Source organism: Rhopalosiphum padi, chromosome 2, assembly GCF_020882245.1.
Source record: "Rhopalosiphum padi isolate XX-2018 chromosome 2, ASM2088224v1, whole genome shotgun sequence".
Classification (NCBI taxonomy): domain Eukaryota; kingdom Metazoa; phylum Arthropoda; class Insecta; order Hemiptera; family Aphididae; genus Rhopalosiphum; species Rhopalosiphum padi.
The window spans coordinates 78,251,525-78,323,613 of record NC_083598.1 but is presented as its reverse complement, the minus strand read 5'-3'; the positions used below and the strand labels follow the sequence as shown (position 1 = coordinate 78,323,613).

At 28.3% G+C, this 72,089-nt stretch overlaps 5 protein-coding genes and 1 long non-coding RNA gene across 9 annotated transcripts; 3 read left to right on the top strand and 3 right to left on the bottom strand.

Annotated features, from left to right (window-relative positions):
- The first annotated feature begins 42,336 nt into the window (after positions 1 to 42,336).
- LOC132920602 (uncharacterized) lies at positions 42,337 to 53,512 on the top strand. Of its 3 annotated transcripts, XR_009660749.1 has the most exons (4): positions 42,337 to 42,439; positions 45,287 to 45,354; positions 46,214 to 46,328; positions 52,289 to 53,512. XR_009660749.1 is itself a non-coding variant. In XM_060983106.1 (3 exons), the coding sequence occupies exons 1-3, from the start codon at positions 45,905 to 45,907 to the stop codon at positions 52,378 to 52,380; spliced, it is 330 nt and encodes a 109-aa protein (XP_060839089.1). In that variant the 5' UTR covers positions 45,875 to 45,904; the 3' UTR covers positions 52,381 to 53,512. The 3 variants fall into 3 exon arrangements, 1 of the variants encoding a protein (XP_060839089.1); XR_009660750.1 differs by lacking the exons at positions 42,337 to 42,439; positions 45,287 to 45,354 and adding an exon at positions 45,555 to 45,762 and having other exon boundaries at positions 52,289 to 53,511; XM_060983106.1 differs by lacking the exons at positions 42,337 to 42,439; positions 45,287 to 45,354 and adding an exon at positions 45,875 to 46,027.
- Positions 53,513 to 53,731: 219 nt separating this feature from the next.
- On the bottom strand, positions 53,732 to 54,611 carry LOC132920603 (uncharacterized). The gene is made up of 2 exons (XM_060983107.1): positions 54,174 to 54,611; positions 53,732 to 54,065 (listed from the first exon to the last, which is right to left on the bottom strand). Exons 1-2 carry the CDS (start codon positions 54,253 to 54,255, stop codon positions 53,851 to 53,853), a joined length of 297 nt encoding a protein of 98 aa, XP_060839090.1. The 5' UTR covers positions 54,256 to 54,611; the 3' UTR covers positions 53,732 to 53,850.
- Positions 54,612 to 54,927: 316 nt separating this feature from the next.
- Positions 54,928 to 55,743, bottom strand: LOC132919089 (uncharacterized). The gene has a single exon (XM_060980438.1). It carries the CDS (start codon positions 55,741 to 55,743, stop codon positions 54,928 to 54,930), a length of 816 nt encoding a protein of 271 aa, XP_060836421.1.
- A 902-nt stretch (positions 55,744 to 56,645) lies between these two features.
- LOC132920600 (tRNA (uracil-5-)-methyltransferase homolog A-like) lies at positions 56,646 to 61,392 on the top strand. Of its 2 annotated transcripts, XM_060983105.1 has the most exons (10): positions 56,646 to 56,908; positions 56,981 to 57,168; positions 57,260 to 57,430; positions 57,491 to 57,646; positions 57,887 to 58,097; positions 59,256 to 59,383; positions 59,477 to 59,733; positions 59,958 to 60,189; positions 60,296 to 60,494; positions 60,569 to 61,392. In XM_060983105.1, the coding sequence occupies exons 1-10, from the start codon at positions 56,791 to 56,793 to the stop codon at positions 60,793 to 60,795; spliced, it is 1,887 nt and encodes a 628-aa protein (XP_060839088.1). In that variant the 5' UTR covers positions 56,646 to 56,790; the 3' UTR covers positions 60,796 to 61,392. The 2 variants fall into 2 exon arrangements, with proteins under 2 accessions (XP_060839088.1, XP_060839087.1); XM_060983104.1 differs by having other exon boundaries at positions 56,646 to 57,168.
- A 515-nt stretch (positions 61,393 to 61,907) lies between these two features.
- On the bottom strand, positions 61,908 to 65,445 carry LOC132920605 (uncharacterized). Its single transcript, XR_009660751.1, has 4 exons — positions 64,892 to 65,445; positions 64,581 to 64,834; positions 64,190 to 64,515; positions 61,908 to 62,068 (listed from the first exon to the last, which is right to left on the bottom strand). It is a non-coding gene; the product is annotated as an uncharacterized LOC132920605 (long non-coding RNA).
- Positions 65,446 to 65,816: 371 nt separating this feature from the next.
- Positions 65,817 to 67,964, top strand: LOC132919088 (uncharacterized). The gene is given in 8 exon segments (XM_060980437.1): positions 65,817 to 65,844; positions 66,521 to 66,639; positions 66,820 to 66,952; positions 66,955 to 66,987; positions 67,088 to 67,272; positions 67,346 to 67,505; positions 67,604 to 67,749; positions 67,894 to 67,964. Coding segments are annotated over 8 exon segments (810 nt in total). The 3' UTR covers positions 67,900 to 67,964.
- Positions 67,965 to 72,089: the final 4,125 nt, after the last annotated feature.

The window sequence follows — 72,089 nt, the reverse complement described above, 5'->3', positions numbered from 1 at the left end:
TTTATAAAAAAAAACTTATATTAATATAATGGTATTTTAAAATATATTATTAATTATAATGTATTATGTAAGTGTACGCACATAAAAAAAGTATTAAAATTAAAAATATTTGTATTATATAAAAAAAATTCTTTAATATCATCTTTGCAACTCAGAAATTACAACCGCTATAATCATTGATACTTATATAGCTATATGAATTATAATCGTATAGGGTAGTTCATAATACCCAAGACTTTATAATTGTCCAGTATCTACAAAACCGTAAAATATTTTTGGAAACCCGAAACATGCATATTATATTTTGGCAATAGTATAATTTCTGTGTTTTGTTACGATGTGTATAGTTTTTAAATGTACTATAAATCTTTTTTATTTTATTTCAATATAAAATAGAAAGATGTCATTGATATTAAAAACTGTAAAATATGTTCTTAAAAAATATGGCGTCTGTACAGCAACATTTAAGTAGTTCACAATGGAAAATTAAATTCTCGCTCTCATCGAATCAAAACAGTAACTCGTGACATCGTTACAAAAACGCTACATAAACGCTAATAATAATGTAACGTTTATTGATGACTGAGTTATCGGACATACAAATGACGTATCTTGTGTTGAAAATCAAGCTTTTAAAAAGGTATTTCTGATTTGAAGTGTTCAGAGTTTTTCAAACATCATCACAAGGCATAGTGGCGTTATCTTGTATAATGGTAATATTAAATTTTATAGTTAAAAAAAAATCGAGATTGGACGAAAAAAAGGGGAGAGGGAAAAGTTCTCTCCTTCTTCGCGAATTTAAGATCCAATTAATATTTCGCATCACTCAAAAGTTGTCCATCTTCCGATGGCTACTACGGCAATGACGATCCGTGATTATATTTATATAATATAACATGTTTTAACGGTACTTATATATGGGTTTTTAAAATTGATAGTCGTTTAACGTACAGTGTTTACAGGTGTCGGTGTGTGGGGGGGCACGCATTATAATTACCGTCTACACGTAGCCTCTTGAGCGTTTAATGACGGCCTGTTGTACGCGCATGACGCGAACGTATTTTAAATAAATACGCGGACTTGACTTTCACGAATTTGTTGGACATTTTTTCTGTACGTGTGTTATGTTCTTTGAGACGCCAAGTCTCGACAATTCTATGCATTGGCCTTCGGCCAATATACCTGCACCGGAAGTTGTTAATTACCATTCATTATAATATTTTGATAGCAACGATTGCAAAATATAATAAAATTATTTGAAAACCTAAACAACACGACACCTAATGGTCAGTGTTTTAATAATATTATATACGTTCATAAATAGTTACAGGACTGTCGTGTACGTCTTCTTTAGCGTAACAGATAGGTACATATTTTGTTTCGAAACCATAATTTATGATAATGATCAGCGAACTGTTAAATATATAATATATATTTTATATTATTGTTTCTATATTATTACAACACAACGAACAAAATTAGATTTAATTTAACTTTCATTTTCATAATTATTAAACTATGAATTTTGTATTGTTTAAAAAGACTTCAACGCTTTCGAATCTTACATTATCGTGTATTAATAATATAGTATTTATATTAATAAATAATAGACTCGAGTGTATATATATTATTTTATTATCGTTTCAGATTATTATGCTACTGTAAACGTATTATAGATAGTATGCGTTTCTTATTTATTGTGCACGATTCAAAGATGAATATCGAATTTTATCTTTTATGTATGTATATTATTATAATATTATTACTGAGGGTACTGCACAATATTTCTACATTACATTTTAAGCATTCCAAATCAGATAAGACTATTTAAACACCCTAAAGTCACGATTTAATGGCGAATGGTCGATGTAATAATAATTATTCGTAGGTACAAAAAAAAGTTAATTCTTCCGAAATTAATTTTACATCGAGATTTTTATCGGCCATCGAATACTTCTTTTGAGATAATTTTGATGATGAGATGGGAGAGGGAAATTGATCGATTACGTAGCTATCGCATACTACCTATCAACGGTATAATAATAATATAATAATTATATTATCCACAAACTGCAGTGACCTGCCACCTGCGTATATTATGTTCTCGACAATAAGGCACTGGTGAGAATGTGAGATATATAATCTCATATCTTTGAGATTTCAAATTTCGTTGTATATTATGCGTTGCGCTCATATTATTATTATAATGAAAAAATTACGTTTGCGTAAATAATAATGATGATAATAATATATAAAGAGAGAGAAGAGTGAATAGAATATGTGGGCTTAATCAGTCGTTATACTGAATGAAAAATTATGGAGATTATAATATACACATATATAATATATGTTGTTGAGGTCTGGTTCATGGAAAACGGCTACAATAGTGTTATGTTGTAATAGCTGAAATATATGTATGATATATGTATATACGTATAATGTGTTTATATATATAATGTATATATTATGTATATATGAGTCTACTCGATAGTTTACACAAAACAAACCGTAATGAGCTATATCGTCCCGAGTATCTCTCCAATCAGCATAGCCCGCACGCATTACACTCAGGGATGGATTAGTCGTTTAAGGTTTAACGATCCTTTATTTCTCAAGACGTATACCTATTAACCTTACCTTTGAAATCGATACGTTATGTCATCTACAGCGGATAGAAATAATAAGGTCACGTAATCGTGTGCGATATTATACGTTTTATGTACTGTACCTATATAATAATAATACAGATTGATTCATCGCAAGCATGCTCGTTCCCATTTTCTTATTTAATAACTAATGCATTTATTCAAAAATTATGATTTTTGGAATTTTTTTTCGACTAGGTACTTAAAAATTGCCATATGGCAATACAATCTTCTTTTTTTGAAATGAGAACCACCCTATTTTTCCATAAAAATATTTATTTTTTTAGCATTTTTTTCAATGATTATAATATTTATGATAAGGATAATAGTCCTTAAAATAGTTTACACAAAATATAAAATAGATATAATATTGGATTTAGTTATTAGTATTTTTATACATTTATTTTATATACGTGACCATTTCTATGAATAAGAAATTGATAAATATTGATAAATTATAACTTGAAAATATATAATCTTTAAAAGTACATTTGAAAACTTGAAAAATCATATTTTTAATAATTGTGTTAAAGGTATTGAAGAATAAAAAGAGATAAACATGTTTAGTAGTGAACATAACCCTGTTTATATTTGTACAATGGATTTGCAGTATATATAGCTTGACAATATAATTGGAAAAAAATAAGATTTGTGCAAAAATCTACTAAAAATATGATTTAAATTGAAAAATTGTGTAGAATATAGAAAAATGTATAGAAGTACCTACTTTATACTCACACCATTAAAAATACAATTTGGTATTATTATTATTTATTATAATATATTGGTATTGAACATCAGTAACAGATCATTATCCATGACCCATTATGTATTATGTAATTAAATTATATTGGCTGAACTTCAAAATGTCTTTACTAAAAGCGCATAAATTAATAATTAACCGTATACCTGTACAACCGTATAATATTTTTTAATACGATAGCTGATAATTATTATCAACGTTACGCGAAGTTATCAATAATTTAAAGTTTTCCCTTGAAACGTCTATATTATTCTTGTACTGTAAAGGACAGAGTGTCCCCCGAGGTTTTACCATTTTTATAAGACTGATGACTGATGATGTAATGTAGATTCCGAAACATTACCGTATCAAATTATAGTAAATTCTCGAATATATCACGTATAGTACATAATATATATATATATATATAATATTTTTTATTCTTATATAATTTTATTCTTTATTTTAAATATTCTAATATTTTTTCTCAGATATTCTTATTATTTGATTGATATTGTAAAAAATAAAAATACAATAAGTTTTATAAATATTTGTATTTATTTTTTGATAGAGTGATAAACGAAAAATATTAGCAAAATTTTAATATTTTAATTTTTCTAATTATTTTTTGATCTATTAAACCTATTGTTAAATAAGCATTTTAGGTATTGAATTTATTAACATTAGTATTTTAGAATGACATTCAAATTGAAGGAATTTTCTGCTTATACATAAAAATAGTAAATATAATTATGTTAATTATTTGATTCTTTAGTTTATGAACTAAATTTAAAAAAAATTTAAATATAATATGATTTTTTTAAATTATTTAAAATGACAGAAAATCAAAAACATGTATTACTTGTTTGTGGAATTACTATGAATAAAATTATTACATCACTATAAAGGTCATTCATGTTAATTATTTATATCATATGTAAGAAGATTGAGTATTATGCACCATATGTTTGCCGTTTCGTTACTATTATAATATTCATTAAGTTTATAATTGGTATTATATAAGAATATGACGAATTACGAGTATATAAGAATACATTTTACACGTATGTTCATTTCATATCAAATTCCATTCAACGTAATTATATTTTATTTTATTTATGATCATTTTTTAAAAAAAATTGCACTGATTAATTCACCGTTATTAATTATATGTTGTTGATAAATGTACTGAATTATTATTTTCAACTATTTTTAGATGTACCTAAAAACAACTAGGTACTTTAACATGAATGCTAAAGAGCTCATAGTTGTACCTATACTATTACTCTGTTTATTTTTTTCAACGGAAAACATGATTCTTATCTTCCGTGTTTATATCATCTAGCATGTTAGCATAGGTACTCTGAGTAACCCGTAACGCAGTCATGATGCAATAATACTTTGACTTTTCCAATGGGTAACTTTATAATATGCGTGGGTAGATGGATATACATATTATGCATATTATATATGATAAAATATTAATAACACACATATTATAATCAAAACAGCAAATCAAACGTTTCACTTAAAAAAACAAGTTCGTTTTAGGCAGTCGTTTTCTTATTGATCGTTCAAAAATTGAATACGACTCAAGAAATAATTGTTTTAAAATACCTTTTAAATTTCAACTAATTTTCTGGATGATTCAAAAACCAATTTCATGTTTGTATTTTAAGTAATTCAGACAATACCTAACTTTAAAGAATGTATAGATAGAATTAAATTTAAATACATACCAAATCCTTAGTTATTATATTTATATATTTTTAAATAAATTATTGATGAAATGTATATTACAATATGATAATTATTATTACTTAATATAATAATATTAGCTATTTCAGTGGTGCCCAAGTTCTTATGTGAGCCTAAAATTTAAATCGATTTTTTCGTTTTACTCTTAAAAATCATAATTATTGCAAGATTGGAACCATCTCTCAATTATTACCACTAAATACCAGTATAAAATAATTTAAAAAATACTAACTACAATAGAAATTATACGTATTTGATTATACCGAATACCTAAGTATATATACCTACATATAATATCCATAAACATTGTTTTCTCGATTTTTTTTTGTTACCTATACAATTATTTAAGTTTTTTATTTAATATTCATAAAAAATTATGCTGAAACACTCACGCTTATATGCACTTACAACCCACTATGAAACTCTACGCGATACCAATTCGGTTCGCGACATGAGGTCGGGACTCGGGAATCGCTGGAATAAAGACCTTTTTCATAAAAATAAATTCAAAAACTTATAAATACGAAATATAAGCGTAGGTTTCTTATATCAATACTATCGATGAATTCTGATGACATATCGTTGGAAAAAAAAGTTCCACGTTCGATGTTTTATTAAGGTGAGAAAAATGCGTACACCCCCTACACATACTATTATTTATTATATACATTTACGACGGTCGATTCCGACACGTATAGGACATAACATCGCCGGTTAGCTATCTCGACATTAATATTATAATAATACGTTATATTATGCGCAATACTATGCGTTACCGGTCATAATAATAATAATACATTAATACATTAATACATTCGGCCTCCAAGATATAGGACGGCAGCGAATCGTTTACGAACGTTCGGGCAGTGGTGCAGTGCTGGAGAGAGAAAATAAAAGCCAACGGTCGGAAACCGTGAACCGCGCGCGCGGTGTTAATTTCCTACGACGACTACGACGCACCACCGTATTATATATATTATATTATTACAATAATATCGTTCTCGTACGCACACATTATACGTGTAGTGTGTCTAATACCTCTTCGTCCGTGTGTTATATACCTCGACCGGACCACTTGCAACGGGCCAGATATGGACGCCGAGATAAGCGGCTGAAATATAATAATACATATTATGTATATTCTGGTGGCGGCGGCGCAACGATGAGTCTCGCGTGGCTGATACGTCGAATCGATGACGACGACGATCTTCCGCCGAGAGAGGCGTGTGAGAGTCGAAAATATCGTAGTAATAATAATAATAATAATAATAATATATAATATCATAATATATTATTATTATTACGACAACGAAACACAACAACAACCAGTTTTCGTGGCGCGACCATATGGCCCGGGTTGACACACACACACACGCGATAGCGCGCGCTCAACCAGCGTGCATAATAAATACATCAATGGCGCCAGGCGAACGGCCGCGCGGCCGGTTCATTCATAAAAAGAAATGGGAAAAAAACACATCATATTATTATTATTATTATTATTAAAACGACCGCGAGCGCATGTGTATATATATATAATACCTGTACATACATATAATATACAACGACGACGACGACGACGACGACTACGAAAATCCTCGCCTACCACCCCCCCCCTCGCACCCCTCCGACTACCGAGAAATTGTGTTGAGAAAAAAAAAACACATCGGCTTTCACTCCTACGCGCGCAGGTCCCGTCGTAGTACGGACTTATCTTTGTTTTCTACGATATTATGTATATGACCTATACACGTTTGCTAAGGTAAATGGCTCGCGATATAATATGTATACCTATATATTATATATATTATACACGCGCTCGGAGCGGCGGCGTCGTCGTAGTCATCGTAGTCGTCGTCGTCGTCGCTGTGGCCGGAAGGAAGGAAACCATTGAGCAAAATCAGCCTGGGAGTGTCCCGCGCGCGCGCGAGCGGTGTCCCCGAGGCGACGAGCGTCCTCGGAGACCTATCTCGGCCCACACATCCTGCGGTGTAGTATCACATAATAATATATACTTATATATATATTATACTTAAACACGACACTGTACGATAGGTATTATGTCGTGTCAAAAACAATAATATTATATTGTACGCGTAGTATTATGGGACACGTGGCGATACACTCCTACGGATTAACCCATTTCACGAATATTACGTTTTCGTTCGCGCGACTGCTAAATGCCGCGACTGGTGCAATACAGTCAATATAGATACGACGACGACGACGGCGTTATTATTATTATAGTATTATTATATGCATTATTTACGGCCACCGGATCCGCGATGTGGACATACAGCGCGTGCAAACAGCTGGCAGGATATGACGCAACGCGCGGTGCGGGTGACTACATATAATTGGCTATAATATTATAATATTATCATCATCATCATCGTCGTCGTCGTCACCATCGGTTCGTTCTGTTGGTGTGTACACTGTAATATACATGACTCGACTATCTATAAAATATCACGGCGACAACGATTTCTCGGGTGAAACATTACTTTTTATTAGTGTAGTATATATAATTCGTGTCCAAGACCGATGTGTGTAATAGAACTGAAAAATGTAATTACAAGTTGGAACGTTATTACGAAACCCTTATCATTACAGAATAACTATGATTAATGGCAGCGCGTCAAGGGTTTTTATCGTTTGGAATATGTTTAAACTGTAGACATTTAAAAAGTCATCGTTTTGAAGGGAAAAGAACTATGTGAAGTGTAAGAAGCGGACTACACAAATAATAATCAGTTTTATACACGCAAAGATATTGAAAACCAATTCTACGTGTACGTGCAACAGCTTATACAGTCCATATGGATTACAGATAAACGTATATATCAATGAAAGCTATAGTGAATGGATCCTATATATTCATGATGTGTATTTCGTTGCCATATCATGATATGGTGCGGATTACGGATATACGGGTGGATAAAGGCCAATATTATATACCGTATACCTATAGTATAGCTTGACACGGACACCCTTTTGGAAATTCATTAGTCCTGCGAGAATGGTTCGTGACGAGGATTCGGTGGTGTGCTCTGCGGGGAAGAAGATTAAGGGTTATATCCGGGCTTATATATCTTTCTCCTTTGTAATTTTTTTTAGGTGACATTTCGCCTTTTTATAGAGTTTTTATTACGTACTAGTAACTACTATAACTAGTCTCTTTACTGTATTAAATCATACACATTCAAGACTAGAAACAGATTAACCGAGAGGAAGATCCAACAACATGTAGTATTACCTTACAAGCAACAACATATTAACCAGACATAAAAAAAATCTTTTAGGCAATACAAAGCAAAAGGTTTCTGACAAACAATAAAAGTTTATTTTTATATTTTTTATTTTTACATAATTGTCTACATTGTTATTATAAATGTTTCATTTATATTTTGCTATATGATTTTAGCCATGCTCAAGAATGTGAAAGCTTAGTAACTAAAACCATTTTGAATTTGCACCACACTTCACTCCGCATAAAATGAGGTAAAATTGTCAGCAGATGAATGCAGATGTAACCAATCGATACATCGTAAATACGATTATTCATTTTTTTAGATTTATAATAATATGAAGAAAATAACTACAAGTATTATCAAAGTGATAAACACATTTTGGTTTTATATTACTAATAAAATGGTCAAATCAACAATGCTCATTGATTAATACAACATCATCGGAAAGTGTAACAATAATATTTTAAAATAAAACAAAAATTTTGTTGGCTTAGATTCTATAATTATTGAAGTTATATTTTCGGTGATAGAGATTAAAAGACGACGCGGTAGGCATATGTCCGTAAGCTCAACTGCGTATACAATTTTATCGTCCGCACTTGTCAGCACGAATTATACGGTAGTGTGGGACACAAACGAATTGTGTCAGAGTTTTATTTTTTTCGTTCTTGTCATCGTCGTTGTCCTTAATAACACACATAAGATAACATAAAATTATTTTATCGTTATAGTTATAATGATGAGGTAAAATATTTGTGACCTCCTACTGTGAATCATACGAGCCGCCACTCTGTTCAACAGTCTATAAAGATTATTAAATAGTAAATTGGTATCATTTGTCAAAATAAATAATAATATTAGGTAGCTAGGTACTTACCTAACGTATACTACATTAAGTGAATTATTTTTTTTATTATTGAAGAAGATAAGAGATTAGATCAGAGTTATCTTATAGTGTAAAAAGTGCAATCTTCGTTTGTAACAGATAATTGAATATTAATTGATAAGAAATTATTTATAATTGATCAATGTCGAGCCATGAACCCATCAGTCGTTTATTGGGTGTTGACTTTTGATGAATTCGAACTTCGAAGTGTAATAATTGTTTAAACGTTCCACTAATGTCTAATAATATCCAAAACCATAAACCTATGTCAATATTTTAAAATTAAATTAAATTTGAATTGCAGGACTGTCCATAGATTTATGTTGAAAATATTGAAAATGATACTCTGTGATTTATTGGTATCACGTCAAAACCGTGAATCAAAAAAAGCGAATGTCAAAATAGTGATGGCAATAAACCATAAAATAGCTAAACGACATAATAGTAAGTGTTCAAAACAGCTTAAGTATTTTATTTTAAATTATTATTATTATACATGTTAAGTTAGGCTAGGTTATTAGTGATACATCAGTGTGTAATCATACATTAGGTTAAAAAAAATTACAAATTACAAAAATTAAAAAATTAAATAATTAAAAAGTTAAAAATTAAATAATTTATACTTGTAGTGATAAATTATAGGCTATGCCTTTTAAATAATTTGAAATACTTCTTTCTTCATATTGTTTTTAATTTCTAAAATTCTTAATGCGGTATCTTGATATTTTTTTTTTTTTTTTGGGGGGGGGGGGTTGTCCGCTTATGTATTGTTCGATTTTCATGTCTGTATTCGTCTTTCTTGTTTGAAACCTTCGATCAGTTTCCATAGTATCAGAGGACACGATCCAATTAAATGGCTAAAACCACGATTCCAACCTATATAATATTATGCAAAAATCTATTAAACATACTTAATATATTTTAGATTTATTTATTTATAAAAATTAATTATCTTCGACAGAATTAATTAGTCTTTGGCAAATCTATCGCGTCACAATAAATCCACATTTCCAAATGTTGGACCTCTTCGTCGTTTGCGCACAATCCTTCAAAGTTTATTATTTTGTGAAATTAAATGTTCGATATTTATTATTTTTAATTAACATAACTGTAAAATTATATAATATACAAATACAACTGTGATGATATTATGTACTAATAAATAATAATACGTCGTGACACTAAACGATCTGCGGTTTAACATATATGTTACGCCGAATTCATGAAATTGCCGATTTCGTAAAATTAGCAACGTTGTCGCCGAATACGTGAAATCGGCAATTTGGCTACCAAATTCACGAAATCGGTAAATTTTGATTGCCGATTTCGTGAATTAGGCAGACTTTTTTCTGCCGATTGCATGAATTCGGTAACATATTATTATGACATAATTACAAATAGTGGATTATAAATAAACAATAATTGCACGCGTGCTGATCGGCATTACCACGCCGTAATCTTTATTACCTATGATAGATGCTATGATACGTACAAGCATTTTATCTTGGTCATTGAGGTCTTTTTATTGCACGTACATGTCCTCAACCCCACCCATTCAAAATTTTGACATTTTTTTCAAGTCAACACTTAGCAGTCATTTAGCAACAATTTTCAAGCCTATTTTTTAATCGGAAAAAATAAAAAACTTAGGGTGGGGCTGGAGACACATTTCCCTAGCCCCACCCATATCATTGAAATCATATTTTCAAATTTTTCTTGAACCATCATTTAGCAGCCAATTAGCAACGTTTGTTAGCTGGTAACTGGTATCAATATTTGTTGGTTAAAATAGGATATTATTTATGGAAATTAGTATTAGATTCTATTTATTTGGAATTTTTTAATCAATAAAGAATATTATTTTTTATGAATATAAACTATTAATATTACATTTAACATTCAATAACTTAACTTAACAAGATTTGTTAACTTAACTTTTTTAACTTTTGTTTAACTTCTAAACTATTTTTTATATACATATAATATTTATTATTACAATTTGATTTTATTATATTTCTGGCGTTTTATACATTTATTTAAATTAAATTATGTTTTATAATTTTTTAAGAAGGGTCTTGCCGATTTCACGCAATCGGCAGTATTATGCACTTTAAGTTGCCGATTTTACGTACTCGGTGACAACGTTGCTAATTTCATGAAATCGGCAATTTCATAAATTCGGCGTAACATATACACTACCGCTATCGAATATTGTGCTCGTATCTAATCCACCTATTTTATTATCATATTTCGTCCGTCCAGAATATCCTAGCTATAAAACTGATTGTGAACCTAACTTATATGCAATACTATAATATTACTACAGCTAAATAATAAGAATAATAATTTAAAAATAATATGCTTTAGCTGTTTTAATATTCGCTATATTATGTCTTTTAGCTATTTTTCCGTCGCTATTTTGACATTCGTTTTTTTGGATTCGTGGTTATGATGATGACTAGGTTTAATTATAAATAATTTCTATAAAAAAAAAAAATAGACTTCGATACCACTACAATAAAATGATTTTCCGAGTAATGGTCAATTGAGAAAATTGGAAAAATGAAGAAAAAACACAGTATTTTTAATCCATAGGCTATTGTTCAAACCATTCAAAGTGTCCATAATTTTTATTGACACATGCATTAAGGTTTAACTAAAAAAAATGAATTCATTTTTATTTTACTAAAACATGTTGTAATAGTTATAAGAAAAATTGATTTTACCTAATCTTTATATTTTTTACTTTTAATACAAAATAATTTTCTTATTACCTATATAGAAAAGTATTTCATGTTGAAATGATCATTTTGAGTTAAGCTATCCTCACTAACATTATAATAACATAATATATTATATTTATAACTACACAAATAGTATTATTACGTATCGTAATATATTTATAAATATTAATGTAAAAACCTTTGTTTTTATTTTCTAGAGTTTCCTTTGGGTTATTGTTAAAAACATATCACACTAATACAATTTAAATATAAACTATTTTTAGTTAGCATTAAGTATTTCTTTTAGTTAGCAATAATTACTGTTATTTATATATCGATTTAAGGTTAAATCGTTGAAATTGAAAGCAATTAGATTTCATATAAATGATAGTGTCAAACTACTTATATAAATACGAGAAAAAAGATAGTCAAAGAAGAAATAGTAATATATTCTAATATTAATTATTCTGCCATTTAGAGGAGAGACAGGATAGGATAAGAGGGCGCCTCTTCGTGGACGAGTCTCGGGCAGACGCAGTGCACCTGTGCACCAACCGGGATCGTTGGCCCGGAGTATCACGTGGGCGATTTCCGATACGTGTGCTAATAGTGCCTACCCATATTATAATAATATATTATACTATGTAGGTGATATCGAAAACGACCGCCGTCGATGTCGTGTATATCATTAGGTTCGTTCAGATAATATGCGTTGTAGTAATAGTCCAATCGCTGGTCGAAAGCGCACGTGTGTTTAAAATTATGAATGAACTAAAAGCGAAACGTCGAATTTTTTATTTTTTCGAAACCGGTTAATATTGGGATTAGCCGTCATAACTTTATATTATAATAGATTTTCAGATACAGCAGCACCTAATATGTATAAACATATATTTATGCTATTAATGTAGTATATAAACGGCGAGATTATTATTTCCAGACGTTTCTCTTCATATCTATACTACCTGTTGTTCAACTGATGATAGTATCTATACCTATATATTATAATTTTAATACACATAAATGATAAATTCATCTCATTACAATAATTACGTCAATATTTGTTTCTTGTAGAAATATAGACACATGATCGATCGGTTTTCTATATAGGTAATCAGTAAATTTGTATTCTTCAATATTTACAGTAGATATTATATAGTTTGGTTTTTAAAACAAAAAATATACGTCGCGAGAAAATCGAAAATCCGTACACATAACAATCCGTTTACGCAAAATTTCTATGTGTAGTGTACTTAGTGCAGTTTACTCGGTCAATATGTATATTATTACAAAGTTGTCGCTGTGTTTTCAAACCGTCCCGACCCTACCCAGTCCACCATAGTATTCCGATGCGAAAGACGTAGGAAGACTGTTGAAACGTCCATAAAATGCGTCTACGCGCCATATGCTTATAGCGTATAGTCCTATATATACATACGCGCAACAATCATTTACAACCGACTTTCAATACCGGCGGGTACTTCCTACTATAAATCGGACGATTTTTTTTCCGAGAGAGAAAACGCTCTCCGACGATAAAATAATCGAGTCATTAGCGTCAATTCACACTAACCCAATAGTACCTATATAAATATATATATAAGTTTATGCGTTGCAAATATTTCGTTTTAATCGGTTATTGGATTTTAACGAAGCGCACCGCGATGTCTGCGTTTGTCGTTCAAACAGCAAGGACAATACTGTTGTTGTTCCTATAATAATAATAATAATAATAATATTTTGTCGAATATGAACCGAAAAATGTTTGGCCTACATGTGCGCTTAATGGGTGTGCGTGCGTATGACGTGTAGGATTGTCCCGTTGACCATTGTCTTGGCTTGGCGGTAACGTGAGTTTAATACTTTCATATAATACACATCCCGTTTCCCGTATATAACTCATATAACAACAATAATAATAATAATAATAATAATATTGTTATTATCTAGATGAACGTAATTGTCCATTGTGCTATCGTTCGTGGTTCACGAGACCCGTGAACACCGTCGGATATTCAGATCGAAAACCTGCGGAGTCTCGAACCGAACTTTATTCGAAATATAAAATATGTATACATATTATAATAACCCAATATGTTATTATAATAAATCGTCGTTCGTCCGGGCGGCGTGTACGCGACCAGATGTGCGCGACTATAATATTATAATATTGAAATATATTTATACACTTATATATGCATATGCGCACAGGTTGTATACATCATATACCTATATCGTACACATCATGTATATATAATATATATATATATATATTATATTATGCGGTCGAAAAGGCGCGGCTGCTGCGCGTTCCATTATTAATTTTAACGAAATGCTAAACGACCGGGATATCGTATACGCATGCGATCGTATGATGCTGCGTGTGTATACGTACGTCGGTATACGTATAATATAATATTTTATTCCGAAGCCTCTGGCGGCCGACCGGCATATATTCGCGCGGAGAAAACGCGCGGCATTAACGATTTTCCGCCGCGATGAAAATATTATTATCATTATATTTTAGTTTTTAATTTTATTTTATCGTTATCGGCGCGGTGCATCGACGCGCGTACATGTACCTATATTATGTGCGTATGTATAATATACGTATACGATCTGAATAATAATTAATTTAACGCACACCCGCGTACCCATATATATATATATATATTTATATATAATATACATAATATACACCGCCGGATCGGGTTACAGTGCGCGGTATCTGGAGGGCACACGATCAATTTGCGGGATCCGATCGAGGAGATGATCGCGGGTAGATATACATCCGGAGAAATGCACCGTCACTAAATATACAGTGTGCGGTCGACGGATATTATATTATGTGCACAGACGTTGGAACGTTCAAACGTCGCGAAGAATAATAAAAAATTGCTTATAATATGAACGTGTACAATATATTGTATAGCGTGCTTGCGCGTATACCTATACACAGCTGGTATATATATATATATATATATGTGTATACGAGCAGCGCAGTATTATGCCGCGGAACCTATACCGATGGTCGTGTGCCATTTTAGACGTATCAAAGATAGATTTTTGTTGTTGTTGTTGTTGTTGTATTATAAATTATAAAGTCATAATAATAATTATTATAATTATTATAATAATAGGTATATCGATGTGCGTCGAGATTAGATAACGATATGATATTATAATACGGTCTTGAGCTTAACAAAATACATGTAATTCAAAATAATAATAATATAATCCAGATTTTAGACACTCGATAATATGGTGTACGGCAGCATTCAGTAAGTACCGTGTTGGCTTCGTACGAACAAGACTTATTAATACTACGCACAATCTAATATACTTGATAACGCATTTAGATAACTATTTATCAATCAATTTTATAATCTTAAAAATTTAAACGTATACTGTACATTTTGGTTATATGTAAATTTTATCGTAATAGTGTAACATAGGGACCGTCAAAAATCAGGTTTTGAACTGCTGCGTAATTTTATCTACACAATTTTATTGGTTTTATTAATTTTCCGATAACAGTAAACACATACGTAGATAAATATGCATTAAACTATCGTATATTAACTCTCTGTTGGTTCTATTTCAATATAATATTACAATATTAATACCACATAGGTACGTATTTTATTTTAACACAATAAATGACCGTTATATCGCCGACCCGTTTAAATATTAATCCGAAATTTCGAATAATCATAAATAAAATGCAAATCTAATAATAATAATTATTATTATTATTAATTTTTTTGTCATTTAACTGTAAGTTGCCAGATATTTAAAATATTACCTATGACAATCATCCGGATTTTAGAGGTTTCGCTTTAGCTTCGATTAAAATTTTGGTGACTTGTAGAACTTGTTTAAAACTAATAAACTTTTTACATTGCCTTTTTTATTATTAAAATTATTATTTTTTTTAATTTAATTGGCCATGTTATTTCTTATTACTTACAATTTACAGTGACCTGTTATTTGAGTTAATGATATATATATATATATGATTATAAATCTGAAAATTAACTATAGACTTGTGACATAAAATTATGACACTTTCGATAAGTATATAGATTATACTCCTTTTAAAACGCCATTCAAACGAGTAAAGTTTATGTAACAATTAAGTAACAATAGTTAAGTAATACGAATGGAATCATCGTTTATGCAACGATCATTGCAGTTCTCAACACGCAGACTATTAGTGTAACACGATATTATACTTTTTACTTCAAATATCAAAACACGACTAGGTACACGCTATAACAGAAATAATACATTTTTATACTCCATACATATATAGTTGTTCATCATAGGCCACAGTTAAGTGATGATGAGTATCAATTAATAAGATAGCATAATACCTATTATTATTATATGAAGTGGTAAACAGCGTCGATCGGTATTGTATACACCTGGAAATATATAATATTATGGTAAATTGTGTCACAAATACTATTGCATAACATAACTTTATGAGTAGAAATTGTTCTATAATATTTGAAAACTTTTAAATTGTTCATTTTAATCGTTTTCTTTAGTCCGCTTCTACATGAACGTCACTAGATCAATATTTTTGGAGGTAGACAAAAAATGAAGAATTCACAGTTAGCAGTTTTCCTTGGGAATATAATAAATACCTACTAATTTTTCTCGATTACAGTATAGTAAAATAAATATTTTAATTAATGATAATATTTACTTCAAAATATTCAAATTTAGATTTAAATTTTTTTTTTTTTTTGAGGTGTACATTTTTAAGTTGCACAAATCTTCTTTGCGCCCCCCCCCCCCCCCCTATAGTTGCGTCAATGTGCATCCATCCACGTCATCTCACTATTCTCACTTATTATAACCGTTTAATTTAATGCTGTAGCAGTGTAGCTAAATTTGTTCTTATTTGAACGAATCGAAATTCCCGTTCTAAAAGGGAATTTTATCTAGATGAGCAGAATCTGCTCTTCACAGTAAGATGGCCAATTACACACATTTCCTTTCTTATTTTACAGGCTATAAATGAACCGTCAACTTATAAGTAAATGAGGCGTGGATAAAAGCTTGAAACTGTGCGTTAGCAACCGTTTAAGTGGAAGCCAATAAGTCATATCACCTGTATACAAATTAAGTAAACTTTCTTCAAATATTTTAACTGTCTAATAGTGTCTCATTAACGTAGTCCGTTTAGAATGTTTCAAGTAAGTATGATTTTATATTGCAAAAAGTCGTTGAAAAATTAAAATGTTAACTGTTTTTATTCATATTAGTTTTATTACAGACTGAACGAAAACAATAAACAACTAAGCTCATCTCAATAAAATACATTTTTTAAACGGGAACGAACTCGGCTTGAAGGGTAGGAACTCGTGAACCAATCCAGTATTAACCTATACAATGTAGATAGATTTCTGGAAAATCAGACAACCCGTCGAACAGGGGTTGATGGTGCCGTTTACGTGCGTCGTTATGTGTATAATAATACGTCGTATTTTTTGTGCGCAACAAAATTATGCATAATATCGTGCCATTGATTCCGCGAGATCGAACCCATCTCGCGTCAACCACGGCAGTAATAATAATAATAATAATAATACCTACCTAATAATGATAAACGTCTCCGCCTCTGCGATTCGTGTTTTTCCACATTACACTGTATGTTATTATTATAATATTATATTATACGGCAGCGAAGTCAGCCGCGGCCAGTACACACTCTATTTCCTGTTGTCGCGCCCGGTCCGGAACCAGTTGGACCGCTTGTCCCGGTTCATTCATCGGTTGTCCCCACCACCGTCGCGCCTCATTCAGCAGATTAAAACAAAATATTATTATGCGCGCAACACCGGGTCGGGCGCGCGTGCTGATTTTTTTTTCGGTTAACGTCCATACCGCTTTGCCCGCGGATTTTTTTACTTGTTGCTCTCGGGTATTTTTGCCCTCTCCAAGGTCAACGGTTTGCGCGCGAACGATGATTCACGCGTCACGCGCACTCCTGCCCGCGCCGCTTTCCGCCGTGGACGAGCTCCTAAGTGCAATATAATAATAATCTATCATCGCGATGTGTAGTTTATATATTATTATTATTATCGTATGTGTAAGACTTTAAGCTCGCGCGAGTTGGCCCGGGTAATGAATCTTTTCCGGTAGACACGCGAGTGCGCAATGTTTCTTCACAGATAGTCTGTTAAAACTTAAGATATTATTGTTATAACTTATAATATTAATATAGTATGTAGATTCAAAGAATACATAAAATTAATTAATATAATACGAACAGGTGGCCGCATCCGTCGCGATTTCTTAAGGGGTTCAGTGTAGGCAATTTATTCTAATATTCAATTTAAAAATCATAAAATGTTCGATGCGTAGGTACTATATCTATTTGATGAAAAATATTTACGAATTACTCACGACGTATAGTGTACTGACCACGTTTAGAGATCGTGACGTTATCTCGAGATTTTTTACACAAAATCGTTTGGCATATTAATATAATATTTTGCTGTCATATCTTATAGTATTATATTATATGGTAAAACAAAATGAAATCGATCGAAACCTATATTTATCCGTGAATTCAAATTTGTAATTTTATATGCTAAAACAAAATTATTCACAGTTTCAACGAAAAAAAATATTAAATAATAAAATTCATTAAAAAAAAACAAATTTATTATACATTACGTTGTAAATATTATTTAAAGCAATTAACACACTGTCTTATAAAACTATAGATTAAGTTTTATTATATTTTATTGGCTATACACTATACATATCTATGTGGTAGGTAGTTAAATATTATATGCTATGAACCTTCATTTTTATATGATAACTGATGAGCACCTGGGTAGTTAAATATTTTTATTTTTGTAAAAAAAAAATAATAAAACGATATGTTGTGAAAAATATCTATTTGACTATTTTCTACCTACATATTATTTTATTTGAAATAGAACATAATTTAAAATGTTATTTTAACCAAATGAAATAAATTAACAATGTTTGTTTCAATAATTATAATATCAAAGTTTTTTCAACCACGTTTTCTATTCGTATGCTGCTATAATAATGAATATAAATTGAATTAATATTGTATTGTTATTAATATTGTATAATACATCGATAATTATTTAAATTTATGTCGTGTGGCCTAATACTATTGTTTTTATTATATTCAGTGTCTACTATATTTAATGGTTATCCATAATAAATATGGTTTTAATATACTAAAAGGTATTACAAAATGATGTATTTTAACCAAAATATATATAAGTACTTAGGTAATACTAATACTTTATACCTACATATAAGTATTTAATATATTATATATTCGATGTAAAAACGTGGAATTTTAAATCCAGTAGTTTATATAATTGTATATAAATTATAGATTACCGTGAATTTATTAGATAGTTGTGCTATTCGCAAATTTTTTTTATAAATATTAATGAGCTCGAAAATAATATACCATGATATGCTTTCTATTGTAAATTTGTAAAGAAACGCATAGTAAATCAAAAGAAAAATGTCAAAAAACATATTATCATTATTTTATTGTGCGATATTTACAATGTAAGTTATAACATATACATAATACAACATACCATGTTAAATTATAGATAACATGTTATGTAGATCAATAAACGCATACACATACAAAACAAATGAATAACATTTACTCACTCAATCTATTATACATTTATTATAATAAGTAATCCGTTGAAAAGTGACTTGACGCGATTGTGATTGAACCATTAGGAGGTATACATCAAAATCGTGCCACTAAATTACATAACATAAACGTTATTTTGTTTCAGAATCTTGCCGGAGGTAAAAACGGAAAAAAAAACGTTAACCGACGAATAAAATTAAGGCAAAAGCAAAACTACTCAACTGCGGTTGGAGAAATTAACTACACATAATATTTTGTAATTCGTTTCGCACTTGATTTTTTTGTGAACAAGACATGGAAATTAAATGCTCCCATTTATTGTCCTTGCTCTCGTCCTAATTTTACGCCTACAATATTTACAAACTTGTAAACACACCAATAATGTTATAATAATATAATTATATTGTAAAATCAATCTTAAATTAGTAAAATATTTAAATTTTACATAACGAAAAATAGCTGTAAATACTGAATAGTTTTACTATACATAAATATATAATTAATTTTTATTTTTATTATTTATACCAAACGTTCATTGGAAACCATATTTTTTCGTTTATATGGTTACAATATTTTATACTTCATAATCCAACATTAATTAAACCAGTTGTAGTATTACTAGAATATGCTACAAAAATAATTCAGCATGGAAAATCAGAAATTATATATTGTTGTCATAATTATACAGTAAAATAATGTATACGTTATTAAAACGAATAACGGATAATTAAAAATATATTTAATTTTCCATAAAAGAAACAATAATAAAATGAGAATGAATAATAATAATCGATTGCATAAAAAAAACAATTTTAAACTAATCTAAAAACTAGTTTTTAGCAATAAATGTCAAATGATATATTATACGAAATTAAAAATCGTAAAATAATGTTTAAGGCTTTATTACTCATTAACTCTCTATTGATTCATTATTATCTTTTATGTAATGTTTATACTACCTGCGGCATTAACTATTTTTCATAAATATATATAGTTTCATAAACTAAAATAGTTTAATTAAATTGATTTAAGTTATACCAATAACATTAGTTCATACATTGTAGTAAGTACATCGCTATCAATAATATTATGTAATTACACAAAATAAGAGCTTAAAAAGTATATTACTTTATGTTCTCCCTTATAATTATAAAAAAAAATTGGAATTATTTAAGCAAAAATCTTTTTTATAGCAAAATATATTATTGAAACGAATAAGTGTAAAAAAAACTATTAATTTTGAATTAAAATTATCATGGTTCGGATTTAAATCCCCTAAAACACATCAATCAAAAATGCCCATTCAACGCAATAACGCCCTTAAAAATAACCTACATTATTTTTTTTTTGACACACCGTTCAATTACACAACCACTAGGAAAACTATCTGTATTAACACTTTTATATTCTAACTAAACTAACTGTATTACAAAAATAAAATTCCAAACTTAGGCACGCACAATAAATAAACATTATACTAAAAATAAATGCGCTCGTGATATATCTCCTATTGACCTATTAATTATTAACTGTTAGAGTTTCGATAAGACAACACATCCTATAATCATACGAGATAAATGAAGACGTTATCGTATTTATATATAGAACGAGTAACATTTGGTATGAATGAAAATTAACTTAAAACTATTAAATCAAACACCATGAAAACAATATATTTTATTGATGTACGAGATACTTGTATATAATATACAAACATATATTTCTCTTAAAGTTTTGAATTTTATGATTAAACTATAAGCTTATAAAATGCATTAATATATACACTAAACTTAAGTTAAAAGGGTTCTAAAAATAAATGATTATTGAAAAATATAAAATAAGTTTCAGCTTTGAAGTATCTATCTATTATGCATGAAACAAATTATGTACTTTGAATGCATTGTGCTAGAGGGCGGTGGTCGTTTGGGTGAAGGTAATAATTTTGATTTCTGACCTTTCGGGCGACTATCATTTGTACCGGCGAGTGAAATTGTTTTAACCTATACGAGGTAAATACCCGGTGACAGATACGGATAATATCGTTGTTAATCATTATTAAGCACTATTATTGAAACAATATTATGATTCAGGCTTGATTATGTTTAATTAATTGTAAAGTGTATATTATAAGCATTTTCATACTTATTCGCCCAAACGATCTACGCCCGTTCTAGAGCACCCAACAAAAAAAATGTACTTAGCATTAAAATCTGGGCCCTAATAATCACATATTCTTATTTACTTTTTACAAATTTTTTACATTTAATAGACCATTGTTTTTTTTTAATCAAAATTTGAGATTCGCATCATTAAATTTTACAGTTTAAATATTTAATATTAAAATATCAATGTAATAATATTCAATGTTATCAGATTATTTCATTTAGGTATTACATTTGCTAGATGTGAGCAGTAAGTTCATTTTTTGATTTTGATTTGTAAAAATTCTAATTTCCAACATTTGTAAGTTGTCTATGTTGTCTTTGAGAAATAAGATACAATTATGAACATTTTAAATTCGGTTGTTATCGAGCCAAATGGAAACTTTATACAATTATAAATAATACATTTGATTTTATGTATTGTTTATTATATAATAATATTATACTACTGACTGCGGTAAGTGGTGACTATAATAGTTAAATTTAAGTTAGAACTTTTCGTCAATTAGGTAACTATATAATGTTTACATCAAATTTACATCATACTGCAACTTGAGTCGACAACGCCCGAAGGTCGAGAGGAATAAAAATCAAAAAAAATCTCGACATTGAAATAGACATTCGAAAAATCGAGAGTTATTATAACAATATCACTTGCAATAGAGTTTGTACAAATGTATTAAAGTAAAATATAATATACATACATCACTCGTTCAGTTGGCTGTACAACCTAAATTGATTTGTCCTTATATGTTTCTAAACCCAAAGCGTTTTAACGTTTGTAGTTAATATTATTTAATAATTTAAGTATATTATGATTTATTATGAATCATGATGTTATAATCGTTTGTTTGTATTTTTTTCTTCGGCAGCTAAGGTCATTAATTACACACGATTTTGCTTAAACTAGTTTTTTCCACTTTTAAATTACAATATATAATTTGATTTTTCTTAGTAATTATAAAATATTTCAATTTTTCCAGGTTCATGACTTAAGTACTAACGCCACATTTAAAGTGCTAAGTATTTTACATTCTTCGAACCCCACTTTGTATTTGCGACATTTCGTCCGTATCTATAAGTGTTGACCATTAGTGCATTAGTGTAGGTAACTCCACAGGTTTCGCATTTAGGTTAGATTTTCCTTTGACATTAGAAAACCGTGTGTTATTCTGGTGTGTACGTTTTTAGTTTATTTATTTATTTATTATAATTCAAAGCCGTTTGGTGCTATCAAAACCTTATTGGAAATTATTTTAAACGGTAATAATTTATTATTTTGTCATTCAATTTAGTAAATATGTATTTACTATAGTTGTTGATAAATGTTTGTTTAATCTGCGTTGGAAAATTAAAATCCCTATCTTGGCGTGCTCATAGAACGAGTATCCAAATTTAAAATGCATTTCCATGACCGAAGGATACCTGTACAAAACTATATTATACTGCAGTAACAGGATCTTCGCGTTTATTAAATATTTCTAGATTTATAACATTACGATTAATACATCGCATACACAGACACACAGCTACATCGCAAAGACGTATATTCTTGTATACAAGAAGCGATTAATTTGTACGTATTTTTACGGGTTGTGTGAATCGGTGAAAAACTTCAGTTGTAAATCATTAAAAAAAAAAAAAAAAAAGATTAGTGTGTATAGATAACCCGTTTGGTTCACGTAAACAGCTTCTCGTGTTGATTGGAATAGAAAATCGTTTTTATATTAATATTATTATTATTATTTGTCCCTCCCTGTTGTACACCTCTTGCGCGGGTTACGTGTTGTTTTAATTGCATTCCCGGGGGTCGCTTCGTGATAAAGCTATTAAACCGTTTCGGTGGCATCCAATGCGGGAGCTTCCGTAATGTTTTTTATTTTCTCTCTCCTCGCCGATATGATTCTTTATTATTTTTATTAATATTGAGTATATATATATAAAAAAAAAAAAATGTATAATTACCGCCCGCTAATAATAGACTAGCGCATATCTCATGGGGATCCGCGTCGCGGGTGCGTATAGTATACCGCAGCCATGTACGCGCGCTGTGTATACACTGTATATACGCACGCGATGAAAATAATAATAATATAATATAAGACGCACATAATATTATTACTGTGAACGCGTGTGTGCGCGGAGAAAAGTTTGTGTGATATTATTAAATTATTAATTATTTAATAATTGATATGGGTGGTGGAAATCAAGCCGGACCGACGAACGGAATACGGTCCGAGGCGCGCAATACGATATTATTATTATTATTATTATTATTAAATAGGTAGTACGCCGGCGGGTAGATTGACTGCGGCGAAGACGGACACCGAAATGGCAAGTCATCAACCCGCGCGCGCCGAGAGACATCGTAACGTGCACTATATGGAAAAACTGCCGGTCGGCGTTTGTTATAATATTATATTGTTATATTGTAGACAAGTACGTCGTGTTATATACGTGTACGCGTATAACAGTGTAATTATCGGGAGGTACACGGCCTATATATTATTATTAACGCGCGTTATGATTTCGGTTATTTATCATTTTATTTAAACGGCGCAATTACTATAATATGATATGGCCACGCGTTACACGCGTATAATAGCTGTTGTGCGTGTACAGTATTAATATTATACGTCATAAACTCATAATACTGTCAAGTGCGTCGGATCTGTAGAGTATGAGACGTGTGACAATAACGGTGCACAGTGTGCGTGGTGCATATTATATTATATAAATAAAATTAAACGATAAAAGCGAAAAATAACGCTGATGAGCACACCGTTGTATACTTATTATGTCTGCTCACAGCTGCTATGTATACATAGATGATAGGTACCGCGCGTTGTAAAATATGACGTATTTTCAGATGACGGTTATCAATTAAGGGGCAAAGGTGAGGCAATCCCTATCACTTGGATGCGCGGTGAAAAGTCACCGTAAAACAATAGGAATAATAATATTTTTGCATCGATAGTAATTTTTTTTTATCGCGTTTACGCCAAAATGAAACGCTGTCGCATTGACGTGGTTTAAGCGTTGGGAAATGACAATGTAAACGATTTTAAAAACGGAAATCTACCACTGCGCAGCGGTTGGTAAGTTGATGCATTTTGTATTTATTTATTTATTTATTTTTTTTAAACTTTTTAGACGATGCTCTACAAATGTGTTTCATTATCATGGTGAATCTGAACAACTGATTTTTATTTTAAATTTTTTTTGCATTTTTTGGTGTTAATTACTTTTTAAGTCATTTTTTTACATTTTTAGGTCACTTTTCCACAATTTTGGTCATTTTTACTGATTTCACATTAGTTTACTTCTTATTGTTTCTTGTCAACCATTATAACTTATTTAAAACTTTAAAATTACCACGGACTAAAATTAGTACCTATCCGATTTTATCTCACTGATTATAGTCGTCGTTGTCGTGTTGTGGTGAATATTATTGTTCCTAAATTTTATAATTTTTTGGTAATATTTTTGAAATGCCGAAAATTAAAACGTCGGTTAATGTTCGTCCACGTCTACTATATTTGTAATTTTTTTTATTTAATTTTTAAGGAAACTTTTTTTCATTTTATGTCATATTTTGAGTAATTTGAAAACTTTGATAAATGTATATAGAATTTATAGTAAAATAGAGTGCAATTTTTTAAAGAAACTATTATTATTAATTTGAAACAATTTTTTGTAATTTTTTTAGGTCATTCATTTTTTAAAGATATTTAAATAGTTTTTATTATAACAATAAATAAATAGAGAAATATAGATTATTAAAATTAAATCATGTTTTTATTTGACTGCCGTCGTTGTAAATGTTTGTGTCACTAAAGGTGAAAAGTTAAGACAGTGTTTAAACCACACATAAAACGTTAACACATGTTGTGGGTAACTCTCGTGATTTATATTGGCGACTTCAATAGCCCTCAAGTTTAAATATGTGTCATAGGTTCAGTACGATAATAATATAATGTTAGCAAGTATCAAATTATAAATAATAAATAATAACTTTGTTATGGACTCGGGTACGTCGTTGAATTCAAACGGTACACCATACACAAAATAAATAATGATACTAATCGTATATACGTTTTAATTTTAAAAATAATAAAAAATAAACTGCACGAGATAACTAATAAGCGCATGGTTAAAATAAACATTTATTTGCTGAATTTGATTGAATGTTACATAAATCTAAAAATATAGATTTACTAATACACGCGTACGGAGAGTTTTAATTCAGAAAGTGCATAGATATTGAATTAGGACCTGAAAAATGTTTAAAACCATTATAAGTATTACATAAATTGTTTTGTTACCATACCAAAGTTGTACATACAAATTATATTTTTCATTTTTATAAATACGTAATTTAATAACAATAGTAATTTTTAAAAATGTATAAATAAAGTTATTATAATATCAATAGGTGTCATTAGGCTTATATTTACTGGTCTACTAAAATGAACTTATTTAAAAATATAACTAGGTCACTAATTAGCATAGATTTGTACGACTATTTTTGAAATTTGCACGACACATATTATTTTTTAAACCTGAACTTTTTTAATACAATGTAGCATTTAATGTAGATTTTGTCTAGTCTATCTATCTTTTACGATAGCTAGTATATTATCAACAGATTGACAAATTTTGACAAAAAAGTGAGCTTCAAATGCTTATACCATGTATTTTTATTTTTTAAATATGCATATAAAATAAAATGTAAAAAATAATGAGAATTTCATATGTGTACGAATAACTGAAAAACAGTATGTTTAAAATGTTTAAATCTGTACAGCACACACATATTACAAATATTACTATTACAAATAGTACTGATTTAGAAATGACATATTTCGACTTTCAAGTATTATAAAATTTAAATAGTACATGATATCATCTGATGATATTATTAAGCTAAAGTAAGGTAATTATTTGTTTTAAAACAATTTAAAATAATGTATGAACTAATCGATTTACAAAGTGAACGACCAAATATTAGTATCATGAAAATCAGTGACTTGAAATGTTGCATGACCTAAAAATATCTTAAATCAGAAACATCTGGTTCGATAAATAAAACAATAAATTGGTATATAAATGAAGAATAAAACAAAATACGATTTACTATTATCATATTTTATAATGATAAAAAATATTGGCGGGCTTTTTCAAGTATCGTTTATTGACTATCCCTTGGCTTTTAGTGAATCAGGAGTTTGAGACATTTTAACATTTAAGTTATGAACCGTTAAAATATTTTTTGATAGTTAGCTATGTGACTTAGTCGATATTTTTATTTAATTTTTGCAATTGTTTAAACAAACATTTTATAGTAATGATTCAAATTTTAAAAAAATTATAAAATTATGAAGTCATACACTATTTTAATTTTTAATTTAAAACAAACTTTACATACTTGATTTAATAATATAATTTCACATTTGATGAGGTCATATAATTTATATATTTTATATATATATTATATATTTTATATATTTTATATTCGGTACTATAACAGATATATATATATATATATATATATTATTCAATAAAAAATAAAAATTTTTAATTAAATCAATCTATTATTATTTTAATTTTAGGAGCATCGTCTTCAACTTAACTACAAATTGTGCTTTGCAGTGTACATTGGAATTATTTTTATACATTATATTGATTTGATTCTATTAATTAAAATTAATGAAAATAAATGATTCTATTGTATTAACTTTTAGTTACAACGTTTCAATGTAAAAAATTGTACTTTAATAAACAAGATCAGGTTTAAAACATACGTTAATTTATTAACATTTAATTAACATCGTTTTACTTAATAAATTTCAATTTTTCTATATTTAAGACTACATTATTAATACTTAAACTAAATATTGTTTATCAATATCGTACAATATATGTAATAATGATTTTTTTCTTCAATTATTTTACTTTGAATTTCACAATAAACTATATTATAGATATTATATCAGTTGCGTTTATCAACACCTAGTCTTCGGGTTGCTATTTGAATAGTAAGAACAACGGGTAAGACCAAAGTATATTATCGAAAACCAAGTTATATACAATTTTAGATATATGACAATATACAATGCGATATAGCAGTATGCTTCAATATGAAAGTTAATATTCAAGTACTAATTGAATAAACCCCTAAGATTGTATACTGTAATATTACACAGATTAACAAGAACATTTTCAAATGAAGAGTAAATTAATTTCAAAGGAACACGATTCCGCTAGAAGGACATTGAGTAATAATTGAATTGAAGACGTAAATATATTATTGAATACGTATATAATGTTATTAGAGACCATTTTAATCACGATACATAATGTTTTAAATAAATTATTAAAATGTAATATCCCAAACATTGTAAGTTAATGTTTGGCTTAAATTATTCTAAAAGTCAGACTAAAAATATGGTTGTAAAATGGGTATTGCTCATCTGTACATTTATTGGTATTAAGTAGGTAATAAATATTAAAATATTTCACTAATATATGTGTATTACATTTGAATTCAGTGATACTTTTATCACTGTATACGAAAAACGATTTTGAGCGGAGACGAACTGCAACACAAAATACTTTAACTATATTTTGTGTCGTATGTTTTATCCCGAAAATATGGTATTTATTTTGTTTTTACATAATGCAATCTACACAAATTAGCAAAATACGTTTAAATCTTATGAGTAATGTATAACACGAAAGTTATAATTTAAGGGACGCACCACAGCTCTGCATGAATAAAAAAATTTTATGAATCCGTTTAACAAAAATAATTTTATTGTAAAAATTGTAGAGCGGTCGTAGGGAAATTGGCACTACCGTCACCGAATATATTATTTCGTATATTCCAGTTACCCCTACTGACTTTCACTAATTCTTGTGAACGGGTCCTTTCGTTTGGTGGTTGAGCGAACGTCTAACTCCCTGACTACGTACAAAAACACTTATTAGAAACCTAGTAATGGGCCTCGAAATAGGATTGATCATAGTAAACGACTGGACTTGGAATCTAGAGTAGACTATCTATCTTTTATGATAGCTAGTATATTTTCAACAGATTGACAAATTTTGACAAAAACGTGAACTTCAAATTCCTATGAAAATGAATTGTGCATAATATTTATTTTTATTTTTTAAATATTCATATATAAAAAAAAAAAAAAAAAAAAAAAAATGAGAATTTCAAATGTATATAAATAAAACAATATCTGTAAATCTGTATACACTCGTGGTTACAAATAGTACTAATTTAGCAATGACATATTTCGACTTTCGAGTGTTATAAAATTGAAACAGTACATGATGTCATATCTGATATTATTAAGCTAAATAAAGGTCTTGTTTATTTTAAAACAATTGAAAATAATATATAAACTAATCGATTTGCATAGCGAACGACTAAATAGTATTTTGAAAATCGGTGACTTGAAATGTTGTCATGACCTAAAAATATCTTAAATCAGAAACATGTGGTTAGGTTTGGCTTTTCTGATCCAGAAGCTTATAGATTTGAGACATTATAACATTTAAGTTATGGACTGTTAAAAATATTTTTTCCTAATGATGATCCAAATTTTAAAAATAATATAAAATTTTGAAGTCATACACTATTTAAATTTTTCATTTAAAACAATCTTTAAATATTTGATTTAATAATATAATTTAATGAAGTCATATAATATCCAACTTAGATCCGTCTAAACGCCTATTCGTTGAAAAAACTAAGTACATCATAATCTACGATTAATTTCAATATATTAAATAGAATATTTACAGCTTACAAAATCAATGAAATACCACAAACGAAAACCGCTATCGATATATTAATAATTTAATATTATAAAATATTCATATTTCCTATAATAGGTAGTATAGTTTTTGTCTAGATTGAACAGCGTTCTCGAACGATGATGCGGATAAATTGTGTTTCTCCTCTGTGTGTTTGAGAGAGATAGAGAAAGAAAGAGAGAAGTTTATTTATATATGTATTGATATTTTATATTATAAGTTTACACACCAAAAACACTAATAATCTCGCTTTATAATCAATGGATTTTAAAATGCATGATATTCAAATTTGATGCGTATTATACTATCGATTATACATCCATTGTGGTATCGTTATGTCCAAACTTAGGCTAGTTCAAACATTCTCGAATAAAAACCACTCATTCACTTTACTAAATTCGTACCCGCATCATATTATTTACCTATTTAATTTGTGTTTATCTATACTTTGACATCCTGCGCACGGGTCTGTCTAAATGAGTTGTGGGTTCTATTCAAATATAAAAATATAATTATTTTTTTGCTGTTAAACATACTCTACTGAACAATTATCTAAAGATTCTAGATCTATTAAGTGAATACGTCGATTATCTTAACTATAGGTTAAGTATAAATTGTGTTAGTAATGAGTTCAATGCGTATAATATGTATCTAGTACGTAAAGTACGTATAAATTACAGGTCGAGGAAGGAAAAAAGTATAGAAACTGTTAAATACCGTGTTTAAAGTCAGTAAAGTATTTAACTATCTATTATAGGGTCCAGGACTTAACCAGGAATGAAGTTTTATACAGTTTTAATAAGTCAATTTTTTTCACAATTAATAATGTATAATATTACGAGTATATTACATAATATAAAAAAAATGTATAAAAAACAAAAAATCTATTTTATTAAAAACACGTTTTTGAGAAACTTTAAGAATGTAGAGACTTGAGGAGTATTTTAAACTTATCTGAGCAATAACTAAATTGTTTTGTATTAATTTTGTAAGTATCTACTTGATAAAATTGAAACGAACAAACATCTTCTGTTCTGTTGTAATAGGTATAGTAAATTAATCATTGTTTGTGATTCTAATCCGTTCTAAATTTCTATACTTCTTTAATTTTACCAAAATCTCTGTTGATCATTCTATATTGTATATTATCAATAATAAAATATACAGTTACCCATTCAGGATAGGTGAAATTTCAACTTTTTTTCTTTAGGGGACTGAACACGTGTATGCCAAACTTAAGCATGAGAGTGATTCATTATCCCCTTTATAGACTTTATATTACATCATTTGATGGTGATAACAATTGTTATATACAGTAGAATCTGCTTAATTGGATAACATTGGGTAGTGATCTATTTGTCCCCATTATCCGGCTATCCTGATTAACCGAATAACTAATAAACCGATACATGCGTTCGGGACTATGCAATCTGTCCCTATTAAGCGGTTGTCCCCTTTATGTGGTGTCCCAAATAAGCAGATTCTACTATATTACAAAATTTATATACTACATTTTATTGATAAATTATTGTCATCGTTTCTCATGTTTGTCACAAGAGGGTTTATTAAAGGGTTGTTACCCCACAGTTAAGTCTATAACAAGATAAATTGCACCACTAAATAAGAAACGACAAGGAAATAATGCTAGCTAAATAGATAAAGGAAATAACCACTTATGGTTAAGACGACATTCTGACATTCTATAAATGATATATCAGCACACTATATTTTATTTTTTTCCTCCCCATAGACAACTTTCGTTTAGCTTAACCAATCCTGTGTGTTTATCTGTAAGATAAGAGTGAATTTGTATATCTTTAGATTTAAAGTAAAAAACATAATATGTTTTAGTACATTGTTACTTTTAAATGCCTATTTTGATTTTACAGTGATATACTTATTTATTAAGCATTTTAAATTGTAAACCTTTAAAAATCGAACATTAAAATACAGATAATATTCTGAACGTATGTTATTGCATGTTCTATTTAACGTAAATGAGTCATGGACGCAAAAACAGCAGACTTGGTTCAGATATAGAGGAAAAAAATATTACATTGACATCATTTTAATAAATAGAATATTGTAAATAATATTATATATTTCAAATGATAAATAATAATAGTTAATACCTAATCATAATATGCCTATTGTCATTTTTCTAATAGCTACCAGCTTTAGTCATAATGAGTTAGCATTTATTACCGTTGACAACAATTCTTTTTTTTCAATTTCATAGAGTTGATTTGCTCTAAACATCTTAGCGGAGCTAGGTCCTCTTATTTCTACCCTCCTACCCCCCCTCCATCCACCCAAATAAGCCTTATACATCATAATAAATCCATGACTTCACTACAACGAACCGGTTGTATAGGCACTATAGTCTGTTGTATTTAGCTCATACAGTCATACGTATTATTCAAATTCATCAATATACTTTGTAGTGTTTTAACTTTTTATATTAAAATTTTTAACAATTACCTAGTGAAGAACAACAAAAAAAACAATTGATATCGATATTTAATTTTTAAAACTAAGTACTGAAAAAATAAATACTAAATACAAAATGTATCACTATTCACTAATACCCGCAGGTAATGGTACTATGTTAAGAGGTTGGTACACTGTTCATTTTCAGCGGTAAAAACTTGTCTTCGGAAAACAAACATAATGACATCAAAAAGTGGTTTTAGATTTAGAGTAATGCTATGAAGTTTATAGAGCACAGTATTTAATAGTGAACTTTATTGGGTTTTTTTTTTGAAATTTTAAATATTAAACAAGTTAGAGTTAAAAAAAAGGTTTTTGTGACTTTAATAACGAGATGTGTATTTAGATTATTACAAAACCCCAATGAGGTTCGCTCCAAAATATTGTTTTCTATAAATTTTATAATATGTATTATATTAAAAATTTTATTCGGCCAGTACTCGGTACATGATTTATAACAAAGTATCTACTCGGAACATCTCTATAATAAACTCGTTATTGACGCTGTGATGAACTTTGTACCTGTAGTTACCAATGCCTCACAGTCGTAATAGTCTGTAGGACAAACACCTAAAAACCTCAAACCACCCAACTTTGAGTAGCTATACTATACTCAAGGTTAAATGAAAAATAATAATTTTAAACCTTAAAGTTCATAAAAAAAAGAGCCCTAATATTTTATGATATTTTAAATATGGGTTACTATTTGGAAATTAAAAGTTGATTATGATTTCACTATTTAAATTAAGGGTGAAAAAAATAAAAATGGTATATAGTTATAGAAAAACATGAAACTAATAATTTTGAAAAAAAAAATTGAAAAAAGTTAACACTGAAATAATAAGTGTTTAATGATAAAAGAATCACTCTGTATATGCAATTGACGCGCAATAGTGATATTTTAAACATTTTTGGCCCGCAATTTTACTCTGTCCCGAGCCCCGTGAACCATCGGGACGGCCCTGTAGGTATTTTTAGTCTAAAACCACTTTTTGATGCCGCAATGGATACAGGGATACACGGATACATGCCCTTTCGCTTGTTTTCCGTAAACATGTTTACGGCGTTAGATTTAATTTTTGTTGCCGTCATGTGCTGCTACCTGCTGGGCGTTGTGACGGCGCCGCGATTTCACCAACTTCGACAAAAAATAAATTTCAACGACATCTGGTTCGACAAATGCAACATTCAGTTGGTATAACAATAAAATATAAAAAAAAAAACACCATTTATTATTATCAGATTTCATAAGGATAGAAAAATATTGGAGTACTCTGCTGTAAAGTATCATTTATTGACTATCCCTTAGCTTTTCTGAACGAGCAGGATACCAATATAATAAAATGCCCTCGATCTTATCAACCATTCCGTGATTTTTTTTTGCTTTTATTAATTTTAAAAAATGTACCACAATTCATGAAACTATCAATAACAGAAGAAACCCGTTCAAGCTGAAACTCAATAAATCGATTATAGAAACACATTAAGATAACTCTGAAACCATATTTTCAAATTATTAATTTTGGATTGACTAAATTCTATTTTATTTGTATTGTGAAATAATAATTGTTTTTTTTATGTTGAATTGTATTATATATATATTATATTCTGTGCAGCACTGGTAACAAAATTATTAAAGTAATTTAATATTTCTTTTGATTTATGAGAAACGTGTAACTTTTACCCCAGGAACTTTTTATGGATTGAATAGGAAATTTATTTTTTGGGCAGTTATAGTAATATTAATATCTTTAATTATTTACCAGTTTAGTTTAGTCATTGCCGGCTGGTCTAGTTTTAATTGAGAATATTATATTTTTAATAATTTTATAGTAATAGATGATAATATATTTCTATATTTTAGGTATTGATTTTTTAGTTTAATATTAAAAAGGGTTTTCTTCGTACATACATGTAATTTATTCCTACGACTAATTGATGAAATAATGGCACCGGTTGCAAATGTTATTAATATTTTAGTTTTTGAAGATCTAATTTTTTCAGGCGCTTTTTTATCTGTTTCGATTGTAATTTAACAATAACAATGTTTGTAGCTGAATTGACACCAGAGTTGTTAGTTATTGTGGACCAATTGTAATTGCTCAATGTCAATGATAACTTGAAGTATTCCAATTTTTTTTATTGTAATTATATATTTTTTTTTACCATAATTGGTAAACGTCACGACAATATTTTTGAGTAATCGTGTTACGTTCCGGTCATATAAAAAAAGGTATATTTTGCCGAGTCATATATGTCTTCTCTTTCATTTGGTCTTGTTATACAGTTGATAAAATATTTATACTTTGATATTTACCTAAATAGTTTACTGAGTTGCTCATGAAAACAAAATACACATTGTTACTTTTAAATGCCTATTTTGATTTTACAGTGATATACTTATTTATTAAGCATTTTAAATTGTAAACCTTTAAAAATCGAACATTAAAATACAGATAATATTCTGAACGTATGTTATTGCATGTTCTATTTAACGTAAATGAGTCATGGACGCAAAAACAGCAGACTTGGTTCAGATATAGAGGAACAAAATATTACATTGACATCATTTTAATAAATAGAATATTGAAAATAATATTATATATTTCAAATGATAAATAATAATAGTTAATACCTAATCATAATATGCCTATTGTCATTTTTCTAATATCTACCAGCTTTAGTCATAATGAGTTAGCATTTATTACCGTTGACAACAATTCTTTTTTTTCAATTTCATAGAGTTGATTTGCTCTAAACATCTTAGCGGAGCTAGGTCCTCTTATTTCTACCCTCCTACCCCCCTCCATCCACCCAAATAAGCCTTATTCAATATATTAAATAGAATATTTACAGCTTACAAAATCAATGAAATACCACAAACGAAAACCGTTATCGATATATTAATAATTTAATATTATAAAATATTCATATTTCCTATAATAGGTAGTATAGTTTTTGTCTAGATTGAACAGCGTTCTCGAACGATGATGCGGATAAATTGTGTTTCTCCTCTGTGTGTTTGAGAGAGATAGAGAAAGAAAGAGAGAAGTTTTTTTATATATGTATTGATATTTTATATTATAAGTTTAGACACCAAAAACACTGATAATCTCGCTTTATAATCAATGGATTTTAAAATGCATGATATTCAAATTTGATGCGTATTATACTATCGATTATACACCCATTGTGGTATCGTTATGTCCAAACTTAGGCTAGTTCAAACATTCTCGAATAAAAACCACTCATTCACTTTACTAAATTCGTACCCGCATCATATTATTCACCTATTTAATTTGTGTTTATCGATACTATGACATCCTGCGCACGGGCCTGTCTTATGAGTTGTGGGTTCTATTCAAATATAAAAATATAATTATTTTTTTGCTGTTAAACATACTCTACTGAACAATTATCTAAAGATTCTAGATCTATTAAGTGAATACGTCGATTATTTTAACTATAGGTTAAGTATAAATTGTGTTAGTAATGAGTTCAATGCGTATAATATGTACCTAGTACGTAAAGTACGTATAAATTACAGGTCGAAGAAGGAAAAAAGCATAGGAACTGTTGATGCTTATACAATAATAATAATTATTAATTAGTGTAGCACTGTAGCTGATTAAATTGATTATCCTGTATAACAATTTTTCAATACCAATCCAGTTTTTATTTTTTTTTTTAAATATTATTGTATTAAGAATTAACCGTAGAATTAACTCATCATTAATAAATTATATTCCATACTTTTAAGGAATATAAATTATTGAATATTATAAAATCATGTTATAACATAAATCAAATTTATTATTTTTAAATTTAACACTAGGTAAATGTTTCTAAAACTATTAAAATGTTTAAACAATGCGAAAGCAGTCGCGGCGTCGTCGGTTCAAACCGAAAGAAAAAGTGTTTACTTTTTTGAATAAAAGCATAGTAAATAGTAATATATTAATTATAAGTATTTAATATTTTGATTAGTGAAAAAAAAAATTTTTTCAGTAGCACAGGGATACCACATAAAATTTAAATACACTACCCCATTCATTGAAATTAAAATTTTCTACCTCTACCTATAATTTACCACTCTTTTTAAACTCGACATAAACTAAAAATACTCAGCTACTAAATATGAAATTTTCAATGATATGTTGTCATTAGTCATTCTTTTAAAAGTTATAAAAAAACATAATATTTTTTTATCATATTTTAATAAAAAATATTTTCAGATTTTTTATTATTTTTTGAAGTAAATTCGATTGTTTCAACTATATGTCCGTCAATTATTATAGTATAATATTATTTTGGAAAAAAGATCATCCACAGATTAAAAAATTAAAATACGACATGCTATCGTATGCATACATATTAAGTATAGGGATATTAACGACTATTAGGTAATTTCTAAAACAATGCCTATTCCCCCGGGGGCCTGTTCCCAGAGTAATAGAAAACATATGTTCGATTGAAAGTCAGCGGAATACACCATAATATAATCTACGTGTGCACCTATATTTTCGATTTTTAAGACATATTAATCTTCAAACCATTTTCTTTTAACTATTTGAATATAAACATAATATATAGTTCGCTTATATTATAATAACATATTATATTTTATTATTATATCGTGCGTGCTCTGCGACGATTTGTTATCCTGGCGGTCACCCGGTCGCGTGTGAATCTGCGAAGAATTGTTATGGTATAAAACGTACGAGTATTGTGTTATAATATAATAACTATACTATATCGATTTGTCCGGGGATAGTGGGATACGTTTAAAACACAATTTTTAAAATCGATCAACTACCTACACTTAATGTTTTATTTTTCGAAAACCATAACAGTTGGTGGATACCATAATATGGCGTATAGGTTACTAATAATTGTACACTTAAACTTTTCAAACAAAATCGATTCGATTTCGTGACATCGGATTCTCTTTTGCCGCGCTCATCTTGCTCGTACAAGTCACGCGCCGCCAATCGGTCCACCGACCGTATAGTAGTAGTAGAAGGTATCTGCCAGCTATAATATTATTACCATCGCTATATTTATACGTACAAGCCAGCGATCGATCGATCAATCGTCCTGCGAAATAGTGCGGAGCGCGTGACGCGAGTTTCCGGTGGAAATTTCAATTTGTCGGACGGCCTCCACGCGATGGCACCCGATAAACGGCCCGCGGTCATATCGCCCGTCCGCCGTACCTATTATATCCACACGAGCGTGTGTGTGTATACTGTATATATATTTAATATATACGTATTGCATCGGATGTTAAATAATATAATAATAATGGGTTGTGTCGCGGACCGCGGTGTTGGCTCTCTGCGCGCAGTTGTTGTTCTCCTCAGTACTCGATCGTCTGCTTTGCCGCGGTCGCCTCCACCACCACGACCGTGGTATATGTACCGCCGTGGTTCATCGTCGTCGTCGTATATACCTACTACATATACATATAAATATAAAGATCGAGATCTAAAGATACGCTGCAGTCCTGCCGGGAACGGCCGCCGTCTCCGAGGTCAAAAGGTGCGCACAGTCTCGGAGAAGAAGAAGAATATAACACTGCCATCGCCACTCCTCCTCTCGCCGTGATGTTCACCGTCACCACCACACTACGAATAGTTATACTGTGTATTATAATATAGGTACCGTTCGCACGCCACCACATTAGTTATGCACCTCCCCAGCATCCGTCCTGCCCTCTCCCCCGTTGGACCGCGGGGGCCTCGGGACGTGCACATATGTTCTTCGTATACCTGTTTAGAAAATATAACAATAACATAACATGCGTTAGACTGTTAGAGAGACACGCGTGTTCGACGTTCGTATCTATAGCAGCTGGTGCGACGACGTGACGCGGGAAAACGTATTCGCGTCATTTATATAATACAAATTATACATATAGTACATATAATATTATAGATGTATGCAATACAATAATAATTATCGTGAATATGCCCACACGCGTACAACAGGTGTGCGAGAGAAAATCAACGAAAACCGCGCGATGTTAATATAATATATTATTATAGGCGGACCTCGTCGACGAGGCCACACACTTAATACCTATATACATATAATAATATAAGATTATTGCCAAAGATTGATATAGTTACGCATATTTTGAGGTACAATTTCCGAACCACACCATATTGAATTTTCGAAAAATAACGTTATTCATTCGATTGAGTGCTATACGTATATACCGTTTGTACTTCTAAGTCCCGAGTTTGTGCTAAGTCACTACTAACTCGAGAAAATCATATATATATATAATATATATATTATATATCATAAAATAATAAATATTATACTTGTTAGTACTTAGTAGTACCGTATTACTAATACGTATTTGCTGGCAGCTCGTCCTCGTTAAGATTCGTTTTTCATTGATTTATCGCTGAATTCAAATTTAATAGATATTGCGGCGACTTACTCAATGACAAAATATTATACAGCAAAGAGGTTACCTAATCCAACTACTTTGACAATAATATTAAAAAATTTAACTATCGGTTTAATCTATGATAACTATACCTATATTGCATAAGAAAATTATTAATGCATAATTATGATGAACAGTGGCGGCTCGTAGATAGGGGCGACGGGGCGGTCGCCCTCCTTCTTATTTATTACTAATTTATAAGTTTATTATAAAATTTCAAATTTATATTGTAGTATAATGTTATTGTCAAAAATTAAAATTAATTTTCCTATATTTACACTAATAAATATTACGAAAACATTATCAGATAATGGGAGTTTACAATTTCTGAGAAACGATTACCAATAACAATTTGCCGAAATCCGTGAGCAACGAATGCGATCTTGGGCGATGTTAAAAATCGCTCGTCATAACTATGATCGGAATACAAAAACTAAGAAGGGGGAACACAATAATAACACTGCCGCCGGGGCGATGATTTTAATCGCCCGATGCCCCGATAATATGCACGGATTCCGAACTTGCGTGTGTTTATTATTTACTTTTTGCCGTCGTAACTCATCGTAATCAATTATTATTTTATTATTTCATTATCATTATATATGTATTAAATGAATTTAATTAAATAACTACTACTAATATTATTTGTGTTCAATACTTTCCATAAATAAGAAATTTTATATCGCCCTACCACTTTCAAAGCACACGAGCCGCCACTGACGATGAATCATTGACGATAAATAATTTGGTACCTAACAATAAACTGCTGAACTGTGTACTTAAAGTAGTAATCTTTTAGGGAAAATGAATACATATTAGTTCGATTTTTAATAATTATTATTTGTTATTGGTGTTGTTGGGTTGTTATCATAGTTGCGTCCCGTGGATAACACAATGGCTTTCTGCTTATTGAAGTTAATCATTTTTTTTAGCGTACATGCGAATCTTACATTTTTTTTATGAGTACATACAAATTAAAGATTTAAGATATAAAAATTTGTATATTATGTAGGTATTGTGGAACTTAATTTTTCTTCCCATTTTTACATAGACTGTATTCTGTAACATTTATTTGGGTTAGCATTCCCGGGAACAATCCCGCATAGGAATATTTTCGGGAATATTAAAGAAGTAATGTAAAAATGACAATTTTTCAGTAAATATTGTTCATTAATAAATTAATAAATTAATGAATCATTATTATTAATAAAATAACTTATTACATACACAGTGATCAGTGTTAGTGTTAGTCACGTTTCTTAATTTAGATATTGTTTCATAAATATAAGATAACCAAATTATTTTATTTATTTTAATAATTTCAAAGTTTAAGTATTATTACTTATAAGACCAAACTTTGGATTGTTACTACTGTAGTTAGTCATTATTAACTAGGTACATACCTAAGTACAATTCAAATTTTAAGTAGAAAAATGAAGTAATTTCGTTCAGTGTATATATAGCATAATATATAGCTATCCTTGTGGCCTATGTACTCATAGGTACTACTCAACTACTAATAAAACCTTTTAATGTAGTTTTTACTTTTTTTCGGATTGAAATTAAGAAAACATAAAATAAAACAATTCTTTTTCTATACCTACTTGAAATAAATCTATTAGTAATTCTTTTAAATTTATCATAGTTTAGACTTTAAATGTTCGGATCCGGACTGATGGTGCGCTCTATTCATGAAATGTAGTTGTTAATAACTTATTTATAGAATGTTATATTACATTAAAATTTAATCATTCATCATCATGGTCAGATTATTTATTAATTAAGATTGACGATTGAATAATAAATTATAATGTTAGTTATAGATATTGTTTTGTAATTTATTTGATTTGTATTACTTATTTTACAGTTGTCGATGTTTTATTGTAATCCTACCTATTTGGTTATTCATCAGAGTTTAGTTCTTTAATATTCATGTTTAAGTAGCCACCAGCTTAGTAGCTTATAATAGGTCGTAGGTACTTTGAATTTTAGAATTATTGTAGTTTTATCACTTAATCAGTTTTAAAGATGTTTAAATAATAAAATGTTTAAATTAACACATTTTCAAATTAGGTATTACAAGGACTGGAGGTGTAATCAAAGTAAGATATTTATAATTTAAGTTAAAAAGTTTTAAGCAATAAAAAATTATTTATTTTTGTATTTTATTTTATTTTTTCTTGAATGGATTATGTACTTTGTGCACTTACCTACTGTCTTTACTAGGTATGTATAAAATATAAGGGTTATGTTATATAATTTTCAATAAAATGTATACAATATTGATTTAAAATTTGTTGTTGTTTATGGTAAGTAATTTAGAAATTACTTAAATTAACACCATTATAATTTTGTAAAATATTAATATGAAGAGTTTTTAAAACAAATAATAATAATTTAATTAATACTATTAAACCTGTACTTAGCAATGTCACTTTTTATCATGGTTTTATTAATAGAGAGCGCCACTTAACTGGACCATGGACAATAATTGCACATACTCGTTAATAATACCATTGATTTTAGAATAATTCTATTATAAAATCAATGATATACGTTTACAAAAAACACCAGACCTAACAAACGTTTTTGAAAAAAAAAAACGATATTTTGGTAAAAATATGTTAAGTAAATTATTCATTTTTATGTTTACTTAATTGTGATAGAAAAACATGTATATTTAAAAAATACACATGTTACACAAGACACAATGACTATACCATAATACTGGTTCAACAATTTTATAATGGTAAATGGTAAATGAATAATTGTATTTACTTATCTTAATATCAACAACGAATATTAAATACTAAATAGGTATCTTTATTGAAAAACATTAAAACATTTTAAATTTTCTATACAAGAAAATACTTTAATATATATTATATTATTGTTTTAATATCAATAATAATAATATCATTAATATCTATTCAATTTATAGTATCATGAACTATACGCCAATACTTTTAGACAAAGGTGACAATATAGATTTACGTATATTATACACATTTTTCGTTTAAGAGTCGATTTTATTTTTGTAAAAAGTGTATAGTTTTTTCATATGAAAATTAATTTAAATCTTTTTTTTTCTTGATTTATAAGTATAACAACATTCATGCTGAATAATCTTCAAGAATATATCGTGATTGGATTTGAATCATTCTGATTTTTTGGTTCATACCTTTCTAAATATGTTCATAATATGTAGCTATTAATTTCAAAAACGACGAACAAAATAGTCTGCAATTATAGGTACAATGAATACGTAACACAAATTGTCAACAGTTAAACTTTGATTAAATGAAAATCGTTGAGTTATGAGGATAGTAATAAATGTTTAGTTTAGAAAATATTAATATTTATTTTTAGAAATACATTTTACCTATTCTAAACAGTATAAACCTGTAAGTTGAGATAATCGTCTGTACTCGTTACTGGTATAGTAGGTATTTATGTTTGTCTCTGTTGCAGAATAGCCATATTATTTTTATTAAGTAAAGAAAGGTATACCGATAATTGTCGTCACACCTTAACGTAATATATGGGCAATTTATGTATATTCGTCGCCGATAAGTACGCACACACACCCACACAACAACCTAATTACTAATTACCTATCTGCTTTGTGATGTATTTTAAATATTGTGATAATTATGTACTACAGACGTGCAGTATACATTCTGTATAATTTTTATTATTTAGTATTAGTCAGTTGTGTTCAAGAGTAAGGAGAACTATAAAATCGGTAATCGATTTTAATGATTTTTTACAACGATTTGAAAAATAGAAAGCAAGGGATACAAATCTAAGTTAGGTAGGTAGAAATCTTTAGTACCTAATAGTCCTAATATGGTATGATATAATGAAATATAATATCATATATTAATATAACATAATTATTAATTTATTAGTCTTTGTAGTCTTAGTCTTAGTTTTTGTATATCAAAAAATTAAACACCTTTTTTAGTTGAAAGGTGCCCACAAGTGTGGAGTTTCCCAGAGTCCAATTTGATTGCTTAGTTTAAGAATAGTTAACTGTAATATATTTTTGGGTCAAAAGACGGATAGGTAATACCTATTTCACAAATAGTATACGTTTAATAAACATCAGTGGCGTGCTCAGCTATTTGAAAGGGGGGATATTTATTTTTAACTTGTCACAGACCCTAAATTTTTTCTTCATGTAAACAATATATCATAACAAAAAAATCCAAAGGGGGGATATGACACCCTGATCTCTCCCACGTGAGCACGCCACTGATAATCATTAATAACCTTATCAAGTTTTGAAGCTTATCAATCGTATAACCTACATAAAGATTCAAACCAAACGTCATGTACCTTTATTTTTCGTGTAAAACTTATTACAAATAATTTATACGTACCTATAGGCTATAGGTATCTTTCGTATAGGTATATGATTGCTGATCAGTATAGAATATAGAAACAAATATTTACAACGTATATTTTCCGTGTAAAATCGGTATAAAATCCAATATTTCCTACGAATATCAATCGTTCTGTATACACGTAATTTCGACCAACCCAAATTGTCGACGTTAAACACACGTAGATATACAACGTGCCAACGTAAGGTATGTACGAATAAAGTTTTACCTATCGTTAACGAGAAACAAACTCAGCTAAACGTATATACTATACTAATAATATACGTATTACGTATTATACCATTATGTTTACTGAACTGTTTGCTATATAGTTGTGAGTATGTAAAATATTTAAATTTAAAAATGCTCATAATTCACTTAAGAATTAAAATATCGTAAAAAACCGAAAAGGGGACACAGAAAATGTTCTCACCTTTAAGTTTAATAATAGGTCATTTCACTCTAATATTTAAGCTCAATACACAAAATTAATCCTACTGTACGAAAATTTTCCATGTTACACGATTGTAAGACTACGACAACATATGCGGGTGTGGCATACTCTAAACTAAAATGAAAAAACTACGTTCTCCACCCTATCAGATTATGATTATACTAATCAAAAATACCGGTGTTTCCGAATTGCGGACAAAGTGACAAAAACCACGGGAGTTGCGGACGAAATCTAAAAAGGTAACATACGAATTGCGGACACAAATATAAGATACGAATTGCGGATAAATGTCCAATTATTATTTTTGATATTAACGATTGTGGACGTTGGGAACTGTTCGATATTAACGATTAATATATATACATTATGTATATATATATTATTTATCACCATTAAGATTGTGCAGGTGTTTTTGAAACGGCTGTCAAAAAATATGTTTAATCTGCACTTTATCGACAACCTTACTCGCTTGCTTAATATCTGTCGTAGTGTTGTCTTTCTGTTCGTTTATTTTCTATTTTTCTGTATAAAAATGTATAGTGAAAAACTTAAAAAGTTACGTGTGATTGACGGAAAACTCACGTGGTTTTTATTAAAAATAATCTCTGTACGCAATTAGTATTATGACAACGAAACGCGTGTCCGCAATTGTTATGTTATAATATTGACCTGAAATAATTTGTCCGCAACTAGTATGTGTCCAAAAATACATAGTTATGAATTTATGATTATGAGCATCATCAGGAGCATCTATATAGATCGTTCTTAGCCCAATTTTATTTATTTGAAAAACAATTATTGTATCTCAAACACGGTTGGCTATTAATCAAAAACTAAATTCAATTACCTATAATATTCTTGAAATAATACCCAAAAGACATTTCAAGTACCATATTGAAATAGGTACTTAAGTTGAATTTCAAAATAGGGTTTAGTGGGAAAAAGGGTGATTTTCATATTTTGAAATTGGGCGAGCAAGTCATCACAAGTTACTCATCGTTAGATGTTAATTGACTACAAAATTAAAAAAGGTACTATGGACCGGTTTTGCCTGTATTATAAAAAGTTCCAAATAACATAAAATATATCAGTGTGGGACTTAGGTATACTGAATAATAAATATTATGTATTTGGTGTCATTTAGATTTTGTATATTAAATTATTTACGTATTATATTATATTTTTATAGCTACAACATGAACGCAGTTAACATAATATATAATTGCATTATGTTATTGCATAGGATACACACAAATTTACTGAATATTTTAATTTATGATATTGATATTTATATATACAATATACATGCTATATATAAATTATTTTTTATTTTTCTATGAATGCACTTGATCGTTGATTCAAATCGAAATCGTTCCAATGTTCCATCGCTCACTGCAATAAGCTTTCCGTATATGCATATTGCATTTTTTTAAAGATAGTATATACGTATATACCATAAGTTGGCCCTAAACACATAATACGAGTATATGTATATATACTCCCAATATTGGTATTTGATAAACGCGTATGTCGTAGAATTTTGAAATGAAAAAAACCAATTAAATATACATTTTCTATCGCTGTAATTAATGATATTGATCCATTGCAATACATACCGAATCTATACGGATGACAAATTACAATTATATTATATTTGAGTACGCCCATATAATAATTATTATTTATTAGGTACCCACGGCTACGAAACCCTTAAATTGCTATTAGACCTAATAATCTGTATAAGTTTAATAGTAATTATTATGCACGGATATGATGTTTACTGTTTACATTATATTATTATAGTAAATATATTTTTCAGGTCTTCTTTGAAACTCCGATGAAGTTCCGAACGATGAGTCCATTTACGCAGCGAACGTTGTAGACAAAGTAAGTACAGTACATGCAGTAGTATAAACTACTACTTGACAGTCACTATAACTTGGTTATTAATTTATATCATAGTAGTTTATAAATAATAAATATGATTTTTTTTTCCTAATCATCAATATTAATATATATATATATATATTTTTTGACCAAATCACAAAATACTTTACACATTATTTAACCGTATAGTATGCTGGATATTTGGAAAATGTGATCGCTTGGAATTGTGATCCAACGATTCCTTATGCGTATAGTTGGAATAATGACGAAAGTGTCAACCGAGGCGATGATATTGGCGTCATAGTAGATCTTACCATGGACATAATTATCCCATTGTGCGTAACTCATAGGCGTGCGCAGGATTTTGTGTCGGGTGCAGCATACATTTTTAACCGATCCTAAAGAACAGTAAGCAGCCCACTTATTTCCTTTATATAGCCTCCCCTCCCTGAATTCTGTTTAGCCCCACTGTGTAAATATATATTGTTTAGATTTTCGTAACCTAATGCACTCAGGGCTAGTCACTTTTATATAAAATAGGAAAATAAATATGTTAAATACAGACATTTTTACTCAAACCTTTTCATGTAACTTCGAGTGTCCCTCGAGGTCACGTATTGCACTGCTTTTATTTAACTTGTTTATAAATGATATTAATTTGCCAATTCGCGAGGTATATCATTATTATATGCCGACGACCTTAAATAATTATTTCGTATTATTAAAACCTCCATTAATATTACTAAAAAATAAATAAAGTATTAATATAAGTTAATGTCACACGTTTTCGTTTCGTCCTATAATTATTGTATGATATATTGATATATATATATTTTTTTTATATTTTTGATTCGATTAGACAAGCTCGAGGGAATTGTCTACCGTCATTACGTCGGCTAGTCAGCAGATGGAATACATCTTTAACATCAATGTGGACGACACAGACTCTGATGACTCTAGTTCTACAGAAGTGTGTATGTATATTATAATATTGTATAGCCATATAAATTGTTTACTTTTTTATTGTATTGGATGATTCACCTGCTGCTTAATCAACTATTCAAAAATGAATAAGTTTATTATATTTATTTAATATTTCTATCCATCCACCCATCTTATAATCAATCACCACAGTGCACATATTCGTGTCAAGTTCACTGTTCCTACCTATTTAAGAGGCCGTCCCAGTAGAAAAAAATCGACCGAAAAACATGCTTTCGTACTTCCAATAGTACTCAGGCCTCGTTGATCGTAGAAACATGATTTTGGTATCAAAATAATCACGAGAAGTTGTACTAAATATTCTTGGAACAGAATTTTAAAATTTTTTTTCGTTCCAATTTTATATGTGTTTGAAATTTGTAAAATTTTTCTTTTTTTTAAAAAATCATATAAAATCGGCAAATTTAGATATCGAAAATCTGTTCCAAGAATATTTAGTACAACTTCTCGTGATTATTTTGATACCAAAATCATGTTTCTACGATCAACGAGGCCTGAGTACTATTGGAAGTACGAAAGCATGTTTTTGGCAAAAAAATTACGAATTTGCCGTCGTCATGTGCTGCTAAAGCGATTACAGCGGCAGCGTTCTGAAATAGTACTTCTTCCACCACCCCGCTTGCATATGCAGCCATAGGTCAAAACTGGTTATTTATCGTAGCCGCGCACTGGTTATAAATAGCCAAGTACGTCAATACGAAAATAATAATTTTGTCAATAAATAATATTATTTTATTTTTCGATGTTATAATTCGTAATTTTATTTACTATCGTATTTTACGCAAAATGGAACTACGACATAATACTATATCGTAAAATTGTCACAAATCAGCTAGAAAACGTACGATTTAAACAATTTTTTTTTCAATTATAGACAATTGTTCTATAAAATTAGCGTATTGACATTCAAGACGAAATTTTTTAAATTTAAATTAGTATAACTGTATAAGTAAAAAAAGGTAGGCAAGTGGGTGTCGATCTGCTTTACAGTAGGTTACAAGTGAGTCACTATATACTTACTGGATTATTGTGTTAAATTTGAATTCAATGATATAATATCATTGTATAAGAAAAACTCGAAGACGGAGAGTCAGCCTTGATATATTATAATATATATTTTTAACTACAAAATAATTTAAAATTTAACAAATTTTTTCAAAATTCAAACTTAAAATGCTTATAAAAAAAATTGTACCCATTTATTTTTAATATTTTTCAAATGCTATTGTAACGATTTATCTACATGAGCCTTGAATTAAATTTTCACGCTTCTTGACCCAACAAATAATAACTAATTAATTAATAATTATTGAATAAAAAATTGAAAAAATTGAAAATGTCCGTAAAGAGCTCAGAAAGAGTGAAAATGTTTTGAAAATTTATCAAGTATAGCAATTGATAAAATAGACATATAGTGTAAAATGTAAATTATTTAAAATATCTAGATACAGTTATTTGTTTTTTTAATTACAACAAAATAAGAAAATCGCTAGGTACATAATAAACCGAGTGAATATACCAATGTTGTAAAAATTTGAACTTTTCAAAAACTCATAAAAATTCTAATTTAGTTTCTGGTAGAGGTAATTTTTTTTTTAAATTAGACAAACTTACGAGGAATCTTGTATTAAATTTTTAAATTTTAGATTTAAAAAGAAAAATTTTTATGAATTTTTAACAAAATAATTTGCACATTTTCTTCATTTTTTTGTATTTTATATTTTGTCAAAATTCGAACTTTAAATGCTTATAAAAAAAATGTGATTACTGACTATGTATAAAATGTATTATTAATATTTTTCAATTATTATAATTTATATAAGGCGCCTCGTCCTTAATTTTTAAGTTTTTATTACCCAACAAATAATATTTGATTGACATTCATAGAAAAAAAACTAAAAAAATTGGAAACTTAAAAAGTAAATAGTTAAAAAATAATTTAAGTATTTTAAAAATGTTATCGTGCTTAGAAAATTCTATAATATAAAACAAACAAACAGTTAAAATTCCTTGTATCTACGGTCATTTGTTTTAGAGTTACACCATAAACCAAAATTGATTTTGTGATTTTGTCAAAAATCGATTTTGCGTGAAAATGTCTATTTTTCCCTGCTCTTTAGAAAATTACTAGGAATTTTTAATTTATACCTTCCCAAATGCACCAACTTGTTTTCGTGTATGTCATCACGTTTTAAAGGAGTAGAAATAATGCTTTAATTTTTAACTTCAGCCCTTCTTTGAAATGGAAAATGAATCTAAATGATACTTTGGTGAGTTAAAATTTCTAGTAGTTTCAAAAACGTCAAATAAAAACCTAAAAAAGGAACGGAAAAACGGGAATTTTTAAGCATAATCAATTTTCGAAAATATCGATTTTTTTATTTTGCTGTATAACACAAAAAATCATTTTAAATACTTGAAATTTTCACCAAGTCTAAATATTTTGACTTTTTTAAGCTATTTATTGACAATTGAAATTTTCGATGTACCTATGTCTAAGTTTTTTTGTTTGAAATGCCAATAAAAAAAATTTGGCATTTCAAAAAATTTTTTAAATAGATATAATACAAGGTTTGTAATAAGTTGCACTTAGCGTAGTAAAAAAAAATTCAAAAATTGTTAGTCATAATTGTTGTTTATAAGCTAAGCATGTAAAGTTCAAATGTTTACTAAATATGTCAAAATCGCGAAAATTTGCAAGATATTTTTAAGTTGAAAATTCATAATGTTTAAGTGATTTATATCTAAAACCCAATACAAGGTTCTCTATAACATTATTTTCTTCAAATCACTGTAAAAAAAAAACTCCAGCGACAATGTAGAAAAAAATGTACGAGCGTATGAAATTAAATATTTTACGAAATTGCGTAAAATAATAACGATATGTCAATATATTACAATTTAAATATAGCTAATAATATAATATAATCCTAGACTGACAAATTATCTCCATCATCATTCAGAATCGATTTCGTATACAATAATGATACCTGTCATTGTATTCAAATTTAACACATCCATTATAGTGACCTACTCTCCATCACTACTATACAGCAGAGCGATACTTGCTTTTCCACCCTTTTTAAATTTAAATACGGAAATTGTCTTACAAATTTTAATTATTTAAAATAGTAAATATGTTAACGGCAAATCAACGTTAATATATTTTCAATATTTTTGTTTTGTTGTTGTTTTTGAATTTCAATAACTCAAGTTAAAATTATTTAGCCCCACCACCATAAAAAACCCCTGGCTACGCCTCTACATTAAAATTTTGATAACTCGATATATTTGTAGTTAGTCCAATTATTTTTTTCCCTGTGAACTTTGAGTTACCGAGAGTACACTGTAATATTGTATTATCATTTTCTATACACCATAAAATTTTCAAAATATTTTAATTTGTTTTGAACTGTTTACGGATATATAGGTACTCTGCAGTTTCCAACTTTTTAGGTTTTTTTTCTATAAATGTCAATAAAATGTTATTTGTTGATTTGTTGTGTAAAAAAGCTTGAAAATTTAATAAAAGGCTTCTAACAGTAGTTGAAAAATATTAATAATACATAGCTACATTTTTTTTATAAGCATTTAAATTCTAATTTACAAAATATAAAATACATAAAATTGAAAAAAATGAGCAAATTATTTTATGTTAGAAATTCTTAAAAATTTTTCTTTTTAAATCTATGATTTGAAAATTTAATCAAGATTCCTCGTAAGTTCGTCTAATTTTTTATAAAAAAAATCTCTATTCGAAATTCAAATCAAATTTTTATGACATTGGATATTCACTCCATCATTTCTCATGTAACGATTTTCTTATTTTATTGAAATTCAAAAACGAATAACTGAAAATACTTGAAAATTTAACTAAATGTTTATATTCTCATTTTCTATACATAATAATATTCTTAAAATATTTTGACTCGTTTTGAGTTATTTACGGACAATTTCAAATTTCAATTTTTTTAGTTTTTTTGTTTATAAATGTCAATAAAATTGTATTCGTTGGGTCAAAAATCTTGCAAATGTAATACAAGGCTCCTTATATATATTGTTAGAATATTAGTTAAAAAATATTAAAAATACAGTGTCTATTTTTTTATTAGCATTTAGAGTTCGATTTTTTACAAAAGACGTAAAAATAACGAAAATGTGAAAATTATTTCGAATTAGAAATTCATGAAAATTTAATAAAAGATTCCTCATAAGTTTGTTTAGTTTTATCAAAAACAAAAATCTCTACCGGAAAGTCAAATTACATTTTTATGAGCGTTTGAAGTTGAAATTTTTACATTAGATATATTCACTTGATTTGAAAAACGAATAACCTTAGACACTTGGAATGTAAACCATATGTATATTTATCAATTACTTGATAAAATTTCCAAAACATTTTGACTTGTTTCTAGTTGATTACGAACATTTAAAATTTTAAAATTTTAGATTCTGAGCGGAGCAAGAATTTAATGTATTGGTTTTACAATGATGTGTTTTTTTTATATACCTATATTTTTTTTTTTTTGGGAGGTCAAAATTTTAATTTTCCAATATAGTTCTTAAAAGCGCCCAAAAAACAAAATAAAAATTAAGAAAAAACGAGAATTTTTACGCAAAATCGGTTTTTGACAAAATCGATTTTGGTTTTTGGTGTAAGTCTAAAACAAATGATCGTAAACATATGAAATTTTCACTAAATGTTTATGTTTATACTAGCCTTTTCTATACGTGAAAAAAATTTCAAAAATTTTTGATTTGTTTTGAGTTGTGTACTGATATACTCAGTTACCAACTTTTTAGGTTATTTTCTATAAATGTCAATAACATTTTTGAAATTAATTTTTTTATGATTTTTAAAACAATAAATTCACAGCCCTGATTATAACATTTTTTATACTTATTTTATGTAGGTATTATATGTTTAAAATTAAAATAAGTAAATACACCAATATTTATTAATCAAAACTATTTAAAATGTTGCTAATATTTATTTAGGAGATTAAAATATTATCGTACAAAAATTGTTTCATGTCACTTATAAGTTACAACGTAAAATACGCAACACTATTGCTAAAAAATCTATTTAATCGTAATGAAATTATTATTTCACATGTATTTTAAAAAGTAATTGGGTTAGAAATATAAATCGAGTTCTGGTGTATAATAATTTGTAGGCTTAATTTATTGGTTAATGTTTTTAAGCAAACAGGAGCTTTAATTAAAAAATAGGTTTGCGACTTGCGAGCTAGTAGCGAGCCAGCGCACCGTATAGAATTCACGGGCGACAATTTACGTAACGGCCTGTAATGACGTTTGATGCGAAACGTTCAGCACGACCGTCCGTGAAATAATAATGTACCTCTCCCGCGATTACAACACGCGGACCCCGTCGCGTACACGATGGGCGTGGTTACGGCCTACCGCGACGGCGGCGAGATGGAATTCAACGCCATCTCTTGAGCGTTGTATACGTAACACTTTTACCACGACGGCCTCTTAACGCCTGCTGAAATACGATAGATTCAAAACTTTAAATTTAAACTTAATTTTAAGTTTCTATATTTTATCTTATAGTTTTATACACTCTTACTTATTTAAAAAATAACAAATAATAATTGTTTTACAATAATAGTTGATACATCTATTCTGTGAAATAAAATATTTCATCGACATAAATTAAAAGACCTATAATATTAATCTATCAAATATTATATAATTGTATATAATACTGATAATACTTTTAAAATTGTAAGTAAAAATTAAAATTATATTAGCAATTAAAAGGAATTTACTAAAAAAAATACAGTTTAATAATTAAAAATAAGTTCAAAATGCTATATTATGTAAGTACTCATCTTTAAGTGACTAACATAGGTACTTATTTTATATTTTAATGACTATAATTTATGTAATTTTTTTTTATTTACAGGGAATGATCCAATTTTTCGTTTTATTCATTACAATACTGAATACTTCAAACAAAGACAATTAATCCAGCCAACGCCTGAATTGTCACTATAACACGATATAATTGCAGTATATTAACTGGCAAGATCAATTACCTATAATATGCACACACAGAAAGCAAAAATTCAATAAATATACTTAGATCAAGTTTAAACAATTTTTTTTTTTTAGTTTCACAAAATGCCCCCTTGCATCAATGTAATTATATATTAAATATATATATTTTTTGCAATTGTACTATTTTATAAACATAACAACTATAAGAGCATCTTCAATAAATAATTTTCATAAGTGTTCTTGATCATTATACATTTAAACAAATTAAAAAAGGCGACCAAACGCCACCCTTTCCCCACCTCATATAACTATACTGTTCCTACCTGTGCCAATACAAACAAATACACTTAGATAAAAACTGTAAACATCATGTTTTGTCTAGTATTGTACATATTACTATATAATAGTATTTATTGTTATCCTAGGCTAATGATCCATTGTCATTGATCCTTAATATTAAGGGGATTGGAAGCAGTGATTTTCTGTCTTTGTCTTACACACGTGGAATATAGGAAAAATAGCTATACGCGCCTGATAAAAATTAAGATACTTTAGTTGTTCGATTTAAAATATGTAAAGATGATTGAATTGGTATACAAGTTTACTTTGCATCGGTCAAAGCATATTTTTAATATATTTAATAATAAAAATTGACAAATTTAAAATATTTATTTTAAATAATAAAACAATCGAAAAAGTGCTTCGACCGATGCAAAGTAAACTTGTATACCAATTAAAACATCTTTACATATTTTAAATCGAATAACTAGAAGTACCTTAATTTTTGTCAGGCGTATATCTATGTTCCACGTGTATTAGACAAAGACAGAGTCACCGCTTCCAATCCCCTTAATAACAAAATAAAATACCCATGTATTGGATAAAATAGATATAATAGAAATCATAATATTTAAGTCAAATTATTATATTATATAATTGATTACAGATGTGTGGATAAAATAGTATAAATTATGATTTGACAAATTTTTTTTTTTTTAGTCTAACTCAAAAGTAAATATTTGTAGTTACCTTGAAATGTTTATCAAATGTTTATATTAGCACTAGTCCATCTATTTAATACATTATTATGCCATATTCAAAATTTGTTGATTAATATTAATATTAATATATTTATGAAGAGTGTGTTGTGTTTACAAGATTTGAGTTATTGTATTATAAATGTATGAATAACTTAAACAAAACATATCTAAACTTCTTAGAACTTGATATTAAATAAAATATCTATTGTGTATTTGTGTGTTTATAAGATTATTAATTATTCAATACTCAGTGTTAACTATAAACTAGGTATGTTAATCAAAAATAAAAAAACGAATAAAACCACACGTTATTTTTTATCAATTTTAAATATTGTACTTTATTATTCAATAGTACAATGAAAATTAAATTATGTGTTTTACAAATTTTTTTATATATTTTGTATAATAATATTAAAATATATGAAATTTATTTTTGGGTAACTTTGATTTGTTTAGGTTTAGGGTCTGGAGCTTTAACTGTTTGTGCAACTTGTTTCTTCTTTTTCGAAAGAAACACTTTCTTGTTATCCATAGCCAATGATCTTAAATCATCTTCAGCCATTTTGTTTACATTTTTACTTATCATACGTTTAATCCGCTGACCTTCTTCATATTTGTGTTTTTTTGAAGGCATTGGACATGCTATACAGTAAAATGCATACAATTATAAAGGAATACAACTTAGTACACAAAAATATAATATGTAGAATAATAATAATTATTAATGAAATAGTTAAGAAAAAAAATTACCTTTTCTACTTTTATTTGGTTCGTTCTTCTTTTTCTTTGAAAAAGAAACTTGTGATTTATTTTTGAATTTCCCTTGTGGCATAATGAATAGAACAACCAACACTAATAATTATTAACTTTTTAATAAAATGTTATTTTTGTAGTAAAAATTAAACACTTGAATTTTTCAGATTTTTAAAGATATCAATAAGTCATCACGATTATGATTATCTCAAATCGTGCATTGAAATTTATAGCACTATAGAGTTACAATAGTAAGCACGGACTTGTCTTTTTCTTGAGCAACAAAAACACGTGAATTGTTATCAATTTTAATTTATAGTGATAACAATAATGTAATGTTGTACAACGGATAATATTATTATTATTATTATTGTTCTGTGGTACAGCGAAACCACGGTCTTAGATTATAAACTATAGCGGGTGACCGCCACGCACCCGGTGGCAGATTTCCCATAGGGCTTCTATGACAACTTTCCTGCGTAAAATAATTCAAAAAGCGCGCGAGTTCGAAGTCGTTACAAAGACTAAACACTAAAATACTAAATATTTCTGTAATTTAATTTCATTATTTATTTATTATTTAAAATTAAATGAATAATACGAATATTTTGATTTTTTTACGCAATTATAGGTACATGCAGGAACATTCAAAAACTAAATAATTAATAAAACTTATAAAACTTACAACTGTTATTAAAATATTTACAAAAAAAAAAAACATATTTTTCCGAATGAAATAATTTAGTAGTACTCAATTCTCATCGTCGTCTTCGTCTTCGCTTGAACTGCTTTCATCTGAATTAAAGGTCAATATTATTGGTTTTAATATTTCATCCCTTAATCCCGCTCTAAGGAAATCTTCCTCCTGAATTTTAACGCAATCTTCTCCATGTTTGGCCCAATAGTCCAGAGTTACTGCATCGATTTCTTTATGCACAAGTGCTTCGACATCCCCAATTTTGAAAGTACGATTTTTTTTCGGCCACTTTGCTTTTAACTTGTGCCAAAATGAGTTCTGTTGGATTGTACTTACAGTGGTAGGGGGAAGCCTTACTACTTCGTGACCCATTTGGAATGTTAGTTCATCAAGTTTATACTTTTTTCCGCGCGGTATTGTGCTTTTCATTTTTTCCCGTAACTCGGCAAGCGATTCTAGAGGAGAAAATTCTACATTTTTCTCTCGTAACCACTGTTGAACATCTGTTTTTTTACTATTGATTTTCGGATAGTTCTTGACTAACGAAGAATGATGCGATACGTTATTCATCACAATAATACTCGGCTCTTCTAAGTGATGTAACATTTGCGAAAACCAATCTTCAAAAATTGTCGCATTTATTTGAGTACAACAATCTTTATTACTGGAATCGCATCGAAAAATAAGTTTTGATTCTTTGATGAATCCAAATGAAGGAGATCCGGCGTGGCAAACGATGAGGCGACTGTCTTTGCCCGAAGATACTTTTAAACTTCTCTTACAGCCACTTGCAGTATAATTTAGATTAACACACGTTTCGCCTATGTAGACTACCGGGCCGGTATCACCGTTCCCACGAAATTCGTTCATTTTTCTAAGAAATTTATCGCGCGCAGCTGCGGTATCCAATCGTTCCATTAAAAATTTGCGACCGTCGTAGCATTTTTTGTACTTAAAATTTAGTTGTTTTTAAAATTATTTTCAACGACGATTTCGACCCCTGGTAATTTACTATTTCGCGCAATGCCGCTAATATTTTAGAACTCGTTGGAAATTCGCCCTTGTCATAAAAGTCATGAACAACTCTTCTGACCATTTCATTGTCAAAATCGACCAATTCAGTGACGAATTTCTCGCGATTGTGATTATTTGTTGGTGATTGAAATTTAAGGTTATTGGAACTTCCCGGATTTAACGCTTTTGCTTGATTTTCAGTAATTTTATTTTCATTACATATTTGCTTTACAGTTTTCAGACTTACCCCACAAGTCTCAGCCGTCCTCTCCTGAGATTGTCGACAATAAGCTGCCAATGCCGGCTTATCTTCGTGCGTGGATAGGTCTTTAAAAAATTTATACACGCTGTATATTGTGTTTTTTGCTTGGGGTTCAAATTGTTCATCGGGACGAAACGACATTTCGAAAAAACAAATTTCAAAAAACAAAAAGAAACAAATAAATAAAAATAAATAGTGTACAAAATTAAAACAGGCACAAAAAAAAAACCAATTCAACTCAAAACTCAAATGATAGCAATCACAATCACATACACGAAAGGCTTCACTATAATAGGCAATAGCAATATAAATAATATAGACAAGGTGGATATATTATATACCTTGAATATAATTTATAATATAGTTGTTCCTTATCTAGTGTAATATAGATATAGAAGTCTGTGCTATAAACATACAGATCACAACAAAAACACGTGAATTATTATCAATTTAATTTATAGTGATAACGATAATTTTTAATGTTTGGTTATAAAATTTCAATTTGAATTTATTAAATTAAATATTTCAATATTTAAATAGAATTCGATTTTTAAAAGTTTAAAACCTAATTGATATTTGTATTAATTTCGAAAATTTGGCACTCATTACATTTTTATAAAATATAATTTACTATTAACACAATGGAAGTGCATGTTGATAATCATTTAGATTCAGAGACCAAGGAAATTCAAATACAATCTGAGGAAAAAGTAAATGAAGTCTTACCGGTAAAAAAAGAAAATCAAACGGAATCAGTAGGTAAAGAAATTCAAATAAAATGTGAAGAAAACAGGAATGAACTAGAATTAGTTAAAAAAGAATGTCTTTCAGAATTGGGAACCGAAGAAATTCAAATAAAATCTGAGGATAAAGACAGAGAAATAGATCCAGAAGAAAAAGAAAATAAATCTGAATCAGTCGTAAAAGAAGATCCTTTTGCTTATTTAGATCGGGATGATTTTACTTCTGAAAAGTACAAAATAGAAATAAGAAACCTTCCAAAACATTATGGAATTGCCGTAAATACTATAAAACCTAATTCATGAAATATGAATATTAAAGATCAAAATTTGAATATAAAAATGTATTTTATTTTTAAAACATTTTCAGGAGTTCAAGAAATTGATCAATGTTAAGTTGGAATTAAATTGCTCCAAAGTTAAAACCCCTAACCGTAATGGAAAGTGGCTCTATATGTGTTTTCGTTCTGAAGAAGACAAAAATTCAGCTCTGAGTGTTTTAAATGGATATAATTGGAAAAACACAAAATTAGATGCTAGTGTAAGTATTCTATACAAGCGTAATTTTTAATTTATTTTTATTAATTTTAAAACATTTTAGAATGCCAAAGCTGTACCTGATCCATTAGTAAAAAAACGCAATGAACAATTTGATGATTGTTCAGAGGTAAAGAAAATTAAATTGGATAATATTGGCGCAGAACAACAGATGATAAGTTCTGTGACACCTTTATATAACATATCTTATGAAGAGCAAGTAAGTGATGATAATGTACCTACATTTAATTTGAAAAATAACGAATTTAATGTTATAAAATATAAATTTGTAAAAAAAAAAATGATATAATTGTTGATTTTTTAACAAAATCATTCATTTGTTTTAAATAATTTTGTTTGTTAATTATTAGAGTAAAAATTAAAAAGGATAAGTTTAATTATATTTCTTAATTTTGTATAACTTTATCAATATAATCTAATATATTTTTATTGGTTTCAGTTAATCCAAAAAACTAATTCAATTAAAAATGTTCTTATGGATTATAGTAGACGGTTGAAACGAATTAAGTGTGGTCAAGGTATACTTGATTGGTTAAAAAAACAGCAAAATGTAAATAATGGTCTTCCATGTGAACTTTTGGAAATACAAAGTCTTAAAAATGATTCAGAGAAATGTGTTGGTTATAGAAATAAATGTGAATTTACTATAGGTAAAGTATTTGGTATACTATAAAATAAGATTTTAGTCAAATATATTTATATAAATAAGACTAACCATAAATGTAATATAATTATGTGTTTCAGTTCCAAATAATATTATTATTAATTATTAATAATATTAAAATAATATTTAACTAGGAAATTAATATTTTGAGTTAAGTAATAAATATAAATTAGTTGTTTTATTTTTTTTATTAGATAAGAATAATAGTTAACTATATATTGTCCTATTAATAATTAAATATTCTATGTAATATGTAGTTGATTCATTGAGAAAGTAATTTTTGATTTTCTTTGTAGTTTTTCTAGATAAAATTAAGAACTCTAAAAAAGTGTAGAATAAATTAAGACAAACAACTGTTAAACTAAACTATAAAGTTTTTAATAATGATTGTTTATTGTTTTAAAACTGAATAAAAAAACATACCGATATTTTGTATTAAGAGTACATGGCGTGTTTTCTCTGTCTTCCGAGTACATAACAGAAAATTGTACGTTCTCAATAATCTATTTAATTCTTTTATGTTTAATATAAAAGTTAATTGATTTGTAATCAAATAAAAAAATAAATAATATTCACTAGTAAATTGCATAGGTTTATTTTATATTTTATTTTTAAGTGAATTATGAGCATTGTTTGTTTTGGACGTTTTGGTCAATTCACACTAATATGAAACATAACAGAGTTAAATGGATTTCTATATTATGTGTCTGTAAGACAAAGCAATATTTAGAGGTATAACATGAGCATCCTCTTAATGTTGACATAGATGTACAAGTTCTCTGGTCCTGTGTTCTGAACTACATTTGTATTATGATATCAAAAATGATTTGTATCCCAAGTCTATGCAACAAAATATATATTAATTATATAAATATAATTAACGTCTAGTAAAAAAATGTTTAATAGTTATTTTTAAATAAATTAGTTCAAGAAAATTGACATAAAAACATGTTTAAATTATTAATTAATAGTAATTTTCAACTATGCTCTTAAATCATTTTGATGTTTAACAGTTTTTTTTTAAATTGGTTTAAATACTGGCAATATATTATCTATTCTATAAATTTTATAAATAGTGAATATTAACCATTTTTGTATTATCATTTATTTAATAATATTTATATATAATATATTGTCATTTTAGGTATGGATGTAGAAAATAAAGAACCAATTGTTGGTTTTCGCGTTGGTGCATATAACCAGGGAAAAACTAGTGTTGCTCCTATTGATAATATTTTAAATGTACCTCAACGTATGAAAAATGTTGTTAAAGTAAGTTTTTATCTTAATTGTCTTCTTTTATTTTTCATTTTTATTTAGTAGACATAGGAATAAGGTCAAATTTTTAATACTTTTATTATTTAGTGTTTTCAAGATTTAGTCAGATCTTCTAAAGTTCCTGTATTTGATCCTGAAAATTATACAGGTCATTGGCGTCAGTTAACTGTAAGACTGAGTCTAAAAACTGGACAATTGATGTTAATTTGTGTAGTTCACACAGAAAACATGGAGGACTCTGCCATAAACTCTTTAAAACAATTAATCCTCAATTATTTTACTGAAGGGGCTGGAATAGATTGTAAAGTGGATTCTCTTTACTTCCAAAAGGCAAAAAAAAGAGCGTAAGAAATAAGTATTTACTTCTGACTCAAATTCATAAGTTAACATTAGAAATAACTCCTTTCTAAAAGTACTGTTATACCTTTCAAGCTAAAAATTAATTATAAATATAATATTTAAATTTTAATCAGCTCATTCTAAATATTTTAGAGAAATATCTCTGATTTACAACATAATATTTATAATTTAAGATCATTTTTATAATTTATTATGAAATATTTTTTAGTGCTGGGGAAGGAAATTCATTTCCCTTAGAATTGTTACATGGACAAGGATATATCATCGAAGAAGTGAAAGGTCTTAAGTTGAGAATTTCACCTGAATCGTTTTTTCAAATTAACACAGCTGCTTCTGAAATATTGTTTGATGCTGCTAAAGATCTAGCTTCTATTAATTTACAAACTACAGTTTTAGATGTTTGTTGTGGTTCTGGTACAATAGGTCTATCTATAGCTAAGGTAATATAAAATTTTTACTCGTGTTTCTTATATTATACAGTTGAATAAATAAGAATTTATTAAAATATTAACCAAATTAAACATATATCATTTTTAATTTTTTAAGGATTGTGCTCAAGTAATTGGTGTAGAAATTCAAGAAGAAGCAGTTAATATGGCAAAATTAAATGCCACTGAAAATGGTATCACAAATGCAATATTCTTTGCTGGAAAAGCTGAAGAAGTAATGAATAAACGTGAATTTCAGAACCCAGAGAACGCTAATGATGTAGTTGCAATAGTTGATCCACCCAGAGCAGGATTACGTAAGCAAGCCACTAGCTTCATATTTTGTTGATAACAAACTATTAAATTACTCATTCAACTTAATGCATTATAGATAACAAAGCAATTTTGCTTCTACGAAGGATGACACATTTGAAACGATTAGTATATATGTCGTGTAACCCTAAAGGTGCTATGCAAAACTTTTTATCATTGTCTATGGCTGAATCTAAAACCAAACAAGGTGCTCCATTTGTACCAGTGAAAGCTGTTCCTGTTGATATGTTTCCACAAACACCACATTGTGAATTAATAGTGTATTTTGAACGACTTGAAAATTAAATTTTTTTGGTGGGCTAAAAGTCAATTATAATTACTTTATAAAAAAAATAAATGTTTAGAAATTTAGCCCTTCTATTTAATTATATTATTCAACTGTCTACTGGTAATTTTGACTAATGAAATTTTTTTCTTGATTAATAATTTTATAATTTTATTATTTTTATAGAAATATGAAAATAAAATATATTAGTTTTGTTAAATTTTTTTAACTTAGAACCTTTTTAAAAATCAAAAAAATTAGTTTGTATAATACCTTATTAATATTATATTATAACACAGTTTTTTTAAAAACAGGCTGAGGTCTTTAAAAGAATAATAAACCCGCATATTGTGTTATCTTCGTCTTACAAATGTAAAAATATAGCAAAAACTGTGTTGCGTGGATTAGTATCACTCAGACTGCAGTGATAGTTAACACTCAAAACTAATATAAAATATAGTTGAGAACGTAATCTGTGAAATGTCATTTTATTTTTTTGATATCACTAATTCGAAAAATGTTTTTATTGTTTCAAAATCTATTATTTTTGTGTTTTTCAAACTTGATTGACTTTTTTTGTAGTTCTGATATTGAAAAAATAAAATTGATGTTTCATATTTTTGTACTTGATAATATTATGATTCTATTTATCTTAGTGTATTATGCTGTGTTCAGAAAAGATTCATTTCACTGATACACATTCTTTGCTGAGAATTGGTATTATACAATTTCTATCAAACTTTAAAAAATTAGTCAAATCAAAAAAAAATAATACAAATTATACGCTAATTTATTTATACATTTTTTCATTTATATATGTTGTATTTGTATTTTTTTTTTTTTTTGTTATTTTGTATAGTATTATTAAAGTGACATATTTTTTTAGCCAAAATGAGAAAAAAAAAAGATCATAACTGTTTGTTATAAACAAATATTTTTAATTCAATAATATTATGAATAAAGTTATGTAGTATATTGTTTTTAAAGGACAAACAATTAAATAAATTTATTACACTTATTAGGTAAGTAACTTATTTTTATTATAAACAAAATGTTTTCATTTAATAATTACAAAATTAAATACTAGTATATTTTTTGTTTGAACTAATTTGCTTTTAATAAGTTTGGTGATGACTTCAGGAATGAGTAAAATTCTGGACAAGACATTTTAAAGTTAACTTTTGTAAACACCACTGCTTTTAAAACTGACACTTGAAGCTGTGTTTTTTCGGCCGTCCATAATCTGTTCATCGATAACGTGACCATATGTCCCGCTTTCGAGTTTTGTATCCGCTGTGACCAAAGAACCCAAAAACATTATATTAGTAGGTATACCGTAGGTACCTATGTCTAAACACTGATATACACAAACATTTTATATTACAGTCAGTGAGTTCCGCTTAATGTGATCACTGGTTTATAGAATCAAGTGAATCAACTGTTTATATGTTACTAACAGTGCTTGATTTGTGGGGGGGGGGGACACAGGTGGACGAGTACCTTGACTAATTTTTTGAATACAATAGCGTACCCCTTCTTCCTAGAGTGAACCCTCATGGTTATGTGAGTTATATTAAAATGATAGGGACGCTACTTTTTTAAAGTAGCTATAGAGTACCTCTACTACTTTTTTTCCAGGTCAAGTACTGGTTACTAATGTTAAATTAATCTTTTATTAGAATCACTAAGTACCGGATAATTGAATCATTTTTAAGAATATTTTATCGTTTTAATGGTATTTCAAACGTTCACTAAAAAGAAACAAGAATATTATTTTGAAAATGTTAAAAGGAGCTATTCAAAATGTTGAAAACGATACTTTTCAGTTGTTCCAAAAGTTATAGGTAGTAGGTACAATATACATTATTATTTATTTATTTATAAATAATTAAAAATCATGTATATATTATATTAACTGAATAGGGATTTTAATTTCAGGCTAATATGAAAATGAAATTAGTATAGTTTCTCAAGTACAATAAAAAATATATAGTTTTTTTTACTTTATTTTGTTTTAATCTAATTTTAAACTTTAAAAATACACTTAAAAAACTCATCAATAAAAAAAAAATGTTTTATGGAATCAACCGGTTAATAGAATCAAAATGATCTGAACCAATGTGATCACATTATTCACATTAAGCGGAACTTACTGTATTAACAATAAGGAGGCCATACGTCCCGTTTTCAAATGATGAATAAAAAAAATAACGAAAAACAATTTTTGTTGACGAAGTATCATTTCTATTATATCTTATTTATTTTATGTGCGTGTGTGGTGTGTGTTTTGTCGTTTGACGGTAATGATCATTTGGATAATCGGTAAAAAAGACCAAGGAAAAAAGAACAATTTTTAAAAATGTTAAATATATTAATTGATTATGAAAATTAAAAAATGATTACTTACACACATTTATACGACCCACATGTACACACATAAAAATTGTATTAAAATAATTATCCCCTCAAAAAATTTGTAGATAGGTATCAAATTATTATTATTAATTACGTATTTATCAATTAATGAAAGTATCATATTATAATTTTACAAGCGTAATAAATAAATATATAATATAAAAACATTTTGCATGTTGTCGGTAAAATTGGTTCAATTGGTCATAAAAAAACTCTAAAATAATTATATTAAAATGTACATTGTTGTTATAAAAATGTATTTTACTCTATAGTCTATAATCTATATTATACTTATTACTAAATTAATATATTGTATTTAATATTATGTAAAAATATATTAGGTTTATCGTTTATGAATATACTACCTCGATATAAAATATAAAGAAAAAGAATGAAAGATACATTTTTTATATTTTTAAATATATTATATTTGAGCAAATTAGATACCTACCGTCTGTTTTTAAGGAGTTCAATGTAGATAATTTCTACGTATGTGCATACGGGTAATGTAAATGTGTGCGTATATAGTAGGTAAGTGATCATTTTTAATTTTCATATTCAATTAATATATTTAATATTTTTAAAAATTGTTCTTTTTTTCCAGGATTCCCGTGAATGGCATCTGTATAGATAACGATACAATATTAAAATATGAAAATAATAACTATATTGTCACGACTTATATAATATTATATAATTGCTGTGATATCAGCATCAAAAAAAAATTACCAAAATGACTTGCGAAAAAAAAGGAGGTTCAAGATCAAGAAGACTAGATACGTGAAATCAATTGCTTCGGATTTTTATAAAACAACTAGTGAATACCTTCAGCAGTGAACTTCGTAGGTACAATCAGTTTGAATTGCAGATATTTCAATGGGTCGATTTGAGAAAAGTTCTAACGACGTATTATGTATAATAAACGGGTATTAACCCTTTAGCAATTAGAATAATTATACATTTATATGCATAGACTATAGTATACTTAGAATCTCGAACCATAGTCAACTCTCCTTATTGGTTAATTTTGTCTTGTTGTGTTGAACGCTCGTGACAGATACGGTCGCATTAGATTTGACCAAACAAATATCCGAAGTACTCATGGCCATTGACAAGGAAATACAAACAGACAACAGTAATATATTTGGCACAGAAATACGGCAATGTTTTGTCTCCTCATTCCAGATAGCCCGAGGAGTGCGAAAACTCGACGTCCATGTGGTCGGCAATAACACCGCCCACGGCCCACCGGCACAGGAGCTCTCGAGAATAGCGGTGGATCGCCGAAATCTCATCGATGAATAATCGGTTGTGTGTACCGACTTCTCAAAACAGACATTTTATTTTTAAGTTTTACCGTCAGATTTACGTTGACCGTGGACACGTCTACCATTACGGATTCCGACGGTGTCAGATGCCCGGCGTGACGGTCGATTCCGTCGACAAGACGTCAAAAATCCACGGGTTACGACTTTTCCGGTTGACAGAAAAAGAAGCGTGGCAGTAGTCACTCCCGAAATTAACTCCCGATATTGCTGGCGCTGCGGACGCCGAGCAAAGGCGTGAAACTGGTAGTTATTCTGCAAACTGGATATAATAAGATTTCATTCGGTACTCCGAAAACTGTACATATAACCCCAAGAACTGAAAAAAATATCTTAGGTAAAATGAACAAATCAATTTTGTAATTAAATAACGAACATCTATTTTGTTTATTCTGTAAGAATAGTGTTGAAATAACAATTAAGTTATACAATTTACAATTAACGAACTAATTGTATACTCCATCAATAATTTATTAAATTAACAATCTAAATGTTTGTTATTTGTACAAATTGTAATAAATTATAACAAATTATACTTCATTAATCAATTACTATAAATATTGTTCTAAAATTAACCGCTATGGCCTATGATTGAAAAAACAAATCATTTCATAAAAATAATAATAACAATAAAGTCATTTCATCAAATATTCAATTTAAATGTACAAAAAATACATTATATGATTAAAATTGTTTTTGTATATTATTGGGGTATTTCCATTATGATATCCAAGCAGATACGTTACATTCCCACCGCTCCGCCACAAAGACCCATCCTGCAGACTGCAGACAAAACTACATAAGAACATAATATTACAATTACATTTACATAACGATTTCATTTCACATTTGGCATTTTCCATACGCTAAGCACGTTATCGTCCGCTAATCGTCAACTCTGTTTTGTCTACGATTTTAATGATTTTAATATTTTATATACGTTCCCGCGTTGTATCATCTTAGAAGATAGAAGGTATGTATTAATTATTAATATTATGTTACATTAAAATATTAAATATAGCTGAGTACTTGTGTAGTTAAGTTATTTTAACTTCCGAAGTTTAAGATCGTTATTTTTTGGCTATCGTTAATAAAATAATCTAATAAATTAATTATTTAGTAAATCCAGAAAAGTACAGTAAAAGAAATTAAACAGATTTTTTGAACAATTTTTTTATGTAGGCATTTTAGTTTAGTTTTGATAATGATTTATTACATAATATGTAAAACTGAATGTAGACAATTACAGTCATTAGTTATCCATTTCAAAGTATTTCATTCGTTTGGCCCTGATAGTTCTTATGATTGTTGTGAAGAGTCATGCTTTCAGTAATTTCAGAGCTTGAGTTCATTTAAAAGGCATGTTAAAAACGAACATATTAAGTTAACATCAAATGATTCTCTACCTACCCAAAACCCTGTAAACCCTATAATTAACAATACAAGTATTGATACTCTTAGTACCACATCTGATATACCCTCAATATTTGTACAAAATGATACTTTTAATAGTTTTAATTATCAATCAGCAATTTCTGATCTCCATAAATCTGCTGTACAATTTGTTCTCGGTTTACATGTAAAGAATAACATCACGTTTCAAGATGTTTTGAATATTCAAAAAAGCATTGTAGAACTCATTACTCAACCTATAGCTGAGCTATTGGACAGTTTCGTGAAGGAAAACATTAATGACCCACTATCATCATTTAAAAAATTGTCATTAGATATATCAAACACATCTGTAGTACTGAATACCGTTTAATGAACTGGTTCATGGAAGAGCAGTACATTAATCATTTAAATCAGATAATTATAAATCGAGAAATAATTTCTGTATATGATAAAGGAGAAGTTATATATTATGAACATGTTACAAAAGGTCTATTAATGCCCATGAAATTCCAATTTAAAAATGTTTTGAACATGGAAATAATTTTCAGCTAATCACTTGATCGTTTAAATAATTTAAATTCATCTAACTCTTTAAAAATTTTTATACAAGGTGATTTATGGAAAACCAAATTAGTGAATTTTTCTGATAAAATAGTGTTTCCATGTTTTTTATTCATAGATGATCTTGAAATTAACAACCCGCTAGGATCTCATTCTACATTTAAAGCTGTTAGTGCTGTGTATTATTCGTTTCCATTATTAGAAAACAATTCAAAGCTTAATAATTTATTTTTGGCAGCTATTATTAAATCAGTTGATATGTGAAAGATTATAGAAACGAGTCCTGTCTTAAATGTGATAATTAAATTTTGTAAATTAGCAAACAATGATAAAAATGATTTTTATTAGGATTATTACTTTATGCGTGATGGAAAAAAAGCACCAAAAGGAAAATTATATGCAAATTATCACAATGTAATAAGAAATTTAAAGAATGGTGGACTAATCGAAGCAACAAAGAAACATAAACTTTCAAAATATGATGAAATAGTAATGTTTGTCAGTTGAAAAACTTTGGTAAATATTTTGTTGCATTAAATTTGTTTTTACTTTTCTAACTAATAATATCCTGTAAGTACAATAAATAATATCTGTATGTTTATTTTTTTTTTTATAGATTCAAAAACTGATATTGATGAATACTTAAATAGTTTAAAACACGATAATTGCTCATTTAATGAAATTGAAATTATCTGGAGAGCAACTGTGAAATATAGATTAAATTATTTAAGAAATAGTGAAAGTACCACTGATACATTAAAATACTGGACAAGCTATAAGCTTCCAGCTGGTTATAAATTAGTAAGTATTATTGAAAAGTGGACAGAGATATTTTAATTATTTAATAATATACATTTTTATTTTGTTATTCTAGATTGATATTGATTTTAATATGCTGTATCCAAATTCATCTAACTTAATGTCAATTTATTCAGATGTATCATTTAAACTTATAGATTTGTTAAAATTAAAAATTAAAGATTCCCAAAGTTTAAAACTGCTTGAAGAAGTTCTAGAAAAGAATCCACTAAAAAGTAAGGGTTATCTATAAGTATTAAATACTACATGTTAAAAATTATTTATTATTTTTCAAATGGCCGTGCTGCATGTATTTTTCATCTTTTACATGCAGTATTTATTCCTATCGCAAAAAAATCAACCCGTAATGATAAAGGACAAAAATCCACCATAAAGTACTCAATTCGAGATTCACAGCAATCGTTTTTAATTAATGTTGATACAGTTTCGCAGTTTGAAGATGTCATAGCTAAAAAAAAGGTTTGTTTTTTGGTATTAACATTGATTATATTTAGTAAATATGTATAATCAATGATATTAGTTAAAGTAAATAGATAAGGTGTCTTATTAAAAAGTTATTAAAAATAGTTAATTTAATTTAATTTGTTTGCTATTTTTTCACAGGTTTAGGTATCCCAATACAACCATTCATTGTTGTAATTGGTCAATTACTAGAACCAAAAGATATTATTGTATACTTTGATGATATAAAGTACAAAGTTTTAACTATCCAGAGAGCAGTGGATGTAGTTTTTAAATTGTTTCATACATTTAATTTGTTATACCCTGTTGAATCTTATATTTTATGGTTGTTTATACAAACAATTTTTTATAATATCCATATTAAGTCAGACCAATCTCATCCAATTCTAAGTCTAATTATTTCAGAACTAAATAAATAAAATATATTTCAAGTACTGTTTTTACATATTTCTATATCTTTTTTAATTGTTATTATTTTATTCTTGTTTTATTACTTGTATATATTTTGTATTAATTATTATTTATTACGTATAATATTTTATGTAATATTTTTTTTAACTATTGTGGTAGAAGGCTCTTACATATAATACATATTATATTTTAATATTTATGTTCCTTATATTAAATATTATTTTGTTAATAGTTAATAATTTTGTATACTTAAGCAACAGTATTTGAATCAATTTAAAAACTATTATTATTATTATATTCTTGTTTTAAATATTATCTTATTACTTGTATATATTTTGTATTAATTATTATTTATTACTTATAATACTTAATGTAATATTTTTTATAAATATTGTGGTAGAAGGATCCTACATATAATACATATATTTTAATATTTATGTTAATTATATTAAATATTATTTTGTTAATAGTTTATAATATACTTCATCAATATTATTTGAATAAATTTAAAAGATAATATTTAACTTATTGATTTATTTTATTAGAAAATTTTACATTTCTAATTTGTTTATACAAATAATAAATATATTACACTGAAAAAAATAAGTAGGTAAAAATAATGAAAACAGGTCAATTTAATATCTTTGTTACTCCTGAGTTGACAAAGAAATTGTCATTTCTACACCATAAACATTGTTAAATCTACAATAAGAATAAAACTAACAATTCTCCCGATTAATACAACAAATACTTTGTTAAATCTACATGAGCCATGTTGTTAATATGTATTGATGAAATTATTCAACAATAAAATATGTTGATACCAACATAAATAATGTTAAATAAACCATAGACATTTATTAAATTAAATTAATTTATCTGTTAATACTATAATTTGAATCGTATTTTCTACAAAGTTTTTTGTTGTTATTAGTATCACCTATACTCTACTCTTGGTAAAAATATTTTTGCCAATATATTTCTTTTCTTTTCTTTATTTTTTTTATAGTACATTCAACGAAACACCCATATATCTAAATAAATATTAGGCGTGCCTAACATTATATTATTGAGAAATCATTTAAAATGTGAGAAAATATTGTTGAGTGGGTACTTATTTAAGGTAATTGCTATTTAAAGGAAAAAAAGTTCACGTCGCCACTGTCACGGGCCATCGGTATGGATGGCTTCGATTGGACGGCACTGGCTACCGGTATGGGCGGCTGCGTCGGAAGTCATGGGCTACCGGTATGGGCGGCTGTGATCGGACGGCACGGGCTACTGGTATGGGCGGCAGCGATCGGAAGGCATGGGCCATCGGTATGGATGGCTGCGATCGGACGGCAAGGGCTACCGGTATGGGCGGTTGCGATCGGAAGGCATGGGCCATCGGTATAGAATATAGATGGCTATTAAATATTTATTAATTTAAGAAATAGCGTTTTAAAATATCTGAATTTCAACCAATATTGTTATTGAACAAAACAGAAAGTGATAATAGCAATATAAAATGTATTTTGAGTTAATTTGCTAAAAAATAAAAATTGGTTTAAATATTTTTTGATAATATTATAAACAAGTCAAACAATAAGGTATTGACAACCCAATATTAACAAAAAAAATTATCGTTTGTCGTGAACCAACAAATCCCTGCTTTTATTACCTCTTAAAAATGTGAATCGTTCAAAATTCATTGTCGGTGTTCACTTAAATTACGAAACAAAATAACTGTCAAAATTGCGAGCGATAGTGAAAGATCTACATTAATTCTCTATCAATCAGGATAAATTTAATAAAACCATTTATAATGCATATAGATGGACATGTTATTATATACAATATGTTTGTCTTAATTTATTGAAAAGTTCTGTAGCTAGTTTATACTTGTGTTTAGAAAACCTACACTGAGAAAATAAAAAAATTACTTACTCCGTAACCAATTAAACATGAAAGGACAACTATTTTCTAAGGAATAAAATGCATTAGAATTTCTTAATTTTTTTTCAACTTTTAAACAATCTTACTAATGTCAAATATGAAATAATAAAAGCTCGACGTTAATCAGTAATTATAATAGTATTGACTTCAATCTAGTGTCGACTTTTGATTTGTTTTTTTTTTATTAGTTATAACTACTTAATTTAAACATCGATATTGACATATTGTAATAATATATGCTGACATATCACTGTAACAAACAAGCATACACATATTATAATAGATTAATAAATAAATAAAAGGTCAGATTGTCGCGAGCAGAAAACGGGAGCCCTTAATATAATTAATATTTGTCACCGACTAAGGGTACGGATCCGTATTGTAAAGTCACGTACTCACGTATTAAAAAATCGACACGTATTTGTAACGATACAACGCAACTAACGCATTGGCATTTTTATCGTGTATGCTGCCACAAAAAAGGTATATGATCGAAAAAATATTTTTAAAAATGTATATTTCATAAGAACCTAGGTACTGCAATTATTTTACAATATTATATAACATCACAGTGTTTCTATGGGACTTGAAATAGTATATTATTATTATTACCTAATTGTTTCGTACAATATAGTTCTCAGTTTGTTTTCTGCGCGGTGAAGAACCCAATTACGGAATACGAATATAATTTACAGTATAGAATCACGAACCATGGTCAAATCATCATTGGTTAATTTTGTCCTGTTATGTTTTACGCTCGTGACGAACTCGGTCGGATTAGATTTGGCCAAACAAATATCTGATGCACTCATGGGTACCATTGATCGGGAAATACAAACACTAATTGAATTGACACAGACATACGGAAATGTTTTACCTCCTCAATCCAGACAGCCTGCAGAAGCTGTCGAGTGTGACTGCAACTCGCGGATCGCTGAAATCTCGTCGATGGAACCGGTCGTAGCCTCGAGCCAGTCACCGGCGGAAATCGCGGTGGCAGACGTGTCGTCCGCTACCGCCGCGGAAATCATAGCGGACAATTCGGATGACGCGATGGAAACGGACGTCTCGCAGAGATTGACGCGGCTGGCGAACGCCGTGTGGTCGCCAATACCCGTTGTCCGTGCGACCTACGCGCCGACAAAAATACCCGCGATCCAAGTCATCCGGTCGCAGCCGCCCATACCGATGGCCCATACCTTCCGATCGCAGCCGCCCATACCGGTAGCCCGTGCCGTCCGATCGCAGCCACTCATACCGGTAGCCCATGACTTAGGATCGCTGCCGCCCATACCGGTAGCCTATGACTTCGGATCGCTGCCGCCCATACCTGTAACCCGTGCCGCCCTATCACAAAACATACAATTTTTGTAGAAAATATTAAATTTATTATATTATAATATTTAATTGTATTATAACAATATATATATATTTATACCATACATATACCATATTATTATTGTCATATTAGTCAATTTCACTATACTTTATAACAGTGTAAACAGGTATAAATAAATATAATGACTTACAATTAATATACATATATTTTTTTTTAAATTTCATCGAATATAATTAAATACATAATGTATTAAATAATTACCTACACATAGTTTTAACTGTTTAAAGTAATGGACGACAAAATTTGAATTTAAAACACCATAGGTAGGTACATCAATTTTATATATTCTTTAGATTTTTTGGAAACAGTACTAACTATTTATGAGACCCACTTTTATTAATTTTTAACTAAAATAGAATTTGCAAATATTCATGATAATGATGAATTTTGTCAAAATTTAAAATTCAAATTTAATTTAGATGATTATAAAAAAAAAAAATCGTGCCTATGTATTTTTAATATTTTTAAACATTTATAATAATAGATCATTAGAAACTTTGTATTTATTCGAGTTACAAATTGGAAATTGAATACAACAACAACTTAGAAAGTGAGATATCATTTCTGTCAGTATAAATAGTTTAATTGT

Excerpts from the sequence above, each read along its gene's own strand:
- LOC132920602 (XM_060983106.1), top strand. The coding sequence starts at position 45,905 with ATGTTAAATACAGACATTTTTACTCAAACCTTTTCATGTAACTTCGAG. Across the intron at positions 46,028-46,213 it reads TTAATTTGCCAATTCGCGAG|ACAAGCTCGAGGGAATTGTC; the intron begins GTATATCATTAT and ends TGATTCGATTAG. Across the intron at positions 46,329-52,288 it reads CTCTAGTTCTACAGAAGTGT|GGAATGATCCAATTTTTCGT; the intron begins GTATGTATATTA and ends TTTTATTTACAG.
- LOC132920603 (XM_060983107.1), bottom strand. The coding sequence starts at position 54,255 with ATGCCACAAGGGAAATTCAAAAATAAATCACAAGTTTCTTTTTCAAAG. Across the intron at positions 54,066-54,173 it reads ACCAAATAAAAGTAGAAAAG|CATGTCCAATGCCTTCAAAA; the intron begins GTAATTTTTTTT and ends TTTACTGTATAG.
- LOC132919089 (XM_060980438.1), bottom strand. The coding sequence starts at position 55,743 with ATGAACGAATTTCGTGGGAACGGTGATACCGGCCCGGTAGTCTACATA.
- LOC132920600 (XM_060983104.1), top strand. The coding sequence starts at position 56,791 with ATGGAAGTGCATGTTGATAATCATTTAGATTCAGAGACCAAGGAAATT. Across the intron at positions 58,098-59,255 it reads TAAATGTGAATTTACTATAG|GTATGGATGTAGAAAATAAA; the intron begins GTAAAGTATTTG and ends TTGTCATTTTAG. Across the intron at positions 60,190-60,295 it reads TAGGTCTATCTATAGCTAAG|GATTGTGCTCAAGTAATTGG; the intron begins GTAATATAAAAT and ends TAATTTTTTAAG.